This window comes from Triturus cristatus, chromosome 9 (genome assembly GCF_964204655.1).
Source record: "Triturus cristatus chromosome 9, aTriCri1.1, whole genome shotgun sequence".
NCBI lineage: Eukaryota > Metazoa > Chordata > Amphibia > Caudata > Salamandridae > Triturus > Triturus cristatus.
The window spans coordinates 620,568,081-620,634,388 of NC_140592.1; the positions used below are offsets into that span (position 1 = coordinate 620,568,081).

The 66,308-nt window shown below is 45.5% G+C and overlaps 1 long non-coding RNA gene across 1 annotated transcript; it reads right to left on the minus strand.

The window, feature by feature from the left end:
• Positions 1-32,946: 32,946 nt before the first annotated feature.
• On the minus strand, positions 32,947-41,418 carry LOC146798398 (uncharacterized). The gene is made up of 5 exons (XR_014968682.1): positions 41,280-41,418; positions 39,243-39,343; positions 33,565-33,679; positions 33,348-33,440; positions 32,947-33,261 (listed from the first exon to the last, which is right to left on the minus strand). It is a non-coding gene; the product is annotated as an uncharacterized LOC146798398 (long non-coding RNA).
• Between the last annotated feature and the right edge of the window lie 24,890 nt (positions 41,419-66,308).

Genomic DNA, 66,308 nt, shown 5'->3' on the forward strand with positions numbered 1-66,308 from the left:
AGCACCGTTGCTAGCTTATCTAGTCAATTTACTAGGTGAGTGAATCCCTGCTTGTCCATGAGAGTATCACTAGCTTATTAGTAGCTATAGATCTACACTACCTCCCCCTTCACTGTTTCTTTGTAATAGTGCACCTATTATCATGTTGCTTGATACACGTTTTGCACGGTGATTTGTATAACGCCACCCCTGACCAATTATGTACTAGATAAAGAGATGATGTTTTTAATTTTCTTCATGTTGTCACTTTATCTTTACAGGGCAGCAACCTAGGACGTGGTATGTAGAGTCCACATTACCACTTTTATGTAGACAGCTTTTTTGATCCTGAAGAATTGCCTTGATCCTCCAGACAATTTTGGCAAGAAACATGTCGATCTTTTAGAGTAGAGCTTCACGTCTAGACACCTTAATTCTATGACTTAGCCACTCTACACCAATTTTAATAGGGTAGTCTACCTTCAGAATAAAAACATGATTAGGACTGACTAACCTTTTTTAACATTTCCATTTCCTGCTACATCCATTTCACTAGGCCCCTCACCCCCAAGCACATATCGGCAGGAACAAAAGATCCCCGTTAAAGAGCCCCGGTTTCGAGAGCCCGTCAAGGATTGCAGCGCCGACTTGACGAGGGGCAGTGCTCATATGATGAAGCATGACACCTAGCTTGCTGGGTGTGTGAGAGCTCTAGTTCCGCTAAGGGCACTCCCCTGGCCCTTCCCTTAAGTTTTCCTTACAACCAATTGGTGACTGACTGGGTCTCTTCTTGGTCCCCATCTCTTTCTCCTGTATTTGAGGAACTCCGTACCCCGTTTTGAAAATTATCTCAAGCCCCCCACTCACCCCGTCGCTGTTTAATCTATGTCCGTCGCCTCGTGTTTGTTCCCCCCCAACCAGACCGAAACCCCCTCCTCATCCACGAGACAGTCTGCTTGCCGCTACCCGTGCTTACTTATTTATGTTTTCGCTCCCCCGCCGCCTCCGTTCTTGCCTGTAGGGCAGTGCCCGTGGATTGCAGTGTTAGAAAGGTAAGTGCTCTGCCCGACTTGAGGCACCCCAAGCTTCAAGGAGAACGAGTCCCAGGTGGATCCCCACCCCCCACAGATAGAGCCGCACCGAGGTCCAACAGCTGGTGTACTTCACCATTCACTCCAGACAATCGCAGCTCTCAGGGTCTTGCTGACAGCTCCAAAACCCAACCAATTGATTGCAAGATCTGAGCACACAGATCAGGTATCGACCAAACCCTGATTTACTGATCCTGTTTTTCAATGTTTTATTTTTTCAGCTGAAGCTTCTGTATCGGAAAGGTTTTTCATCCGGGTCAGCTTTGAAGACGTTTAAACTCCTCCCAGTAAGATGGTGGGAGGGTTACAAGCTGGGGCAGGGTTGCAACTTTTCATGTGTCCGGGGTACTCTGAGAGGTATGCACACAGCTTTAAGAACCACTACCTTTATATTTACTAATCACATTTGTGTTTTTTCACGTGCAATCATTGACTTGTATTTTGACGAAGGTACCTATGCAAGAATCTGTGTTTGGAGCTTTGACTATCGTGTTGTGTGACTTTGCAGTATTAATTGCATCACAACAGCTGCTCAAATCTCACTCAAAAACACAAAACACTGATAATCTGAAGAGCATTAAATTGTCACTAATGTTCTTCACTGCAGATTGATGGGTCATTATATGCCAGATGCTTTATAACCGGCTGGAAAGAACAGGATGCGAACAATCGCATAGGCGACACCTTTTGGCTATGCCAATATTTTTTTTAATGGGTGACCGGTCTGCCACACGATAAACCATATGTTGGGAGAAGGTGAACCGCTGGGAGCCTGGCAAGAGCCGCCCTTCCCTTGCCAGTTCCACATGGCAATTCTTTCCCCACCTACAGGGAAGGCTTCCACAGGAGCAGCCTACAGCGCCTTTGGGGCTTCTGTGCCCATGTTTTGGGAAGAGATGCAGCTGAGTGCAAGGGACACATTCGGAAGAATGCCTTTCTCCCGCTCCACTTTCCACACATTTGATTGGCTTTTGCGTGTGTCTTTCAAGAATGACAGCACGCATATGGCTTAACGTGGGTGCATGTCCCACCTCTTCTGAAAAGGTTCACTCCCACTGCGTTTTGCCTGCAGGAGCGAGCAGCGTCCCTCAGGGCGGCAGCTGCAGTGCCTCCTTGTCTCCCCTGCACCACTCCCCCTTGTCTCTCTGTGTCCGCCCCCAGTCTTGTGTCTCGTGTCAGTCTCATAAAAATCATTTAATCTCCCCTGCCTACAAAACAAAATTACTATGTCCTTGTGAAATGTAATTTCCCTTGCATGAATACTTTGTTGTCATCATGGTTGAAGGTCAGGCTAGCAGCCCCAAACCAGCCAAGCCAAGCCCTCTTAGCCCAACAGTCTAGTCTGAGGCGAGATACAGTACTAACTTTTAAGCAATGAGCTATCTAGAACTTTCAGTGCGCAAAACCTCCATCTCGTTTTCCGAGCACACACAAGCACCTGACAAACGAAAGGGAAACTGCGTGCTAAATGGCAAAATACTTATTTGCTCTCAAAGGCGAGACCTATTGGCTATGCCAGTGCTTGTTGTACTCAGGCGTTATCAAGAAGAAAGTCTGACTGAGGAAGCCTGGAGCTGCTTTACTTCTGTGTATGCTGTGTGCTATATACTTCCTGAACCTGTCTCCGTTTAACAAACTCAAATAGGGGTAACTTGGATAACACAGTGAGTTAAACCACGACGGCTCCGTACTTTCTGTCTGCAAACCCCAGGGGGAGAGGTGGCCACAGCGGCTTCACAGGCTTACCCCCTGCCATGACAGACTTTCAGCCACCTGGTACCTTTTGCCGGTACAATCAGATTGCTTGATTTTTTTTCTGTGGAGGAACACAACTCTACAAAGTCAATAAAATGCATTTAAAAACACCATTGCAGCACCTTAGGCAGTGACTGGGGGGCGAATGGCCTAGGAAGGTGTAAGAGACACTCCTTTTTGTCACTTTCATTCCTGGCTGAGGCTGCAGTCCAACGTGAGATGCATTTAATAAATTAACCTTGATTGTATGTGAGTTATATTGAATTTAATTTGCAGTGTATTGGTTTAATGAAAGTGATTGCCGGAAGAGAAAGGAGCACACACACACCTCTTGTCTAAACTAGTCTCTGCCCTCACAGCCCTGTGATCTCTTTTTAGGAGATTACCTCTCTGAGTTAGTCTCTACACAGATCAGTGCCTTGAGGTGTCCCTCTCTACTTCATCTCATTAGACTTGTTTTACATGTGGAGCCAGTTCACATTCTGTTATACAAATATTATGGCTGCTGCACTTTATACCACACTCTAATGTCTTTATTTACATTTAGCAACATCTTAGGATAATGTAATCTTGTGCCTTACTAATGACCTAGTTCTACTGTAAAAAGAGAAAGGACAGGGGAACCCTACTCACTAACGGAACCAGGGTAATGGTTATATAAAGGGAAACAACGGTTCCTGTGGACTCATAAAAAATGATTCAAGCAATATAATTTGCACAATCGCAATAAAAAGATGGTAGAATAATGTCAGAGGGCAAGGAACCACCAACACATTTGTACAATTATGACTTGTTTTATAAACACAACAGACTTATTATATACATTGTTTAAATTTACGATAGAACAGATATTTGTGCACTGTGTCCCAAAGTGAAAAATGGAACCTAATCGTAACTGACAGGGTGTATATTTATATACAAGGTTTCCATAAATCTTAAAAGGCGACCATTCTTGTATAAGTTCTTTGTAAACCGCAGCTGTATATAATAATACGCGCTGGGCAATGGTTCTCTCTTTCAGCTTGTCGACGGTGTTTCGACCCTCTATCAGTACGGGGTCTCCTCAGGACTAGTGATGCAGGGACATCTGGATTGCTTAATGCGCAGCCTTGTGAACTAGTAATGTGCCACAAGTGAGAAGTGAAAGGGTATTACTCACAAGAGGACCCGTCCGGGTACTCAGTGTGAGGAAAGGCTGGCAGTCAGGGGTACGGTTTAGCCGACCGGCTCTTTACATCAACTCACTATAGCCATAGCGGTATGGTTAATCCCTGGTAAATTCTGGAAACAGTGACAATACACTGTGTCGGTCTGGATGATATTCTGTGCGCGATGAATCACAGCATCTGTATTCTCAAGCTGCGTCAGAAATTATACAAGAATGGTCGCCTTTTAAGATTTATGGAAACCTTGTATATAAATATACACCCTGTCAGTTACGATTAGGTTCCATTTTTCACTTTGGGACACGGTGCACAAATATCTGTTCTATCGTAAATTTAAACAATATATATGATAAATCTGTTGTGTTTATAAAACAAGTCATAATTGCACAAATGTGTTGGTGGTTCCTTGCCCTCTGACATTATTCTACCCTCTTTTTATTGCGATTGTGCAAATTATATTGCTTGAATCATTTTTTACGAGTCCACAGGAACCGTTGTTTCCCTTTATATAACTAGTTCTACTGTAAAGCGCATTAGAACCTTTGGATAATGTCTGCTGCTATATAAAAATGCACAAATAAATTGCGCTACATAACAATGTCTAAAAAAACAGGGTGCCTGACAAACGGGCACATCATAAAAGAAAGGAGCAAAAGAAGGCAAAGTCCAGACTAGCGCCCTGAGACCGCTTGGTGTGTACAAGTGACTTAAAAAAAAAGTAAAATCATTTGTAAGATTCCTTTCTGTGTGTGTGGAAGGTAGTGAGTGTGTGGGTGCTTCAGAACAGCAAACTGTAATATTTGACTTTACAGCTATATTTTTATAAACTACTTTTCTTTATTTAGTTATTTCTGCCGGGATCTAAATCAGCTTATGCTATTTGACGAGCCTATGCTTTATAAATTGTATAAAATCTGAGCTCGCTGTATCAGGTGTGCGTTTCTCCACATGTGTATCAGTAGGTGCCACTGTCGATGCACTGGGCTCTGCTTAGTCAGACCTCATCCGTGTGCTTCGTGTGTGTCAGTTTTTTACTCCATTAAGTGCACTTGTGTATTTATGCTGGTCCCGAATCTGTGTCTTTGTCTGTGTGTGTGTTTTTTAAGTGCGTGCATCTCAGTAGCTTTATATGTCTGCGTGCATCGGAGTGTGCATTTTGCACCTGGGCATATGCAGCAGCCTGCTTGCTAATTGGTGCATTCCCTGTTGCAACGCCCCTTTCGACATCTCTGTAGTTAGGCCCTCCCTTTGCGAGACCGATTGGCTATGCCAATTCTTGTTTGTTATGTCATCCACCCCCCCCCTTCCAACCAAAGGAGTAGCCAGAAAATTAAAATTCCCCCACTTCAAACCACATTTTTACGGCACTTAGCAAATGAAGCAAGTCACCACGACCCTCCCCAGAAGAGCTCTCTTGTCTCTTTCATCCAAGATTTTAGCCATTCATCCTTCTATCCACCTGCTGATATTCACAATTTCACCTTTAAAAACTGTCAAGCATTCATTCATTCATCTATCATTCAGTCTTTCACCATCCATCGCCAAACCAATCCATCCATCCTTTCACTCACCCATGTCTCCAGCCACCCTTTCACATATCCATCCATTCACCATTTCATCCATTGATCCTACCTTTTATTCATTCATTCTTTCACTTATCCATCCACCCTTTCATCTATCCATCCACCCTTTCACTCATTTGTCTATCCTTTCATGCATCCTTTCAATCATCCATCCATCCAACCTTTTGCTCGCCCATCCACACTTTCACTCACATATCTATCCATCCGCCCTTTCACTCACGCAACCAATCAACCATTCATCCACCCTTTCAGGTTATATATGAGCCTTTGTCGACTGGGTTGCAGGCAGAGGAGGCCCATCAAGAACTCCACCCCTGGTGTAGCTGCTAAAGCAAGGGGATTCACTACGCCCCTGGTGGTATGTAATTTAAACATGAATGTGAAAACCTGCAGTAAGCAGGCTTACAGCACATGCTCATAAAAGGCTAAATCAGGGTAATACCACTGAGTTTACCAGAGTAACTTAATTAAGCAGTGTCATATAACCTACATTATCACACTACTCTAAACAAGAGTTTTAGAACTATAAAACATTACAGATAGAACTAATGTGAAAAATGATGAAAAGCTATCGCCCTGTTTTCATTGTGTAAAGTTCATTCGACCAGATTTACTGTAACAGCTGAGCTAAAGTGTACAGCTAAGAACTGCTGCTCTGGAGGCCAGACAACCAATATTGAAGGACCTTTAACCTAGGTGCAAAGTACGAACAACAATAAATTACTTATCTGGTTTCCTTCAAAGAGTCAGAGAGCTGCTTACATTGAAGCTTTCATTGCTCTCTCTGGCTGCAGCTGATTGGAATCTGCAATGCGTCATGGCACCCTGTGTCACATGCTTAGGAAGGAAGCCCTGGGAGTTGCAGTCCTCCACAGGTCACTCACAAATAGAACAAGCATTTGCAATGCAATAGGTCTCACATTTGCAAGAGTCTAAGCTATTGGCATTGTAAATGACAATTCCTTTTATTTATGTTTTAAAAAACAACAGAAAAGGCATTGCCCTTTAGAACGCCAATAGCTCAAACTCTTCCTAATGAGAAACGTATTGCATTGCAAATGCTTGTTTTTGTCAGTTTTGTATAGCGCAAAGTCGACCCGAGGGTATTGGAGTGCTTTACATGAGCACTAGTTACATTACCGAAGGACACATTCATTTTTAATGGCACCGGGAGATGAATTGATTTTTCCAGAATCACAGGATGCTGAGTCGACGCAGAGACACGAACCTGGTACCCCACCTTCAACATCGCCAGCTCTGGCCGGTACGACACAGCGTAGCACTTGATGACAGTGAAAGCCAAGCATTAGCTTTGCCCTTCTTAATACTCTGAAAATAGTTTACCTCCATGAAGCTCTTTGACAAGCTGAGACGCCAACATCGTATCAAGCGCCACCTTTGCACCATAACCCCAACTGAACATCTTGTGCGAAGCTTCCTATCCTTAGGTTTCACGTAGCTGCATATTTTGTTCTTCGGCTCGCAAAGCCATTGTCTACAAGTGTCCCTTGTCAGCACAGTTTATTTAGCAGAAGACACGCTTTCCTGTGTGTACCAATCTGCCAACTCAGAAGGCAACAAAGAACACAGGGCTTATTTACAAGCCCCATGCCCCACCCGTACATCACTTTTCCCATGTTAAAAATGACGCAAAAGTGGCGCAATGGGCTTGTAAATAGTTTTATAAATGGTGACTGACAGTGCGCGCTTCGTCTACAGAGACGGCCCGTGTACTTTAACTGGCACTACAGAAGTGGTCATGCAAGCTCTTCGTGAATTGGCGGGGATCGGCAATTACCTTACTGTTGGTGTGGACTGAGGCTGTGTGTCTTATGTGAAATTGGAGCATGGAGCTGTCATAGTGACAAGAGTGAGGCGTTTTTGGTACGTGTTTGTTTGAAATGTTGAGTCTAGTCAGGGGGTGTGGGCCGTTAGCAGTGCGCATGCCGTTTTCAAATGTACAAACTTGCGTGAGCAACCTTACCTGTTGCTGTACGCACGCAGCACCCCCTGCATCCTTTATTATGCTACACTCCTTGGCGTCATTGCCTCTGCACTTGTAAAGACTGCTCACCGTTACCTACATGCACGGACGTGCCGAGAGCCATCCTGCTCTCCGTCGTGCTGCGTGCCGCCATCTTGAGTTTGTACCGGAGTCCTGCATTGGAGCCATAATGTCTTCTGTCGTTTATCCTTCTGTACAGCTGATTTTTCAATTGCCCATTTACCCCTGTGTCCCTGGGGAAGTTATAACTCAAGAATTCTCTATTGCTAATAACATGGAATTGAAGTCAATTTCAATATTACCTTGCACGCTAACAACCGACTTGCTGGGAATGACGTTACAATATTTTGGGCAAATCAATGACTCATTGCTGAAATGTTCTCCGCCATCCACGCATTAAAGTTATTTGAATACTTAAAGCTGAGGACTTGGACACCATCTCTCTGCAGGGGTGTAACACAGGCCCCCGCAGCCCCTGCGGCGCTGGCGGGCCCGAGCTGCAGGGGGCCCCCTCTGCACAGTATTCAGGATAGAGAGCTCTGGATTAAATCCGGAGTCGGGCCCCTCGGTATACCTTGCAGGGAGGCCCCCTAAACTTTCATTATGCCACTGTGTCTCTGCCGGAACGCTTTGCTGTTTTCTACTACAAAAGCACTGCACTCTTCTTGATCTGACTCTGCTTAACATCCTAAAGTACATGAGACTTCATTGCGATTTCGGATGGTTCCTGGAGTTTGTAATGTCGCGATAGGACGTGGGCCAGCCCACACCTATCGCTGTAAGCAGGGGAGTGCTAGCAACAGAGACCCCCGTCACGGGAAACAGGCTGAATGGTCTCGCCCCTGCGGAGACCACGTGATGTAATTAATAAAGTGCCCAGGGCTCTGGGCGGGGATCACTTCAGGATCACCCTAGAACCATACTGCGTGTCCCATGTCTGTGCGAATGCCCCTAGGCCCCCCAAGGCCCACGATTCTACATTGGCGACGACGGTGGTGACTCTCACCTGCCGTGCACCCTCTGTCCGTGCGCTGCCTCCATCGCAGTGCCGGCCATTGCCCGGGACCTCGCCTGCTGTTCTGGGTGCTCCCCGCTCCGCACCTGCTGCCGGAGCGTCGCGTGGCGGCCTCGCTACGCCCTCCTCGCCTGCCAGGCCTTCTCTGCTGCCGCCCGGACCGGGACCGAGCTCTGTTGACCTGTGGTGTCCCGGGAGTCGCGGTGAGTGTGTGCGTGCCCTCTGCTGCCCCCTGGTGGCCGCCTGCGGTACCGCACCCGTCCTTTCTGCCTGCCTCGCCTGCGCCTGCTTAGGACCTGGCACCTGCACCACGTGCAGCGTCTGCGCTCCTCGCGCCCCTGCTCACAGCTACTCCCACGCCCCAGCACGACGGCTAGAGGTCCAGCCTAGCCTGTGGAACTTCGGCACCTGCCCGCTGCGGCCTTTCCGTGCCCACAAGCAAGCTCGCTGTGGAGAGCCCCCTGTGACTGTTGTGGGTGCCCTTACCCTGCCACGGTGCATCGCTGTGGCCCCAGTCGCCACCACGCCCGTTTCCCGCAAGGACTCACCGCTGCTAGCTCTGTTCTGCCACCCTCCTGCAAGGTAGTTGCTGCGCTCAGGAGCCACGATGACCACTGTCCCGCCCGTGGAGCCCTTTGAAGTGTCAGGCCCGCCGCCGTCTCAGTCGGTGAGGTGGAAAGAGTGGATTGAGCGCCTGGAAACTTTCTTCGAAGCCGTGGAGATCAAAGAACGGCGCCAACGGTCCATGCTGCTTCATTTGGGCGGTAAAGGTATCCACAAGATCGTGAAAACGGTTCACGAAGCTGGACCCCAGAAGACCTACGCTACGCTGCGGGATGCAATCACGGCGCACTTTGAGCCTTATGCGAACCCGGATTACGAGCGATTCCTCCTTCGGCAAGCAAAGCAGCTCCCGGAAGAATCTGTTGACGTGTTCTACGCCAGGCTGAGGGAATTAGCCAGCACGTGCACCCTTCCCGACGAAGAGGATGAAGTGCGCGCACAATTCATCCAAGGGTGCGCCTCGTCCAAGCTGCGTGAGCGCGTGCTAGAAGAACACAACATGCCAATGCGAGATATTTTAACCCTGGGACGCTCGAAGGAGCTTTCAAAAGCGAGAGCCGCTCATATGGAACTGAAAGCCCCGATGACGGTCAAAGAAGAGCCAGTGTGCGCCGTACCGTCCAACGCCCGTGGCCAACGGCCAAAACACAGGAAAGCAACAGCTCAGGAGTCCGGACAGAGTCCGAAACCTCGCCTCTGTGGGTGGTGCGGAGGCCCACTCCCGCATGACGGAGCGTGTCCAGCGCAAGGGAAGACGTGCAGTGCCTGCGGCAAGGTCAACCACTTCTCCAAGGTGTGCCGCTCGAAACCAGCCCGGCGGGGGCACGGCCCAGCAAGACCAGTACGCACTCTAGATGCAGGACCCGAGGAATCGTCGAACAGCGACATGGATGACGATGAAGCCGCAACGGTACACGTAGTGCACATGTTGCATGCCCTGTCGGACAATCCACAATCCGCACCCATGTGCACAGTAAAAGTGAAAGGACACCCAGTGGCGACGCTAATCGACACTGGAGCCACGATCAATCTCATGGCGCTCAGCGCGTACAGACAGCTGCCCGATCAGCCGGCCCTCCACCACACCAATGTCCAGGTGTACGCATTTGGGACCCGTACCCCTCTCCGGATATGCAGAGTGTTTCAACCGGAGCTGTCCCACGGCGAGGCCTGCCTAACAGCCAAAGTGTATGTGTCCAGGGAAGGGTCCGGATTTCTGCTTGGCTGTCGCACAGCAGTAGACCTGCGCCTCATCCAGTTCGCGTGCGCCCTCCAATCACAAGGCCTCGACCAACTGGTAGCTAATTTCGCACCCCTTTTCAGGGGCATCGGATGCCTCCAAGGCCCAGCAGTGCGACTGCACATTGACAGGACAATAACTCCGGTGGCCCTCAGGCACAGAAGGATTGCGTTCCACCTCAGGCCGAAGGTGGAGGCGGAGCTCCGCATGTTGGAGGCGGCAGGGATCATCGAGCGGGTGACAGGACCCACGCCGTGGGTATCCCCCATCGTGGTCGCAAAGAAGCCAAAACAGCCGGACGCCGTTCGCATATGCATCGATATGCGCATCCCGAATCTTGCGATCAAACGAGAGCGCCACCTGACGCCCACGGTGGACGACATCATAGGCGAACTGGCCGGCTCCAGGTGGTTCTCCAAGATGGACCTTCACTCCGGATACCACCAAATCCCGCTCCACCCTGATTCACGCCCGATAACAACGTTCTCCACACACGCTGGCCTGTGGCGGTATAAGCGCCTCAACTTTGGAATCTCCAGTGCGGCGGAGGTGTTCCAGAACATCTTTAAGACGGTACTCCAAGGACTGGAAGGGGTGCTCAATATGAGTGACGATATTCTCGTCCACGCCCCCTCTCTGGAAGAGCACATCACCCGCCTCAACGCTGTGTTCACCCGCCTGCAAGACCGCGGGCTAACGCTCCACCGAGAAAAGTGTGAGTTCCTGCGGAGGGATATAAGTTTCTTTGGATACCGGTTCTCTGACAAGGGAATGGGACCGGATCCCGCCAAAGTCAAGGACATCCAGGAAGCACCTGCCCCAACGTCAGTGACCGGTGTACGAAGTTTTCTGGGGATGGTCACCTACTGTGGCCGATTCATCCAAAACCTAGCAGACCTGACGGGGCCACTAAGAGAACTCACCAAGTCGACGGCTCAGTGGACCTGGGGCCCGCCGCAAGAGCAGTCATTCCAGCAAACCAAAGCCGCTCTGTCAGCAGACACCACGTTGGTGTACTTTGACCCGCGCCAGGAGTCCCAGTTGGTCGTCGACGCTAGCCCCACGGGCCTAGGAGCGGTGCTATCACAACGGCAGAGCTGCGGAGAGTGGGCGCCAGTAGCGTATGCCAGCAGGACCCTGACGCCCACCGAACAAAGGTACTCACAAATAGAGCGGGAGGCAATCGCTATTCTGTGGGGGTGCCGCCACTTCCATATCTACCTGTATGGGCACCCATTCACGGTCATAACGGACCACAAGCCGCTGGTGCCACTCTTTCAAGGGTCCTCGTCTCAGCCCCATCCAAGGATCGAAAAATGGATTTTGCAGTTGCAAGAGTTCCAACTGACCGCGGAGTACCGACCCGGCTCGAAGAACCCCGCAGACTTCCTCTCACGGCATGCCAGACCGGTCACGCCGCCGGAAGCAGCAGAAGCCGCGGCAACGGAAGACTACGTCCGAATGCTGGTCGAGCGTTCCCGCCCACTCCCGATGTCGCTACGGGAGGTGGTCACAGCCACACAAGATGACGACTGCCTACAGCTGGCGATACAGGCTGTCCGGTCAGGAGACTGGCAGCCTCTTCAGTGTCCTTCACCCCTGTGGACGACGACTGCCCAGACCACACTAAAAGCACTCTACCAAGTGCGACATGAACTGTCGGTGTCGGAAGAAGGCTGTCTCCTGCGAGGCCCGCGCCTAGTCCTGCCAGCCGCCCTCACCCAACAGGCCGCGATCCTCGCCCACGGAGCCCACCAAGGGATCGTCAAGTCTAAAAGTCGCCTTCGAAGCAAAGTGTGGTTCCCCGGTCTCGACAACCTGATAGAAACACTAGTACAGCGGTGTCCCGCGTGCCTCGCCACCAGTCTTCCGAGCAGACCGGCGCCAGTGATTACGGAAGAAGGACCTCGGCGGCCGTGGGAGAGAGTAAGTGCGGATTTTGGAAGCCTCCCAGACGGGCGCTACATGCTAGTAGTAGTCGACGACTACTCCAGGTACCCGGAGGTTGAGTTTGTCCCGTCTACGTCAGCGGCGGAAGTCATCCCGAAGCTCGAGAAGATGGTAGCCACCCACGGGCTGTTCGGAGAGCTGCGGACGGACAATGGGTCCCCATTCAGCAGCTCGGAGTTAGCCGTTTATCTCGCGTCCCATGGGACAAAGCACCGCAAGATTACCCCGCGCTGGCCGCAAGCCAACGGCGAAGTAGAACGCATAATGCGGACCCTCAAGAAGACTATTCAAATTGCAATGTCAGAGTCACGTAGCGTAGAGCAGTCGATCTATCAGTTCTTGCGAGAGTACCGGCTCACCCCTCACTACACTACAGGGATATCACCGAGCCGCCTATGTTTCGGTCGGACTGTGACGGACACCATTCCCCACCACTCCCTGTGGGAACGGGAGGAAAACCCAGCGAACTCGTCAGATCTGAGGCGAGCCCAGACCAATGCTGCAGCATCCCAGAGAAGAGGTGCCCTAGAACCGACCATCGCAGTCGGTGACCAAGTCCTAGTTCAAGACCGACACCCCTCAAGCAAGTTCCGGACACCCTTTGAAAAGGACTCATGGACTGTCACGGCGGTCAAAGGTACCATGGTCACTGCCCGGAAGGGTTCGGAGATCGTCACCAGGAATGTGTCGTTATTCAAGAAGGTTCTCCCCACGGAACCGGCCACGCCTTCCAGCGCGCCAGTCCAGAGAACTACACCCGGCAGCCTGCCAGCAGACCCAGGAACCAGCGCGACAGGCCAAGAGTCACCAGGCCCCGGCCTCCTGTCACCCTGCCTGCAGGAGCCACTGCTGTCAGCCCGAGAGCCAAGGGACAGCCAGAGCAGGTATCATCTCCGCCCCTGCCCTCAGCCATCCCAGAAGTACAGGGACTACGTCACCAGTGGCTAGTCGGCGACTGGAGGTCGAGTCGCAGCCCGAACTGGTGGCCGGGAGCCACAGAACAAGTAAGACTGTTTCAGTTTATTGAGTATGGGGTTGGAGCTAATGACCCGGGCCATGAGAGACTGCCGAGAGTGTTGGTCACGGAGGACTAGAAGTGACTGTTTGGGAAAAGTTATTCAGTTGTGTTTGTTTGTTATTGGGTTGGGGAGGAATGTAATGTCGCGATAGGACGTGGGCCAGCCCACACCTATCGCTGTAAGCAGGGGAGTGCTAGCAACAGAGACCCCCGTCACGGGAAACAGGCTGAATGGTCTCGCCCCTGCGGAGACCACGTGATGTAATTAATAAAGTGCCCAGGGCTCTGGGCGGGGATCACTCCAGGATCACCCTAGAACCATACTGCGTGTCCCGTGTCTGTGTGAATGCCCCTAGGCCCCCCAAGGCCCACGATTCTACAGAGTTGAGACGGACTTCGGGTAAGGAGTCGCTCACTGAAGAGAAGTATCATCTCTTTAAAACTGTTTTGTTGCTAATGTTCTATGCTTTTCTATTTACTGTACAATGCTTTACTGTACTGTTTGATTTTCCATTCATCTTTCACAGAGCTTTCCTTAATTTCTTCTTGATATTTCACACCCTGATTTTTTAAACTTTTACTGGTCAATCTACTTTCTTATTTTCATAATGTTTAGCCATTATGTGACTTTCCACCTTTTGCGCAAACATTTTTGCGTGGATTCGTTACCTACTACGCGATAATGTTGTTTTTACTGCTATGGGAATTTTCTTTGTTGATTTATCCGTTATGATAGCCTTTGGCTATGTGACTTGCCACTTGTGCATATTACTTTGTGTGGACTTGTTACCTACATGCTTCTTGTTTTATATTTTAAATTACGGTATTTTTGCTTGCAAGTTTTACTTAAGGGGATCCTTTTCTCTGTTTGAGGTTAGTGTTTAGAGAGCCTTTATGTGACTTTGCACCTGTGTAATTTATTGGGTGTATATCAGTCATCTATACATTTCCTGCATGAATGTTAACTTTACTGTTCGTTTTTTACAAGTTTCCATTTTGGGAATTTTCCTCGTTTGCGTTGATATAGCCTTGTAGCTAAATTACTTTTGCGCATTTTGCTTGTGCGTGTTTTTGTCACCTATGTTTTTTGATTGGCATGGTCTCAGTATGTGGGATCCTTTGCAATAATTTTTTCTAGGATTTTTTAATGGCCTATTCTACCTTTGCGCAAAGATTTTGTGCATGAATAGTCTGGCATTTGAGGTTTATTCATCCACTTCTTTATTGTATGTACTCCTAGCAGGTGTATTTTCATCCTTCTTTCTGAGTATATGTGTATGAGAATCCTTTCTGGATTCTCTTCTCTTGTTGGGAGTACCTTTTGTCTTTTGCGGTTGTTACGTTTTTACTTTTCATTGTTTGCTGGCGTTCATTGTTTATATATACCATGCTAGTCTGGCCAACTGGTGTGTTCTGGTGTGACTCTGAACATCTTGTCATGTGTTCTTTATATGCTTGTGTTGTTATTGCTGCGCGTTGGTGAGAAACATGTCTTATTTTCATATTTTCTTCCTCATTTATGTGTTTTCTGTATGCTATTTTGTTCACTACAGCCCTTGTGGGATGCGAAATTTTATCTCTTATTGAAACCATTGTTAGTATCTAGCCTCCTCTCTTTACTATTACTATTTTCCTATTTGCTACGAAAAAGGGGAAGATGTGTGTGTTATTCATTCTTTGTAATGTCTTCTCCTTCCATATTGTGATATTTCACTTAATTTCATCTTATGGATTTATTGCATGTCTTTCCATGATATGCTTTGTGTTCTTTCTTTGCAAGTTTCCATTACGTTGTTTGCAGCATGTACACTTTTATGTAATTTATGCTATTGACATGCTTACTTCTTGTATTCACTTTGTTGCTGTTATATAAGGGGAACGATGTGTGGTATCTGGTTCTCAGTGCTATGCATCTTTCCTGCTTCTCTGCCTTGCTGCTCAGCCAGTGTAGATGTACTGTGGAATGTTGGTATGTGTGGTGAGGTAATAGAATGTTGGGATGCCTGGTTGTGGAGTGTCAGTTGGGAGTATGGGCGGAGCAGCAAGGGAGCTGCTCCTGGTGAGGCTTCATTTTATCTTCATTATATCTACTTATCTACATCTAGAACTTCATCAATAAACCTTCATCATCTATCTACTGGAGAAGTGTGGCTCAATGGTTAGAGCGGCAGACCCTGATGCAGAGATCTATCCCGGAACCAGGGTTCAATTCCCGCCTCGGTGGGTCTTGGGCTCAATTTCCTCTGACCTGATAATTCTCGCCTCGGTGCCTACTCTGATCATGGGTCCCACTCTGCAACTCTGGGCAATTGCTTGCTTAATCTCCACAACTGCCCCAACAGCGCTGGGGATGGCTGGCTTCACCTTGGGGGTGCCCAGGAGTGGACATTTCACAGGGAAAGCCAGGAAGGGTTCCACAGTGGTATGAGTACAAGCGCCAGGACGCCCCGTTGCTGGGGCAGCAGTGCGCTATACAAGTACAAAATTTCATTTCATTTCATCCCGGCTACTGGGCGTATTTACCCTTAGTTATCACATTTCTTTGCAGCTGAAATAAGTGGGCCTGAACACATTTTGGTTTAACACTCCTTCAACCTTTGTCACTTAATGCTGAACCAAATGCGCGGTTTGAGGTTCGTACTTTTTGTGCAAGCATGTCTTAGCAATGTGTAATGGTGAGAGAAGAAGTCGGAGACGGATATCTTGAAAGAGAGCTTTATTATCAAAGCACACGAAAAGTCACCACCAGACATGCGCAGCAGGTTCGTCTTCAGCAAGGCGCTGTTCGTCAACATCCCACCCCTAGTAACAGAACCACCTTTTCTCACCCAACCAGCTAAGAATACCAGGGTATAACACAATGTTAGTGTGAGGTGCACAAAATAGAACATGCCAAAATTCTTGGTGACTTAAACACTAATGGAAAGTCTCACCCACTAACGTCAGAGGCGTTTTGGATTCTAATAAAGGCACATTCGCAATGAGTATGACTTTTACTCTTTACAAAAAGCTACCATCAAATAAACCTATCTATATTGTAAAACCAACATGGAATGCAAAAGAAGCAGTCCAGCAGGTTATGAACTTATGAAGGCTACATTCCAGTAGTGCTCTGATGTCACAGTAACCGCCAGTTACAACAGCTAAATGTATAATAAACCCAGCAGAGCAACCAGCTTCCTGTTCTTTGAAGCAATAAAGGTTCAACAGGAGCGTGAGATCAGATAAAGACAAGGGATCAGTTCCTAAAGAAAACTCAGCAAACTCAATGAAAGAAGGGGATAAACGGTAGACTGACAATATGAGAAGCCGGGGAGCCAGCTGCCACATGGGATCACAATGTGAGTAGAATTCATTCTTGGAAAAACATTGAAGTGAGCATGTCCACCCACAAGGAAACAGTATCAAGCATTAATACAGAATGGGAATCAGCCCGCAACGTTTAAATGCTGGGTTTGTGTCCGTGGGTGGTAGGAGGGCAGAAGTAGCGATGGGGGTAAAGCAACTTTTTCTAAAAAAAGTTAGCTAAAACCCAGATACGGAAAGTAAGAGTAAGGAGACTGTGCTCAGCTGGTGCTCCTTAGTCTTAACTGGATGTGATGTATCGTATGAGTGAACGACTCAGGGCCCAGCAGCAAGAGCGACGGAGAGGTGAGCCAATGATTAATAACAGGTGGGAATAAAGTGGTTTTGTTGAAGACAAAAGGTTTTGCAGACAGCGCATGAGCACTGCCTACGCTCGACCTAAAAAATGCCTGTAGACTGTAGCCCCCAAGGAGCAACTGTGTCTCATGCATGCAGTTATAAAATAACACAGATCGGAGTCACGTCTAAATCAAACTGGTCAGTTTGACTATCTGCAAACTAATCTCTTTTGCCTAATAGGGTCCACCTACACCACCCCGCGCTCCTAATGAGAAAGCGTGGGTTGGCAAAGCCGATGCTTCCAACATTTCCCCTTTCCATCCTACTCTCCTTATGCCCTTTACACCTCTTTGTTTCTCTTCCCTTGCCCTCTGTCCTTTTGTCTCCCACTACTGTCATCCGCCCTCTGGGGGGTATCCCTTCCAACCTCCTCCCTTCCAGCCTCCTCCCTTCCAATCTGTCCCGCCTCGTTCTTTCACTTCCCCACCTCACTACACTACCTTCTTCACCAATCTCTAACTCCCTCAGTGCATTTTCCTTCTCCCTTACTTTCTTCGCATCCCTTTGCAGACTTTATTTTTCAATTTCCCTCTTTTAAGCACTTTCCCTCCACTTTTTTCACATCTAATCCTTGTTAGACCTGACCTCTTTTGTCTTGGTTTCCCCTGACTTTGCTTTCTGAACTTCTTTACTTAGTTTTTGGCTTTAGGACTCTGAGCACTTTACCACCACTGCCCAGTGCTAAAGTGCATGTGCTCTTTTGTAAAATGTGATGGCGATTGGTTTATTCATGATTGATACATTTGGTTCAAGAATAAGTCCCCAGTAAAGTGGTATACCATATACCCGGGTACTGTAAACCAAATGCTACTAGTGGGCCTGCAGCACTGATTGTGCCACCTACAGAAGTCACCTTTCAAAGCTGATTCAGGCCAGTCAGTGCAGGGCCTATGGGCACAGTTGACTGCCACCTGAAATTGGCCATTCCGACTACTTGTCAAGCCTTAGACTCCCATTTTATTACATACTAGTCACCCCTAAGGTAGGCCCAAGGTAAGTCTAAGGGTAGGGTGCTGTGTATGCCTGAGGACCTAAATTGAGCATGGCATCAGCTGGGAGTCTCAGAGGACCAGGAAGTGGAAATGAGTTTAGGGTCCTGAGAATGAGTGGGTAGTTCTAGGAACAACTCATGATGAGCAAGAGTCTCACTGTTTTAGGTCCTTCAGAGTGAATAGAATTCAGACCTAAGGGTGAACATGACACTCTGGAGACCTGTAGGTCAGTGGGCAGTGGGGATCCCCATTGATGAACAAGAGTTTCAGGACCTAAGAACAGAGAGAAGATATAGGGATTTGATGGTGAGCAAGGGTAAAGTGGAATTCATGGGATGCAGATGAGTGTCAGTAGGCCAGCAGGTGAGATGCAGTGGAGAAACAGTCCTATCCAATCTTACTTTCTTACAAGTTATAAAAGGCTTTATTTGCCACAAAGCTCTCCCAAATTAATAACCTGTTACTAACCAAGCAATGCTTCACGATAGGTTGCAATCTGCAAATGTGGGCTTCTTTTTTTTTAGGGTGCCTATCAAAAGATTGCAGGTGGTTGGGGAAACAGAGGAGAGCATAGGGGTAAGAAAGTAAAAGCATCTCACACAGGAGTGAGCAACACTGGGAGCCGGGGGGAGAAGTACACACAGGAGGATGGGTGATAGAAGAACACGGATCACAGGGAAGGAGAAACAAACAAGAAATTGAGAAGCACCCAAAAGTGACAGCATCACAAGCAGGGGTGGTGAAACACAAGAGCACAAGGACAACACTTAGTGTGAGAAGGGTGGGTGAGAATACCCAAGACAGAAACACAGCACAGGGGTGGGAATTTGGGACGAGCACACAAGGAGCAAGAAGAGAGCTGAAAATGCATGCACTTCTATGGACCGCTTAACCCAAAAGGAAAAAGGTTCTCTTAAAGTAACCAGTGGAAGAACAGAAGCCAGCTAATAAAAGAGATGGTATGCCAGCTATGCTCCAAGGGAGGGACAGACACAAGATGGACGATCTGGGACACGGAAAGCCATTGAATAAGAAGCAAGCAAATGAGACTGACAATAAAGGCAACCAAAGGTAGGCAATGGCGGGATGTAACCCACTGTAAGTCCTTGAACTGTCTGGTAAGCTTGACCTACAAATGCCCTTCACACAGTATAAGACAGGTTATCCAGCAGCTTTTAACTTGCTGATTAACTAATTGCATACATTTACATTTTGTAAGGTAACGGCATCATGGAGAAAAAGGCTTGCGTCTTCTTTAACTGTCTATCCCTCCTCTCACTTCAAGCACATGAGACCCTTTCTTTCCTTTTCAGCAGAAGAAAACTCAAGATCAGGGTTAACCATTCAGGAGCATTTTTTTTTTAGCTAAAAATGTGGGATCTATTATGGTAAAATTAAGAAAGCTTGAAAATGTTGTTCCCAGTAGATACTGCCCAGTTTGACATCTGTGCAGGACCCTTAAGCAGACTTCTGCACTATTCCTCTCATCTTCCCTAGCAAAGTAAAAAATTAGCAGGGAACTCTCTGGCAAGTAAGTTACTAAGTGAACCATCATATAATTTCTCTCTTCACTCCCTAGTCAACCTCTTTCTGTCTCTTTTTCCTTTTCTCTATCTGCTCCCTCCTCTCACCTACATTGTCATTTGTCTGTCTCTCTCGCTCCCCCAAATGCTTTTTCTCTGTTCCCTCTACCTTGCCCTTTTTGTACCCATCTAACTTTTTTCTCTTTTCAACCTTCTTTGTCACCCTCAGTATATGGCGGTATCTCCTTTTTACTCTTTTCACTACCCCACCTTACTCTTTTCTCTCTTTCACCATATGTTCTTTCTATATCTCAGCTGGCCACCCCTCACCTGCTTTCCTCTTCTCTCACTGTTCACAACCACTGTTCCAACCTTCTGTCTCTCCATCTTTGTATACATCCATCTCTCCTCCTGGCTCACCATCATTTCTCTCTCAGTTTGACACTCTCTAGTAGCACAACAGTCTGAAACTCTAAGTCTACACTCAGTAACCCAGGACTGCTTCTGGCACCATTCTTTGTGGTCAGCTGTCAAATTATCTACTTGGAGTGTATAAGTTTGCTAGCTTTTTCATTGTTAAATACATCCAGCTATAAGTAGAAGCAGGTAATGTCAGGGAAGAGTGTGGGGCAGGGAGGGGATTCGGGGGGCGACTGACAAAAATAAAAATAAAACAATAACAAGCATTGGCATAGCCAATAGTCTCACCTTTGGGGCATTATAAGTGTTTAGACAGAGCTATTGGCTTTGTTAACATTTTTAATATGTGTTGTAGAGCTTTGTGAATGTTGTGCAGCATGTTGAAAATGTATAAGTTATAATAAACAAAGTGTTATACCTATTTCTGTCACTTTATATCTAACCGAAAAAAAACCTTATACACAACTGAAGTACTGCACTAAAAACCAAAATTTATTTTAAAAAATGTGTTCTAGTTTATTTGTTTATGCAATGCTGTCAATTTTTCTTTGTTTGTTGTAATTCATTTTTGTTATAGTTTTTATTGTTAGGCGTGGGATATAAACAACGGGAGGGTGGATGTTGTGAAATAGTATTTTAATTAGATAGGAGCAGTGGAGAGTTATTTGTGAAGAATTAATAGATGTCAAATTGTTATGCCAAACTGAAGTGGTGTGGAGTGTGTTGGAAGTGTGGGAGGGGTGGTGGGTCTGCCTCCTGTTACAGTGGCGGTACTGTTGTGTTTCCTGTCTGGGCATCACAGCGGCACAAATGTTGCTGCTGATGATTTAAAAACTAAGAAATAGTGTAATAAAGGGCAATAATGTCAATTCCAAAGTTGCAAGGAACAATAAAAATTAATACTATTATCATACTATCACAGCAGCTTGTGACGGAGGAGTTTGTCCCTCGGCCGGGGTGGAGAGGATGCGCCTTGTAAGGAAAGCTGCAAGGTCCAGCGCCTTGGTGCTTCTGTCAGGGCGCTTTATAATCCAGCTTAAGGCGATGGGGGTCTGTCCCTCGGCCTGGGTGGAGCGGACGCGCCTTGTAAGAAAAGCTGCGAGGTCCAGTGAGTTCACAAATGCTAACATCGGAAACCTGGGCATCTGTGTGTGAAATTTGTTTAATAAACAGAAAATGAGAGAACCACGTGAGTGTGATGGAGGGGGCACGTGCAGTGGGGTGAAGGAAACATGCACCACAGCTGTGCACTGTGCAGTGGGGTGAAAGGAAGCACGCACCACAGCAGTGCAATGTGCAATAAGGTGAAAGGAAGCACGCACCACAGCTGTGCACTGGGGGAAAGGAGGCCCACACCACATATCTGCACTGTGCAGTGTTGTGAAAGGAAGCACGCACCACGGTGATGAAAAAACGCAAATGTTAAAAGGTGCGGTCCATTTTGAAGCTGTGTACTGTGCAATAGGGGGAAAGGAAGCACGCACCACAGCTGTGCACTGTGCAGAGATGTGAAAGGTAGCACGCACCACTGCTGCGCAGAGGCATTATTTAGCAGCCGGTGCCAGCAAGCACGCACAAAAACCAAGTGCTAATAATTAAGTGCTCATGTGCGCAATGGCAGACACCGGCTCAAATTAAGCCCCCAGCAAGGGACTGCGTTATGCCCCTGGATCGAGCGAGCACCAAAAGCAATGTGAGGAAAGAAAACATGCACCACAGCTGTGCACTATGCAGAGATGTCAAAGGTAGCACGCACCACAGCTGCGCAGAGGTGTAAAAGGAAGAACGAACCATGGTGATAAAAAAACGCTAATGTTAAACGGTGCGGTCAATTTTTAAGATGGTACTGAAAAAGAGGCAACTATTGGCCGGGGTGGAGGGGACGCGCCTTGTCAGTATCTTATTGTCATAAATACGAGTGCTGGAAAAGAAGCGCGCACTCTTGTGGCGGTGGGGTCTGTCCCTTGGCCAGGGTGGAGGAGACGCCCCCAAGACTCGGCCCTAGAAGGAAAACGATGATAAACACGTTATTTAAATTTTTAGGCTGCTGGCTGGTGGGAGATGGTCGATGCTCCTCCACCATAGCGGCTATATGTGAATGCTTACTCAATACTCCAATGTCCAATACAACTAAAGAACATGAAACCATGTTGACTTGCACTGCTGTCTATTTTATAATGGAGCAAACTCCTCAGATATGTCGGTAAAAATTACCTTTTGTAAATTTATGTCCTGAATTCTGACCCTTTGTCCTGAATTTTTAATGACACTGTGCAGAATTTGCCAGGTGGTCTCCCGACTCCTATGATTCACTGCCTCCACAGTCAGCGGACAAATGTTCCATCGCTGGATCGTGTTGCGTCCCCTTCTTCTGTCAGTATCCGCTGCTTGTGTCAGTGTCTATCCGGCTACCATCAAGACCCTTCTCTTCATCGATGACCATTTCATGTCACTGACCCTCTGGCCTACCACTGCCCCTCAGTCCAATTCTTCTGTCGCTATCTCTGTCGTTTCATCCTCCCTCGCTGTCACCTCTGTAAAGTAAGTCACTGCTCAACCTGACTAGTTTCAAACGTGTACCCACACATATCGCGAAATCTGACCACCCAAATCAGTCTTTGCAACTGAAGCTCGGTTTCATGGCGCGACTAAGGGCGCCTCTCCCCTACGCGACGCGAGGGGGGGGCGCCTAGTCATCAATGCCTACCTGTACCTGTCCCGTCTCTGTTCGCTCCTCCCTTATCAGTCGACTTCTTCCGACACTGGCCTCTCTCCCGTGTCCACACATCTCAGACCTTCCATGAAATACCAATTTTACCATTTTTAAAAATGCAAAATCAGCACTTTGCAAGACAAAACGACAACTTTTATAAACATCGGTCCAAAACGTACAGAGGTTTGCCAAAAACCCCAGTGATTAAACAAGCGCATTTCATTTTACCGCAAGCTACAATACTTCCTGGTTTATTGACCACGAACATAACTTTTTCATGAAACTTTCCACAATAGCCGGTCTCTTTGCATAATATGGGTTTTATTCGCCACCTAGTGGACAAAAGTGTGTAGTGCTCCTTGGTGAGACTTAAGCGACCAGGCAGGTAAATAAAGTTACACAATGCAGACACACAATAGTTTATTATTTTCGTATAGCGTTCATTGCTGCCTGAAGATTCAGATCACTAACTGGAGTTAGTGAAAAAAAAAACTTTAATATGAGAATGGGTGATCCTTTTTCCAGATTGGTCCCTGTCTTAATTGACCACATTTTTAAAAAACACTCTTTATTGATTTAAATTTCCAGAATTATCTCTGCGTGGCATCACAGTCATGTTACATTTCTGGATTTGCATCAAATCCCGGCACTCTTGGAGGGTTCATAACTGGGAAACCACTTCAACTGAAACACCTTAGGATCTAAGTCTAATGGTTGGTGGCTTATGTCAGGAGCTGATCGTTGGAATTGCCCTATGGGTTATTGCCATATGGGTTGTGTAGGTATCCCCTTATTTTCCATTGGGAATTCTTATACAGAGTTTGTCATATCAGGGTGTGGCATGTTTTATTTTAATTGACTATCTTAATCATATCAATTGACGACACTGGGTAAATAAACTCACCCACTTTCAGGGTCGAAATCTAAGCCTCCTTTTTGCACCACTAGATAGGTGTACCTCTGCCTCCATTTATTTGATCGAACCATTTTTTGTATCATCCACTCAAACTCAAGTTCAAGAAATACTTTATTCAGCAACGCAATGCCATAAAAGTAAACATATCAAGTAAAAATACATTTCATCAACAGATTTTAAAACCAGAATTGGGATAAAAACATTCTTAATATCAGTCTGAGGGCCAAATTCTAAATACATGATAAAGCAAAAACGTTGTATAAAGTGCAAAGTACGAAGATCAGATATAATCAAATGCAATAAACAAGTATATAAAAGACCCCATTGATGAAACGGAGTGGGTCCTAAGATAAAAACACATAAAAGCTAATGACAGTTAAAAAAATTGCCACCCCAAAACAGACCAGGGGGGAAGATAGCATTTGAAGGTACAGTAGGGCGGGACTGACTTGAGAAAAATGACGATCTCTGAGTAGTGGTAATATAAACCTCTTACGTAAAGAAGCATAATAATCACAGAAGAAAATAAAATGAAGAGTATTCTGCTCAGAGAAATTGTCACAAGGACAAGGTTTTAAAGTGCCAGGTTTTGAAAAACCTTGGGGAACGGCCAAGAGCCAGGGAGCCAATTGCAGATGAAATCTGTTTAATACAAAGCGATGGAAGGGCTTGCCAACGATGAGTAGATATGGTTGAACTTGGTTATACAAAGATAATGTGACATATCTACTCACCGTTGGTTTTACCAACTCCTTTTCTTCGCTGAGTCCCTGGCGCTTGAGCATGAACTGCTGTTTAATAGTTCTGATTGTAAGTTTATCCAAGGGTTTAGGGCTGCAAAATAAGTCAAGACAACCTAACCATTTCATCAAATCCATTAAATACTTTAGCCAGGGGATATGCACAGCTCTATTCAACGCTAGACAGTCAGTAATTATTATTTGATTTAGGTTAATAATAGGGCTTGCCCAGACTCTCAACCAGCGCAGCAGGGGGGCTACCGCTATCTGATCCGATATATATCCCACCCCTACTTCTTCATGTAGTATGTACACAGGGGTGGAGGGCGGGACTGCCAAGAGCTTACGTAAAAACTTATCTTCAGCATCCTGAATGTCCTTTCCTTCCTTATAGCTCCAAATGTCGCAGCCGTAAATTGCCATAGGGATGCATTTTTTTTTTAATATCTTCATCAGGACCGGAATGGGTTTAGACCCTAGTCTCTTAGCAAAATGTAATGTTGCCCCCATCGCTCTAATGAGAGTATTCTTTTTTTGTGTAATTTTTGGACACCATGACCTACACTCATCAAAATGTACCCCCAAGTAGGGGAATGTTGGAACCTTTGTTAATTCAACCCCTTTACAGTAAAATGTAGTCTTTGTTTGGGACTTTCGAGGACCGATAGACATGGTATGTGATTTCATAAAATTTGTTGAGAGGTCTAAAGAGTCCATAAAAACTATAAAACCATCTAAAAGTGATTGGAGGCCCACTGCAGTTCTGGCTAATAGGACCGTGTCATCTGCATATAAAAGTACGGGGATCATCTTGTCACCAAACCTAGGGATGTCTTTACAGCTGGCTATTAGAAAACCCCATAACTTATGTATATATTGTGTGAACAAGAGGGGGGCTAGGATACAACCATGTCGTACCCCTCCCTTCACATCCCAGGGGGTTGTCAGATCACCGTTCCTGCTATATCTGACAGTAGCTGTATTATTTTAATGGATAGTGTGTAAATAGGCCATAAGCTCTGGTTCAAGGCCCATATCACTTAAAATTAACCATAACTTTGATCTGTTAACACAGTTGAATGCTTGCGTCAAATCCATGAACGCCAAATGTAATATACCCTTTTTAGCAATTGTATACTTTCCCACCACTAAATGGAAATTTAAACATTGGTCCAAAGTCCCTTTACATGGCCTGAAACCATTTTGCAAATTGGAAATAACATTTCGGTGGTCCAGCCATGCAGTTAGGTGGTCAAGTATGACTTTGCCCATTATTTTTGCTGCAGAATCTAGGAGTGATATCGGCCTATAGCATGTAGGCTCCTCCCTCGCTCCCTTTTTAAAAATGGGAACAATGGCTGCCTTTCCCCAGGATACTGGGAATCCATGTAATCACGCAGCATTAAAAACATGTGCTAATATACTAGCCCAAACATTAGGATCAGCCTTGTATAAATCTGCCGGGACCCCGTCGGGGCCCGGGGCCTTTCCACCAGATGTGGATATAATTGCATTATGGACCTCCTCAACACTAAAGTTGAGTGGCGAACTAGTTTGCCCATCTTCTCTGTACTCATTAAATGCTCCTAGGTTTGCATCACTAAATATATGGCCAAAATGTGATACCCATTTGTCGGCTGGAATTAGGCAATCAGTGTTAGAGTTTGGAGTTTCGGAAAGGAAAATGTTGACTACCGACCAAAAATTAGAGCTATCTTTCAGCACACTAGCATGCCCCAGGCCATCCCATGCCTGCTCCCTTAGCTACTTCTTCCTATTCTGAACTGCTAGCTTATAAGTCTTTCTTTTGTCCCTGATTTCTGCTTCGTCTCTAGAAATAGATTTTAGGGCCTGCACAAGCTCCGTATGGGTCATTGAACATGCACCATTGAACCATCCTACGGCCTTCAGGCGTCTGGTCCCACCCACAACCGTGAGGTCAGATTGTATTTGTTTTGTTAGTTTCTAAAGGCTGTTAAGATAGGACTACCCTGTATATCGGGGTCTAGACAAGACTCAATTTCAGGTGCACAAACGTTATACAAATTATTCTGAAAGTTATTTGGGACAACCCTTTCCCACTTTAGCCTACAATCCTGGTCTTTAGTACCAATATCTTTGTTTGTTAAACAAGTGGTAGGTTCTTCAGTTTCGATTACAGGAAGTAATAAAGCAACAGTAAGGGGATTATGGTCGCTAAAATATGACCAGGTGACAATTAATTCCTCAGTAAACAAAACTAATGGAGCAGACAGTAGAATATAATCGATAGTGCTTAGCCTTCCATTCCCTACATAAGTGGGTACTGAAGCCAAACTGTCTGCTTGCTGAAGGCAACATAGGTTTTGATTTGATAGAATGCCTTCAAGCAAGACACCTGGAGGTGTGTGCTCAAAATGAGTGGGTGAGGAAAAAAACTCCCCCTGGTCCTGCATTGTGAAACTGTTTAAATAACATTGATGAATATTAAAATCCTCTAAAATTATCACATCATAATAAGATAATTTGGTCTCCTCATAATATTCCAAAAACTCCTTTAAGTCTTGCAAATGTTCTAACTCATTCCCTCTGGAAATAGAATTATAAAAATGTACCACTAACACGATGGCACGATTCTTAAAAGACAGTTCTACTGCCAAGACATGGTGTGATTTACATTCAACCAAACGTGTCCTACAAGTAGGCTTGAGTGAAAACATGAGGAGAAAACCCCCTCTAGCTCTACCCATATTCAATGGAATAGCATGTTTATGAAACTAAATGAAACCATCTAAATAAAAACAGTCATTTGTTTCCCAAGTTTCCTGGAGGGTAATGATACGGTACATAGAAAGAAAATGTTCCCAATGTAGGTTACCTCTTTTAGACCTTAGTCCCGCTATGTTCCAATGAGAGGATCTTTTCGTGGGCAGCAATGGAGGGAACTGAGATGGGAGGAGTTCCAAGGGATTTATTAGTTGTTTCAACAGGGGCTGAGACTGATGATATATGGGTGTTTGTATCATGTTAGCTAGAAATGTACCCTGAACTTTTTGTCTTCAAGCCCTAGTCAATCATTTTCATCCAGATTCTGGAGACTAGCTTGGGGTTGAAAATGGTTACTCGTTGGTATGGTATTATCTGCATTGTTTTTGCTAACAAACCTACCTGGGTTTAAGGGTAGCTGCCATTGCCATTGTGTAGGGCATATGCACTGGCTAGGAGGATAAAAATGTTGTAGCGAGACTACTCTGTTGTAGCGAGACTACGCTTGGAGAAGGTAATAGCACGCACGCGCGCTATGCTGCTGGAATTATAATCTACAGCGCTGCTTCTATTTAAAAAAAATACCGTTTTTGTATTTCGTTTGTTTTAAATTGTGTTTGCCCCTGCTTTTAAGTATACCTTTGTGTGCCCACATACCTGCACCTTAAATTGGGCCCCTCACCGCGCTTATTGCGGATTAGTTTCATCTTTCCTTACGCCTTCGTGTTTGGCGCCTGGTCGCCATCTTGGGGGTGGCGAGTAGCGAGTGTGCCACTTGTTTGAGCGCTCTAGCGCTCACTAGGACCACAGGTGAGCCCTACTTAAGGTGAGCTTGGCAGTAGCTCGACCTTGGAGAAGGTAATAGCACGCACGCGCGCTATGCTGCTGGAATTATAATCTACATCGCTGCTTCTATTTTAAAAAAATACCGTTTTTGTATTTCGTTTGTTTTAAATTGTGTTTGCCCCTGCTTTTAAGTCTACCTTTGTGTGCCCACATACCTGCACCTTAAATTGGGCCCCTCACCGCGCTTATTGCGGATTAGTTTCATCTTTCCTTACGCCTTCGTGTTTGGCGCCTGGTCGCCATCTTGGGGGTGGCGAGTAGCGAGTGTGCCACTTGTTTGAGCGCTCTAGCGCTCACTAGGACCACAGGTGAGCCCTACTTAAGGTGAGCTTGGCAGTAGCTCGACCTTGGAGAAGGTAATAGCACGCACGCGCGCTATGTTGCTGGAATTATAATCTACAGCGCTGCTTCTATTTTAAAAAAATACCGTTTTTGTATTTCGTTTGTTTTAAATTGTGTTTGCCCCTGCTTTTAAGTCTACCTTTGTGTGCCCACATACCTGCACCTTAAATTGGGCCCCTCACCGCGCTTATTGCGGATTAGTTTCATCTTTCCTTACGCCTTCGTGTTTGGCGCCTGGTCGCCATCTTGGGGGTGGCGAGTAGCGAGTGTGCCACTTGTTTGAGCGCTCTAGCGCTCACTAGGACCACAGGTGAGCCCTACTTAATGCTCACTCTTTGCGCGCAGCGGTGACGCGCAGCGGTAGCGCCGGACTCGCGCCGGAGTCAAGCCAGAGTCCTGCCCGTCTGCGCCCGTCAGCGTCCCGGAGGCGATCGGAGCGGCGGGTAGGATTCTAAACACCTGGGATGTGTCCCCCTGGGACTCCAGTACGGCATTATTCCCCTGGGGAACTGCGCTCTTTTGACACCCTGGTCACAGGCTGTCGCACTGTCTTTCCCGGACGCCATCGTGGGAAACTCTGCTGCCCTGGCTGTGGCTGGCGCCCTAACCGCGCTCAGTTATCACGTCCCAACAATAACATCCTCAGTGTGGGTTATTGCTTCATGCTATTAAACACCAGGTCGGCGTGTAAACATGCGCAAGACATATTTGAGCTTCTAGATACAGTAAAGCCATTATGTCTTATGCTTACTGAGACGTGGTGGGGTGAATTTTCCAACCCAGATGCCGCCACGGCAATCCCGCCTGATTATAACATATACAGGAAGGATAGAGCCAAGGGGAGGGGTGGTGGAGTGGCATTGGTGGTCAAGAAAGGTACGCCCTGTGCGATCCTGCCAGGGAAGGACATCCGACGCTCGGAGACTCTCGCTTTTTCTATCACTCTGTCTCCACATCAATCTGTTAAGGGATTACTTGTGTATAGACCACCCGGTTCACCCGGTACGTTCTTTGAAGATCTGGACTCTGTGTTGTTGGGGCTGGCCCTGAAAGCGGAACACTGCATCGTGGCAGGGGATTTCAACTTTCGGATGGATGATCCGTCTGACCCTGCTGCTATCAAACTTTCTGAGGCTATGGCCCCGTTGGGACTGATTCCTCATTTGCTGGAGCCTACGCACGAGAAGGGGCACACTCTTGACCAGGTGTTCTCGTCTTCCCCTCTTGAGGTGATTGAGATTATACCAGTACTATGGTCAGACCACTTGCTTGCCAAATTTACGATCAAAGGCACAGTCAAACCTGTGGCCGCCTTGGCACAGCAACAGGGTCGTGTCCATAGGGCATATCATCGTGTGACCCCAGAGATGCTGGCCCAGGCTGCGGTGGATCATCCATGTTCCCTCTCTGGCGATCTGGATAGGGACTTGGAGACCCTGCAAGCTTGGCTCCTAGACAGGCTGAATGATCTTGCCCCGGATCTGACACCCCGCCTGACACCGAAACGGGTCTCTGCGCCTTGGTTTACCGCAGCACTGTCGGCTACGCGGCAGCAGTGTAAGGTGGCCGAGAGAGCTTGGCGGGCGCAATATGATACTGCAGCCAAGCTGACCTATAAAACGGTGGTCAAGGCCTATCACCGGGACATTCGCCTGGAAAAAAAAGCATATCTAGCCAGGAGAATAGAAGCGGCTTCTAACTCCTGCAAGGAGATCTTCTCCATTGTGAGAGAATTTATTTCCCCATGGTCTAACACCTCGGATGAAAAACCGTCTGGTACCTGGGCTTCGGACCTTGCTGATTTTTTTACGAGCAAGATCCAACGCATACAGGATTCTTTCCCATCGCCTGGGCCCATGGGCCAGACTAATCCTGAGGCCATTTTATCCCCGCGAGCTTGGCCTGGTGTGACGCTGAGTGTGTTTCCTCCGCTCTCTGCCCCTGACTCTTTAGCGCTAATGGGCAATCTTAAATCGGGCTCGCCCCTCGACCCATGCCCTGCTAAATTTTTAGCGAAAGTTGCGGAGGTGATCAATCCACTGGCAAACCCGCTGTTAAATCTTTCGCTGAGTCAGGGAGTGGTCCCGTATGCCTGGAAGCAGGCTATGGTGATTCCATTGCTCAAAAAGCCAGGCCTAGACCCGAAGGCCCCGGTCAATTATGGGCCCATCTCTCTGCTGCCGGCTCTCACGAAGATCTTGGAAAAGCACGTTCAGGTAGTGCTTTCCAATTTTCTTGAGACCAACGAGATCTTGCACGCCACCCAGTCGGGTTTTCGTCCCCATCTCAGCACAGAGACTGCGCTCCTTGAGGTCTCAGAAACCATTAAAAGGGTTCTGGACTCGGGGGGCAAAGCCATGCTGGTGATGTTGGATTTGTCGGCGGCGTTCGACACCGTCCCCCATGAGGGCCTTCTCGCTAGACTCTTTGAGATAGGTCTGCGGGGGACGGTGCTCGGCTGGTTTTCCTCCTTTCTAGCCGGCCGCCGGATCGCCAGATTCCGCCGTGATGCCGCCTCTGGGAGTCGGGGTCCCACAGGGCTCTATCTTGAGCCCGACCCTATTCAACATCTTCATGACCCCGTTGGCGGCATTGGTGGAGTCGTATGGGGCCCAGATCGTATCCTACGCCGACGACACCCAGCTCCTCTTCTCATGTAAGAGAGGAGGAGATTTTGACGGGGAGAGCATCCGGGATTGCCTTGGGGCTGTTTTTCGATGGTTCCAACTGAACAGCCTCAAGTGCAATTCCGATAAGTCTGAGGTACTCTTCTTTGGGTGCGATACAGAGCCAGACTGGCAGGCCTGGTGGCCGATTAATATGTTTCCCCCGTCTTGCTCCTCCCAAGTCGCCAAGAATCTGGGGGTCAAGATGGATAAGGGGCTAACATTGAAATCCCAGATCCTCGGGGTGTCGGGCACTTGCTTCGGCATCCTTAGGATGCTGCGGAGGTTCCTTTCCCTGCTGTCTGAGGAGCATAGGAAACTGACAGTGCAGGCTCTGATCGGGTCCAGGTTGGATTATTCTAACATTCTTTACCTGGGCCTGCCAGAGTATTTGCTGCAGAGGCTCCAAGTGGTGCAGAACGCTGCTGCGAGAGCTATCTTTGGATTAAATAGACGGGCCAGTGTATCGGGCATGTTGAAAACTTTGCATTGGCTCCCGATCCGGAAACGGATCGTCTTCAAGGCTCTGACTCTGGCCTACAAAGCTCTCCACGCGGTGGGAGCAAAGTATCTTCAAAAGAGACTGGTCTTCTATCAGCCGACCCGGTCTTTGAGGTCGGAATCCCTGTTTTTGGCGGTTGTTCCGCGTGTGAAGAGAGCTCGCCTGGGAGGCCGCTCTTTTGGACTACTGCAGTTGTGGAACTCTCTGCCATTCACTCTACGGGGAGCTTCCAGCCTACTAGCTTTTAGAAAAGGCCTTAAAACCTGGCTGTTTACCCAGTAGTCTGTTTTTCCTGCATGTATTTGTTTGGTAATCTTTTTTTTTTTTTTTTTTTTTAACGGTGTTATGTTATTGTGTTGCAGCCCTCCTTTTCCAAAAGCGCCGGGACACTCTTTTTGAGTAGCCGTGCGCTATACAAAAGAATAAATAACATAACATAACATAACTCTGATTGATGAATTTGAGCTACTCTTATATGCGCAGCCTGTTAGCAACTTAGTTTTCTCGGGGTTCTGAAAGTTGACAACTATGCAGTCTCCCACACCAGTCTTTTTTATTTGATGGCCTATTGACCCCACTCTTCTGGCCATAATGATGTCGGATGATATATTCAGGCCATTTACAACATTTTGAGTACACCAATGAGTAACTTTATGTATTAGGTCCAGGGAAGGTTCCCTGGATTCATGAGAGAGAAAAGGAACCTCCAATAAGACTGCTACTAATGGGGCAGATGCAGGAGGCAGATCGCAATACATTGATTCACAACCTTTGGCAGAACATGATGGGGAAAGGTACGTGTAGGCAGGAGTACCCTCTCAGAATTTAGAGGCCTACTCGTCTGGGCTACCTGGGATTTCTGGGCCACAGATCTCATATCCTCAGTCAAATTTGACTGTCTAATTCTACTGGATGTTTCCTCAGTCCCTGGGACATTTAAACATGGGCCAGATGGAATTTGGTTTGTATTCCGAGATGGAACCACCGTCCCCTCCCCCATCGGTTCTGGCACAGGCATCATAACACATTTATTACAATTGGTGATAGAGTCATGAAATCGCTTTTCAACCTTTTCCACCTTTAGCATTATTGGGGCTAAAAGAGCTTTCGTTATTGACTCCAGTTTTACAAATAAAATATCCAATAACTGTTCTAAATTCAAACTAGATTGTAATAGTGTTTGTGTCCGTGGAGACTTCCTCGAAGACTTATTACAGTCAATTTGTTTTTTCTTGGACGGGGGTAAGTCTGAGGCCACATCGTTACCCTCTGTTATTTTAGCTGCGAGAGTATTAGGTCAAATGATAGAACAGGGGGACCCTACTCACTGAGCAACCATGGTAAATAGTTATATAGGAACAACTATGGTTCCTGTGGATTAATTCAACTTATATTTGTAATATTATGCACAATCGCAATAGGGAGGGTTTGACTAATGGCAGAGTGGGAAGAAACCACATAGACCGATGATTCAGTATAAAACAATTTATACGTTTTCATGGGAGAAAAAAAGATATATACATTGTTCCAAATTCATTGAAAAACATTTGTGCACAGTGTCCCAACTGAACAAGGGAACCTAAAACATAAGTGAGATTGTGATCTTTATATACAAAGGTTTCCACAATGTCATACAAGTTGACCATTATCAATTATATTCAGTGTGAACAGCAGCTATATACAGTGATACGTGCTGGGTAATGGTTCACTTCTTCTATGTGTCGACGGCGTTTCAACCATCTAATCAATGTAGGGTCTCTTCAGGACTGAATGATGTAGGGACATCTATGAAGGAAACGATAAGAAAAGCATGAGGCCCATATACCGGCACAATTGTGAAAAATGAGAAGGATGTATGTGGTAAAAAGTACCTGTTAGTTCAATTGCCCAGCCTGATGAAAATGGTGTTCCACACGTAAAAAATGAAAAGGAAGTAGATACTCACATGAGGACCCGGCCGGGTACTGGTATTGTGAGGAGAGAAGAAAAGGGGAAACAGTCACACATTGATTGTGATGTCAAGAGGAAGCTGGATGGAGGGGAAAGAGGTGATTTCAATTGCATTGGAATTATCCGGACAGCACTTACCCCAATGTGAGTGAGGGAAGGCTGACAATGGAAGGATTCAAGCGGCCTATACGGCTTGTAGATGACTCACTACAGCCGTAGTGGTCTGGCGATTCCAAATGGAGTTTTTGAGGAACTGTGTGGGGAGCAGAGATACATTATCGTTTAAACAGTGTCGGTCCACTGTAAATAGTCCTGTGGAAAAGATTTGAAGAGGGCAAGATATCAGTAGTAAAAAAGGCTTTGCAGCTAGGCTGAGCGTCAGGAAATGGTGGCGTTATGGCCGTTCCTTACCAGAATCATGAATTTGTTCCAAACAGTGTGACGATGCTACGCATGTGCTTCCACAAAGCTGCGTGAGTCAGCTTTGTCTCTGGGTCAGATGACAGTGATTCCCAGGGTACACTGACGTTATATGCAGTGTTTTCCTGCCGTCAAGCAAAGTGAACGGCAGGCCTCACTTGCGATAACCGCTAAGGCGTTACATCCGGTTATCGGTGAACGTGAAAAAGTGAGGAAAGACCTCAGTTTGTGATAAGTGGGTAAAAGAAAGAATAGAGGTGTGTGGCACACGGTGGAGTAGGCGCGCAAAAGCGTGTGAGCAGAATAATCACATATTTACATAATGTTACAAGCGCATGGGACTTACGCGTGTATATTTACATATTATACAGAGAGCATTGAACTCTTGCGCGTAGTGCCTAATCAGTGATGGTTAATATTTCTTATAGGCTTAGGCAACAGGTTGCCAGTATCTTATCTCAGGGAGGACTAGAATCGGGTTTTCCATAGTGTCAGTATATTACCGCAGTCAACATATGGTAACATGGACAGTGTGTTTGGAAACATAACAACTGTAGCATTCTGTCAAAACAGACTCTTAGTGTAAATGATCTCATATGTCATAATTGGTATATATACATACATTAGAACCAAATAATACTGAAATATTTCCAAACAAATCTCTATATACATAAGATGCATTACCCGCACGATGTTAGGTACAGGGGTACTGTTTCTTGACATAGCAGGCCAGTCAATGGAGTAATATTAGTTTTTCAGTGAAGTATGGTGACATAACCTCTCCATTCGTCGGCCGAGTTGAGCCCTTCTTCTATTGAGTTAACTCTATCTATCCAGCGGCATTCGCTGCGCTGTAGTATCTGTGAGATGTCTCCACCTCTCTCAGGTAAAATGGCGATGTCAATTACTTTATCTCTTCAGTAGTGTGGTTCTTGTCGTTGTAATGAAATAGTAGGGAGGCATTCGTGACTGATCTCCGTATACGACTGCGGTGTTGGCCAATACGAGCCTTGACCGGTTGCTGTGTTTGTCCAATATAAGGGAGGCCACATGGACACCATATACAATACACAACATTACGTGTGTTGCAGTTAGAGAAAGATTCTAAATTGTGTTTGACATTACCATGTTCAAACGTATTGGTGTTAAATGTGAAATTGCACGAGACACAATTCCCACATTTGTGGTGCCCTTTCATTTTAGGTAGACCCCATGCAGTTACTAATGTGTTAGTTCTATGTGTTTTATATCTGTTGCTGACCTGATGAGATGATCTTTAATGTTTTTTCCTCGTTTGTAGGCAAACAGAGGGGTATCTATTGTAGGATCAATGCCCTTGATTATGTTCCAGTTTTTCGTTATCAGGCTGCGGACTTGGTTAGTGTGAGTGTCAAAGGTGGTGACACATACAATTTTGTCAAGATTGGGTTTGTCTTTGGTTTTGAGAAGTACTTTTCTGGGGCAATGCCAGGCACATTTCATAGACTTCTTCACTAGTCTGTTGGGGTAACCTCTTGCGACCAGTTTGGTTTTGAGTATTTCAGCTTCCAGCATATAGTCTGCTTTGTGTGTACAATTACGGCGTACCCTAAGGAATTGGCCAAAGGGCAGCCCATCCCGTAATGCGCGAGGGTGTTGGCTTTTGTATGAGAGGAGAGTATTTCTTTCTGTCGGTTTTCTATGAAGGGAAGTATAGAGTATCCCATTGTCATGGTTAATGTTGAGATCAAGGAAGGATATGGTAGATTTGTGGACTGTGGATGTAAAAGTCAGATGGGTCTGGATAGTGTTGAGGTAAATAACAAAGATGTTAAAGTCGGTCTCATTGCCTGTCCAAATAAGGAAGATGTCTGTGGTAGTCGGGAGTCCCTAACGGGGGAGGTGACCCAAGCCAATGAAACTCTCTGAGTTCAACAGGTGCAGGTGTCAGACTCTTTTATTCTAACATGCCCGTTATTTGAGATAGGCGTATTTTTCAAAAGTAAATGGCCGGGTATGTTCTCTTAACATCACAACAAACAGTTCCTTCACAGTCTCTGGGATCTTCCTTGCGGGTTCGTCCGAGAAAAATGGGGGTCCGTGACTTCCAGGGTGGGGGTCTTGCTTCTTGGTGCTCGGCAGGTGAGGGAAGGGAGGAAAAACAACAAAAAACAGGTCTTAGTCAGGGCTGCTTATTCAGGTGTATGTTGTGCTACCACCACCTTCGACTCGTGTGTGTGGGTAGGGAAGTGAGGGAGTTCGGTCTGGTCTCACACTTGTTCTAGTGCCTGCCCCCTCCCCTTAGCACCTCCACCGACCCCACCCGAAGGGTCCCTGAAGGTTCACTTGCCTTGAGCCACGGCCCGTTATACGGACCGCGGCGCTGGGACCCGGGGCGTCTTCTCCTCCCTTCTGCCCACCGGGTTTGCTCGCCGTGTAAATCCCTTTCCTGGGTTTGTCGTCTCTCGTCTCGCCTTCCGCCTCCGGTGCTCCTTCCCGTCGTCGCTTGCCTTCGTCCTTGTTCTCTCCGTCGTACTCGCGCCTTCTCTCCCTCTTCTCTCCGGTGTCGCTCTCCTCTCTTCTTCTCTCCCTTCGCTTTTGGCTCTTTGCGTTTTCTTCCGTCTTTGGCCCCGCCCCCAAGGCCGAGTCCGAGACTAGACCGCGTCCTGCTTCCGGAGCGGCATTCAGAGGCTCCGTCCCGCCCCACTTCCGGTACGATCCGTCCTCCTCCTTACATATCTCTCACTCTAGGAATGGACGTTGGGGCCATTCAGTTGAGGGATTCCTGGATAGGTAGTCTGCACAGCCCTGTCTGGCACCCGGTATATGCAATGTCTGGAAAGAGAAAGGTTGTAGGGACATGAACCACCTGAGTATGCGTTGATTGGAATCCTTATGCTTCACGAGTCATGTTAAGGGGGCATGATCAGTGAGGATAGTGAAGCGGCGTCCTAGCAGATAGTATTGGAGAGCCTCCACTGCCCACTTTATAGCCAGGCACTCTTTTTCGATCGTGGAATAATGGGATTCCCTGGGAAATAACTTTCTGCTAATGTAGAGAATAGGTTTGAGCTCCCCCCCAGAGTCAGGTTGTTGTAGTACCGCACCTAGACCAAGACCGGACGCATCTGTCTGGAGGACAAACGGCTTATGGAAGTCTGGGCAATGTAACACGGGAGCCTTACAGATGGCGTCTTTGAGCGCTTGGTAGCTGTGTTCGTGCTCTTCTGTCCACGAGTGTATCTGGGATGGATATGTTTTGGTTAGTAGATCTGTAAGGGGGCTCGCCAGGGAAGAGAAATTAGGGACGAATCTCCTATAGTACCCTATGAACCCAAGAAAAGAGCGAATATCGCATTTGGTTGTAGGGTTGGGAAGGGATTTGATGGCCTCTACTTTAGTCAGCTGTGGTTTTATAAGACCTCCTTGTATGGTGTAGCCAAGGTATTGTATGGTATCTGTGACTAGAAGGGACTTTTTTGGGTTTATTTTTAGGCCCGCTTCTTTAATGGCAGAAAATACTGCTGCGAGGTGTCTTAGATGGTCTGTCCAAGTAGGGCTGAAAACGATTATGTCGTCCAAATACGCTGCTGCATAAGTGGCATGGGGTTTCAGCAGGCGATCCATAAGGCGTTGAAATGTCGCTGGTGCCCCATGGAGGCCGAAAGGGAGCACCCGGAATTGATAGAGCCCGGAGGGGGTGGCAAAGGCTGTTTTCTCTTTGGCTTGAGGGGTTAGGGAGATCTGCCAATAACCTTTTGTAAGGTCGAGGGTTGTTAAGTACTTGGCATTGCCTAACTTCTCTATTAATTCATCTATGCGCGGCATAGGATAGGAGTCAAATTTGGTGACACTGTTTACCTGACGAAAGTCCATACAGAAACGCAGACTTCCGTCGGGTTTCGGTACTAAAACTATAGGTGAACACCAGTTACTTGTGGAGGGTTCTATGATATTGGCCTGTAACATATCAGTAACTTCCTTTTCTACCGCTTCTCTTCTGGCTTCAGGGATGCGATAAGGTTTCAATTTTACGATGCTGTTATCCAATGAAATTATGTCATGGTGAGTTAGGGACATCAGTCCCGGGGTGGCCGAGAACAGACCAGGGAAGCTGTCCAGTAGGGAGGATAATTGTGTCTGCTGGATAGCGGATAGAATATTCCCAACAGGGGCTTTCTCTCCTGTTACTTCCTGTGTGTTGGCCGTGGATATTTCTAGGGACCTCTCTGTGTTTATCGTCAGTATCGCTCGCCCTGGCTCATCGGGTGTAGTGGGTTCTACCCATTGTTTTAGCAGATTAACGTGGTAGATCTGTTTGCCTCCAGACCTAAGGGGTTGGAGGACGCTGTATGTGACTGGGGTGACTTTTCTATCAATAATGTAGGGACCTTGCCACTTGGACAACAATTTGTTCTCGGTCGTTGGTAGTAGAAGGAGAACTTTGTCTCCGGGAGCGAACTCTCTTACTCGGCTATTTCTATCGTAATATGCCTTCTGAGAGTCTTGGGCTTTTTCCATGTTTTCATGAACCAAACCCCAGATCTTGGTCACAGCGGAATTTAAATCGGTTGCGTATTTGGGTAGTGTTTGTCCCTCCTCTTCCTCTGCCTCCCATTGTTCGGCTGCCATGACAGGGTTCGGGGTTTTCTTCCGAATAATAACTCATACGGGGAGAAACCAGTAGATTTCTGCACGTGTGTTCGGATTGCAAACAGGACCAGGGGTAGCTGTTGGTCCCAGTCCCTCCCGGTTTCAGAGATAGCCTTGCGGAGCATACCTTTGATGGTTTTGTTGTAGCGTTCCACAAGGCCGTCTGTTTGTGGGTGGTAAACCGATGTTCGGATTTGGTGGATACCCAGGATCTTACATACTTGGGACATTAACAGTGACATAAAAGGGGTTCCTTGGTCCGTCAGTATTTCGGAGGGAAAACCCACCCTAGTAAAAAAAGAAATCATGGCTCTAGCCACAGCAGGGGAAGTCATTGTGGTCAAAGGAAATGCCTCGGGATATCTGCTGGCGTAGTCTATTATGACCAGGATGTATCTATGTCCTCTAGCAGATGGGGTGAGAGGGCCTACCAAGTCCATGCCAACACGCTTAAAGGGGACATCGATTATCAGTAATGGATACAGAGGGGCTTTTTTGATCCCTGCGGGGTTGGAATATTGACACCTCACACAGGAGGTACAATGTTTTGCCACATCCCTATAGACCCCTGGCCAGTAAAACCTGCCCAAGAGATACTTCAGCGTATTCTCCTTCCCATAGTGTCCACCCCCTATGTGATTGTGGGCCAACTGTAATACATGTGCACGAAAGGAAAGGGGCACTAAGAGCTGGGTTTTGACCTGTTCCCCCTCATTTACAGCGCGATACAGCAACCCTTTAATAAGAACAAAATATGGTCCTACCTTGTCTGGATCTTGCTCCTGTGCCTGTTCCCAGGCATGTACCAGGGTTTGATCATCCCTCTGGGCTGAGCGGAAGCTAATCGGGTCTGCCTCAACGGGGTCTGTAAGGGAGATAGGAAAAGCGAGGTTTGAGTTGTGGATCTCTAGGAATAGGTGTTTTGCTTTCCTTCTTTCCATCTTGCTTTTCCTTTCTTTGCCTGCCCCATCCTCCAGGACACATTCGCGATAGGGTGCCTCATGTAACCATGTTAGTGCTTCTTGCTTTGTCTCATTTAAGTACTGTTCGAACTTAGGGTGATCTGTACCAATAATGACAGCCTCAGGTAAGGACGGGATAACCCCTACTCTCCTTATTTGGGGATCACTAGAGATATCGAGGAGTGCCTCCGCAACGGGGTATGATTTTGTATCCCCGTGTACACAGGTGACTTGTACTCTTTCAGTTCCTTGGAGTTGGGTTTGGGGAACCAGTGATCTATCCACTATACACACGTGACACCCCATATCCAATAACGCCTGTTGCTTTTTCCCATTAAGTAGTATGTCCTTTTTGTATCGAGGGGACCCCTGACCGCACACGAATATCCTTCCTCTAGAATACCCAACCTCCATGGGTTCCACTGTCGGGGTTTTATGGGGGCATTGTCGGGCTATGTGTCCCCACTCAGAGCAATGATAGCATTGGGGACCTTGACTACCTATACTCGTAAGTGGAGGAAGAGGTCTAGGCTGTGTACGAGGTTTTAACTCGGGTCGGGGCATGTTTCTCGGTGGTACAGAGGAGGTTCGGGCTACTCCGGCTTTAAACTCAGGTGACCGGTGGAAAGCACAAGCTAAATCGACCGCTGTTGCGGTTGTAAGGTTAGGGTGTTGTTTCAACCATGAACGGGTTGTTGGGGGAAGGGCATCAAGGTACTGTTCCAGGTATACTCTTTCTGTCACTTCCTCTACTGTGGATACATGGGGTGTTAGCCATCGGCTTCCCATGTCTCTGACCCGGTAATATAGGGCTCGGGGATTGTCTCCTGTGTTCCACCTTTCTTTCCTAAATTTGGTCCTGTAATATTCTTGATCACAGCCTAGTCGTTCTAAAATCGCTCTTTTCACATCCTCATAGGCTGTCGTTCCAGCGGGGTTGGCGGCCTGATAGGTGGCCAGGAGAGGCGCAATATACTGACTCCACCTTTCCTGGGGCCATGCAGCTGTAGTCGCTACCCTCTCAAAGTTAACGAAAAAATAATCAGGGTCGACTCCTTCTTGAAATTTTTGTAAGACCGACCCAGGGACATTTGGACGGACCCTTGAACTGACGATAGCGTCTGTCAGTCTAAGTATCGCTGTGTCTTGTACTTGTTGGTTGGAGGTGAGTATGACGGCTTGATCCCGTAATGCCCCATGCAACACTTCCCTATCCTTTTGGGCGGCTTGGGCCTGTTCCTCCAGTGCCAATTGGAGGTGTCTCTGTCCCTCGGCCAACTGGTTGATGATGCTTTCCACAGTAATAGGCACGGGCTGTGTCATTGTCGACACCCTAAAGATCCCACTTCTGACACCAAAACTGTGGTAGTCGGGAGTCCCTAACGGGGGAGGTGACCCAAGCCAATGAAACTCTCTGAGTTCAACAGGTGCAGGTGTCGGACTCTTTTATTCTAACATGCCCGTTATTTGAGATAGGCGTATTTTTCAAAAGTAAATGGCCGGGTATGTTCTCTTAACATCACAACAAACAGTTCCTTCACAGTCTCTGGGATCTTCCTTGCGGGTTCGTCCGAGAAAAATGGGGGTCCGTGACTTCCAGGGTGGGGGTCTTGCTTCTTGGTGCTCGGCAGGTGAGGGAAGGGAGGAAAAACAACAAAAAACAGGTCTTAGTCAGGGCTGCTTATTCAGGTGTATGTTGTGCTACCACCACCTTCGACTCGTGTGTGTGGGTAGGGAAGTGAGAGAGTTCGGTCTGGTCTCACACTTGTTCTAGTGCCTGCCCCCTCCCCTTAGCACCTCCACCGACCCCACCCGAAGGGTCCCCGAAGGTTCACTTGCCTTGAGCCACGGCCCGTTATACGGACCGCGGCGCTGGGACCCGGGGCGTCTTCTCCTCCATTCTGCCCACCGGGTTTACTCGCCGTGTAAATCCCTTTCCTGGGTTTGTCGTCTCTCGTCTCGCCTTCCGCCTCCGGTGCTCTATCCCGTCGTCGCTTGCCTTCGTCCTTGTTCTCTCCGTCGTACTCGCGCCTTCTCTCCCTCTTCTCTCCGGTATCGCTCTCCTCTCTTCTTCTCTCCCTTCGCTTTTGGCTCTTTGCGTTTTCTTCCGTCTTTGGCCCCGCCCCCAAGGCCGAGTCCGAGACTAGACCGCGTCCTGCTTCCGGAGCGGCATTCAGAGGCTCCGTCCTGCCCCACTTCCGGTACGATCCGTCCTCCTCCTTACAATGTCGTATTAGGTGACATGTGAAAAAAGGTTCACAAGTGTACTCCGTTTATGTATTTTTTCTCATAGTTTATCCTTGTTTTGAAGTAGTAGCGTGCAGCCCGACTGTGGTATTTTCACAATTTATCTATGAATTTGCCCTCTCACAAGTGGCACCCACGATTACCAGTGATGAAAAAAATATGTTGTTATGTTACATGAGGAGACGACAAAATAACCATCTATCCTTTGGCTACAGCAGTTTGGAAAATATGATGACTGCGAGTTGGATTCTAATGGGTTTAACACGCAGCACTACGAAGATGAATATTACATTGTACCTCTTAGAAGAACGTGTTCAAATTACAATTATATGGTTTTGAATACATGAGTAATATTCCTTTAATCAACATATGAATTACACATCGAAGGGTGGGCAGGGTACACGAGTGAGCAGTCCGTATAAGTCTCAGGATAAGAACATGAATATGGGTTTAGGTATTGACAAAGGATTGGTTTATTTGAATATGAAGGAGATGTGATTGGCGAAAGTGGCACTCCATGTGAGTTGGAGGAATAAGGGTAATACAGGGTAAAGTCTGGCCTATGGTATTGGTTATTAGAGAAGGGAGGAACTTTTGAGTCACAAATTAAGAAGGGGGGTGGTAAATTGTGAGCGTTCTGCTGCATTGTGACAACAGAGAGAACGGTTGTTTAAGGGGATTGTTTTATTGTTACGGCTTGATTTACGGAGGTATATACATGGGGAACGTGACATTTTATTAGCAACACGCCATTGTGAAGTTTGGGGAGAGACTCGTTTGGGCGGGAGATCGTAGCGCTTGAATAATGCGCATAGAGGGAAAACGTTGATTGTAGGCATGTGATGAAGTACTGATTATTTAAACGTACGTCTTAATTTGTGTATAAAATCTGACTGCTATCATTTTTTAAACTTTCAGTGAACCCCTGAAGAAGGGTTATTAAAGAATGCCCGAAATGCATTGGGAAAATTGATCACTAAGGATTCATTTATGTATGAAGCATGCGACAGAAAAAGGCCTATGGCATATCTGCCGGTGTAGAAGCTGTATATACATTATCGTTCACCATGTAACAGGATGAAAAGCAATCAACTTTTGATAAAAGGACTAAATGGATTAACATTTGGATTAATTTGGTGTAATTTTTGTACACTTTGGATTATGCAGTGCTTCTGGGTGTTGGAGGCGATGCACGCCTCAACCTTCTTTCAGTACTAGGTGACATAACAGGTTCATCAGGGGTGGGCATTTGATGTAAGGGCACAGAAACAGTGGCACTTAACGAACCATCTAAAGGACCCACGATGTCTGCTGATTTTACTTGAGCCCCATTCTTGCCTGTAGTATCATTCTGAGAACACTTTCCTGCCTCCAGTGATAGCCTTCTCTCTGTCAGGGCGATCTCCTGCATAATCGCGTGTGCAGCTTTAGTTAGGAAGGGGTCAATTGTACCGGCTATACAGTCCCCCGGGGTCCCCCCATGCGAGGCAGGCATTTTCTTTTTGGCCATATGCAAACGCTGAGCCCAAAGCCCTAGTATACCCCTTTGTAGCGTCACAATAAAATATTGGAATGGCTAAGGCTAATGGGTGTAAGAAGGCGCTGGCATGCTTTTACTGTCTCTTTATCTTTGTTTTTACAATTAAACAGATCAAAAAGTACCTTGCTTTGGTGACTGGATTTTCCGCACAATTTCCCAACATACAAGCGAAAGGATCTGGGTAAAAACAACCAAAGGGTTCGGCCCCGCCCTGCCTCCTCTGGTCGCTGACGGGCACAGACGGGCCTGCCCTTGGCCCGTGCTTTGCCCGGGCGCAGCCCGGGCACACACGCGCATGGCCCACGCTGCGGGAGCTCGATGTGCTTTTACGTGCATCTGGGCGCGGTCGCGGTGACGTCAGCGCCTCCTGGCACTTGACTTTGTGGTGCTTGGAGTCCCCCTGGCTGCTGCTGTAGCCCTGGTGCTGCTGGCTCTCCACTGTCCACTCAAACTCATTTATTGTTTCCAAAACACACATCACAAGAAGTGTCTCATCCTCATTAACCCCTATTTTGAAACCGTCTTTTTAGACTTTACATCAGTCGCAGCCGGTATGACTCGTGGGTGAGGGGGTCACGCGGGGTGGTTTAATTTTTTAAAAAAAAGAAAAGTTAACTTACCTTTGCCAGCCCGGTCCTGCGTCGTTGGTCTGTGTCGTCCTCTCTGCAACAGGAAGCAGCCGCAGGCAGCCTCCCTCCCCTCCCCTAAGCCAATCACAATGCTGCAATGGCAGCGTTGTGATTGGCTGGGAGCCCGACCACACAGGCGTCTGGGGGGGGGGCATTTTCTCCATGTAAGGCTGCATGCAGCCTAAATGGAGGAAAGGGAGAGTGTGTATGACTGGTTTGGTCGGCTTTGGGGCTGACCAAATAAAAGCCATGTTTCCTTTCCTAAACCATTCTTCCCCTGATCTACAGCAGGCCCGTCCACCCGCCGGCTGCCCAACCAAACCCTTCTGCTTTCTTGCAGTGCGAGAAGCAGAAACGTAAATTGGTATTTATAATATTATAAACATCAGGACAGGAGAACAATTTTAGAGTAACCATAAGACCATAAAAATGACCACTGGACTTACCACAAATGGCAATTTAAAAAACGAAAGGCTCAGAGGTACACGTTTGGCAAGGAAGTCTCCAGCCTCCATGGAAAGCAATGAGTATTTGATATTTTTGGTATTTATTTATTTAAATGCATAAGTTAATTAAAACCATTGCATTACAATTGAGCATTAAAAAAAATAACAAAAACTAAAGAAAAAGCCACACAATACATAAAAATAAAACAGGTGTAAAAAAGTGCAATAATTAAAATGCCGGTGTTTGTTTAAAGACTTCTTATCATAGTTTTGCTAGGACATTGCTTTTTTGTTTCCATAAGAAAGAGTTATCCTGATGGCTCCTTCAAGTCACCAAGGCTGCTTTAATTTCTTTTCTTTTTGCTGATAGTCTTTTTCTTGTCAAGTGATTATGCTTGGCGATTATATGGGGAAATGGACTTTCGCAGGCCTGTATTTAAAGTAGTCCATTATCAGTGTTTGAACAATTCGAGGACTAGGTCGGGGAGCCAAGCCAGGGTAAATTGCACCCCTGATAGTTTGAACGAATCTTCCACAGCGAGCCAGGATATCCACAGCGAGCCAGGATATAAAGCAAAGGAAAGCAAGGAGTAAGAGGCCCAAACATCATGGAGTCCCCTGTTGAAAATATCATTTAATCTTTGGCACACATCTAGTTAAAAATGTATCAAAATTCACCACGGTCACCTGTAGCATTGTCAGGCAGCGTGACAGTGATATCTTTGGCAGCGTAGCAGGGGCAATGTGTGATGCAAGCTGCAGTGGCCGTCTGACAAGAGCCCTGGCACTTATGTTTTTTACAAATTCAGCACTGGCTCAGAGTCAGTCTGCGTGCAGCATGTGGTTCAAGCAGATACTCCTTCACTATGCTGCCCGCCAATGCTTTTCCTGTCTGCAGTGGCGTTGGACACTCCCACCTACCTGATTTGGTGTGGTGTTACAAAGAACCATTACACTATTAAATGATTGCTGTTAAAGAATAGGAAAAGATTCATGACTCCTATATTTATGGGTCTTGGGCATGCTCAATAACACCCTTTTAGTAAGCCAGAAGCACTACACATTGGTTACAAGGAGAATCCTGTGCTGGTGTGCTGCACAACTTCTATAGCATCTTTCTAAGAACGATGGCCTCTTCCTCTTCTGAAGATGACGCTTGTCCTGCTTCCAATCCCTTCATAGGCATAGCTTCAACCACTACGTCCCACGTGATCCCACGTGATGTCGCCCCAACAAGCTCTGAATCTCTCTCATTGGGGTACGTGTGCCTTTCAGTCTAGCTGACACAAACAACCCGGGCCTCGGGTGGTGGATGAAAGGGTTTGGCATTTACACTGGGGCTTTGGAGCATGAAAATGGAAAAAAGACTGACATGCCTCCTTATGCACTGTGTTGGGCCGGCACATGAGACATCATCATCTGTCAATCTGAGGACATTGAAACTTTCCTATGGCAGGAGGTGATGACTTACTTTCTTTCAAAGAGAGCTGTGGATCATGAAAACTAACCGGTTTTATAAAACAGTGCAGAAGCATGGGAGACGATTGAAGCATTTGTGAAAAGGCAGTCAGTCAGTATATCATTTATTGGGTTTGAGATTACAAACCATAAAAGTCAATTATAATAAACCCAAGCAGTATGCAGGAAAAATATAACAAAGCAGAACATTAAAAGTCATCAATCAAAGAGTTCCTTAGTCTAGCTGCACGGTTTAAAAAAACAAGCGACAGACTGTCAAATAAAAGTATCGCTTAAGCAAAAGAGCAAGCATGGCCTGGATAACATTTCTTCCAACTAGAAGTGGCGTTAAAAACGGAGCCTAGTGTGCTTATAAATAGGACAGAACAAGATGAAGTGCACAGTGTCTTGAATGGATGTGGTGTCGCAACTACAAGGTGGACGGTCCATGTCACGAGACTATCCCTTTGGGTGCTCAACAAAAAGTGAATCATGTTAAACCTAAATCGTGTTAATAAATAACAATGAGTGTTAGATATGGCAAACAAAAGACAGGGTTCTATGAACTGAGTAGACGGCACAAGACAATATGACCGAACTGAAACCTTTGTAGAAGCAAGCGATTCCCTCTCTTTATGCAGCTGACCAAGAAAAGGCTTGTTATCCAAAAATGATCTACCTTCACAGGGGCTAAAAAGGAAGGGTCTCCCTACTTAAACAGGCAATTCCGTACATAAGTAATCCAGGGTATGTAGGAGACACGATCCAAGGCTAATCAATCCTTATGTAGTTTTCTGCTAAAGTCCATTTCCGGCCTGAGCCAGATGGACAACCATAAAATGAGTGGTCTCAATTGAATCGTGTCGGCCAAAAAGTCCAGCCCCTGCTCCTCATGGATAATAACAGCAGATGAGCTGCTGGGGAGAGCCAGTAACCCTCCAAAGAACATATTCTGAACAAGTTGTAGGAAAGCTATGTTAGCATACCCCCAAATGTCACAACCACAAGACACTATAAGTATGCACTTGGCTTTGTAGATGTCAAGCATGGCCCCCACCGATTGATGGCCTAATCTAGCAGCAAAGTCGAAGGCAGCGGCAATACTTCTGGCAAAGGCATGTTTCCTTTCCTTTACCAGCGGAGACCAACTATGGAAGAAGTCAAACGTGATGTCAAAATATGGATAGGTTTTAACTCTAGTAAGTGTGTGGCCCTTGCAGAGGTGGACTCTGCTTTTGGTGGGTTCTGGGGCCTATCATCATGGTGTATGATTTAATTGAATTGATACCATGTTCAAGTGAGTCCATGTAATTGCTAAAAAGGTCCTTTAGAGTTTGAAGAACTTGCGCTGCCCTTGACTAAAACAGTATCATCTGCGCATAGAAAGGCGGGGACGGACCGCCCTCCATCATAGGAAGATCATGACCACCAGATACAAGGATCTGCTTCGATTTATTCACACAGGGAATTGGGGACGGACCGCCCTCCATCATAGGAAGATCATGACCACCAGATACGAGGATCTGCTTCGATTTATTCACACAGGGAATTGGGGACGGACCGCCCTCCATCATAGGAAGATCATGACCACCAGATACAAGGATCTGCTTCGATTTATTCACACAGGGAATTGGGGACGGACCGCCCTCCATCATAGGAAGATCATGACCACCAGATACAAGGATCTGCTTCGATTTATTCACACAGGGAATTGGGGACGGACCGCCCTCCATCATAGGAAGATCATGACCACCAGATACAAGGATCTGCTTCGATTTATTCACACAGGGAATTAATACAAAAGGGGCTAAAGGGCAGCCTTGTCTGACCCCCAATTAAGTATAAAGTGCTCAGTGTATTCTCCGTTCGGGCCACACCTGACAGAGGCACTCAGGTTAAAATGAAAGTCATGTAAAAAAAAAAAAATGGTTTAGTCGATCCCAATGTCCAGCATAACTCCCCATAACTTGTCTCTATTAACCTTATCAAAGGTGGAGCTTATAACTATAAAAGACAGGTGTACCACTCCTGGCCTGGCCACAGCATATTTATTAATTACAAAATACAGGTTCAGACATTGGTCCACATTACCCTTTCCTGGTCTAAAAACCATATTGAACATCCGATAACACTCGGTGGGTTTTGGCCCAGGCCATTAATCTAGATAGGAACACTTTAATTATAACTTTAACCTCCGAGTCTACCAATGAGATTGGACGGTCGCACCCAGGATCATCTCTCGAGCCCTTTTTGAACACAGGAAGGATAACTGATTTAGGCCAAGTGGTGTGGAGACTATGCTTAAAGACTGCATTGAAATAAATGGTTACAATTGGGGCCCATAGGTGAATAATGGATTTTATAAATTCCATCTGGATCCCAATAGGGCCCGGGGCCTTGCTGCAGGGCAAGGTTAACATAGCATCACTTACATCCTCCCAGTCAAGAGAGAGAGAGAAGTCGATCATGGAGGTCAATGCTGGTTGGGCCTCAGTGAGTCCCCCAGCAGAACAAGGCCTATCATAGATGTCTTTGAAATGTTGAATCCTGTGTCAGCAGGGATGTGCTGCAATAGAGGGCTTCCCTGGCAGACATAAACAGCGGTCGGTTCACAACCTCCCAGAAGTTGGCAATGGAACTAGAGGGGAAACAACCTTTACAACGCAACTATTACATCACACTACACTTACAACGCAGGCATTACAACGGAACATCCTTTACAACGCATGACACTACAACGCATACCATTACAACGCATACCATTACAACGCAGACACTACATCGCATGTCACTACAACGCAGGCATTACAACGCATACCATTACAATGCATACCATTGGAGTTAGAATATTAATTTTTAACCCCTACACTATCCAACACTTACCCTATTGTTGCACCCCCTGGAGTTAGAATAGTAATTTTTACCCCTATACTATCCAACACTTATCCTACTGTTGCACCCCCTGGAGTTAGAATAGTAATTTTTACCCCTATACTATCCAACACTTACCCTACTGTTGCACCCCCTGGAGTTAGAATAGTAATTTTTACCCCTATACTATCCAACACTTACCCTACTGTTGCACCCCCTGGAGTTAGAATAGTAATTTTTACCCTTATACTATCCAACACTTACCCTACTGTTGCACCCCCTGGAGTTAGAATAGTAATTTTTACCCCTATACTATCCAACACTTACCCTACTGTTGCACCCCCTGGAGTAGGAATAGTAATTTTTACCCCTATACTATCCAACACTTACCCTACTGTTGCACCCTCTGGAGTAAGAATAGTAATTTTTACCCCTATACTATCCAACACTTACCCTACTGTTGCACCCCCTGGAGTAAGAATTGTAATTTTTACCCCTATACTATCCAATACTTACCTTAAATGCAATGTAACATTATGCGTTGTAATGGTATGCGTTGTAAAGGTAGTATGCGATGTAATGGAATGCGTTGTAAAGGGAGTTTTTTAAAATGCGTTGTAGTGTCATGTGATGTCATGGAATGCGTTGTAGTGGATGTTGCGTTGTAAAAATTGTGTTGTAAGTGCATGCGTTGTAAAAGTATGCATTGTAACGTCATACATCCGAACTAGAGGCACATGAGATGAGATTGAGCCACGCCTCTTGCCTCATACCACACTTCCTACTCTGTAGGGTAGTTTTATTCAAAATTATATGGCTTTTCCTCAAGAGCTCGCGATAGGCCTTAGAACAAGAGTGGTCGAAGCATTTGTCATGGGTTAACTGATGTGGCCGAGAGGAAGTAAGGAGGACCACCACAGGTCTACCTAGGAGCTCAAGCGAGCTGAGAATATTCACACCAGGGCATTGGAGATCGAGACATGAAATGAAGGCATCAAAGCATTGACCAAACTAATTACGGTAAAAAAAATAATCAGAAGCAATACCCTTCCATCTGAGTCTGCGTCCTTGGTCGTGTGTGCACAACTGCCCATAAGTAAAATTCTTAGCACGGTCCGAGTGTTGCCTCCAGTGTAGGGTGCCGAAAAGCGGGTTATGGTCACTTCTTGTGTCCCATAATAGGTTGTGGTTGATCAGCAGTGACACCAAGGCAGAAGAGACAAGGTTGAAATCTATGAAGGTGGCGGCCCCTCTCCCAGTAAACGTGGGGGTTAAAATGTCATCACCAGGCCTCATCTCACCCTCACACTGAGCAGATACATTGTAACAAGAGTGAAGGAGCCTGTGCAGCACTGTAATCTTTGTAGGCACAACAGTGAAGAAGCAGGATGGCTCCAATCAGAACCAGTCGTGAATCGGCAGCCTTCAGATAGACTCTTGCCGAAACCAAGAAAGTCCTTTTATCCGTGGTGAGAACCACCTGTGCTGTTGAATACTAAGCAGAAGTGGTTTGCCATAAAGTTAAACAAGCATTTGCAATGCAATCAGTCTCGCCTTTGGGACCTAATGAGTATTTAGTGATGCAGCATATCGCACATTAGTGCAACGTTGATTTCCGTGGCTCTAAATGTATCACTGTGTAAGTGCACAGTCAAATAATCAGATGGCACAGGGACCAATGACTGGAACGGAGGCAAGTCCCAACACCACATGGGCGAAAACAAAACTCACTACTGCCTTATGTCCTCCCTATAGTAGAAATCATACGAGTTCCTCAGTAAACAGACCAACCACTCACTCAGTTTATGATTATGCGGTTTACAGGTAGTCACTGAATCGGCAAAAACGCTGGTAATATTATCTCAAAAATAGTCAGTGAGTGGAAAGCTGAGTGAGGGTTGATACACTGCATGGTGATGGATAGATGGGGTAATGAGTGGATGTGTTAGTGGGTCACTCAGTGACTAGTTCAAGAAGGTATGCAAGCGCACAGGCCTCTAGCTAGATAGGAGGGTGCATGATGTGTGAGTGAATGGGCGCGTGTCGACCATAGAGTTGATGGATGCACAAGGGATAAATGGATGAATGAGTTAGCACATGCATGAATGTGCACATTTGTGAAGGGATTGGTGAATGGATGAGTAGTTGATCGAAGTGTGAGAGGCTGAATTAGTGCGTGCAGTCATTTCAAGACATAGTCTTGCCAGACCGGGTGGTCAAGTGGTCCACAGGGGCAACAAGGTGAAGTGATGGGGTTGGCCCTGGACAGGCTGCAGCTGGGATCTGTTTGGTCGCTCTGGCTAATGAGCTTATTCTCAAGAATGCAAAGTCCATTCTGTCCCAAGACTCAGCGCTTTGCAGAGAGCGCTGCAGATTCCGGCTGCTGTGGAAGCCATGTTTGAGGTTTAACCCTTTTTGAGGAAATACGCCACATAGCAATGGGCTCAAATGCAGGGGTCATAGTTCCCTTGGTGCAGCAGGTGCATGGGCACCGTGGCACAGGGATCTGAGGGGCCAACTATACCCTGATTATTGCTGTATTTTATCATTTAAACAGCAGCTGGGGGACTAGTTTTCTTTCTTGCACTAGGGTTCATGTCACGCTGGCTAAGTCACTCAACAACTGCCATTACTGTGGCTGACCATAGATCACCTCTGGGGATGCTGGTGGCGGACCACATGCCATGCACTGCCCCTCCCCACCCATGATGACGGGTGTACGAACTGACGGGACACGTAAGGGCACCATAAACCCAACTTGGACTAAAACAGCTGATACAAGAGATCCAGGCAATATACCTCTCTGCTGTTAATCACTGTACATACTTTGCACCCCAGTCCTCTGTAGAAGTGCTATAAAAGGTCAGAGGGAAAAGGCGGTGTGAAGATGTAGAGCTCCTACAGGCGATTCACTTTGCTTGAACTGCTTTAGTCTTCAGTACCAGCACTTTTCATACCAATCTTCTTTTTTGTGCTTCCTCATGTCGGTTTAATCTTCCCTGATTTTATTTTAAACATGATATATATCTAACGTTCAATTGGCGACCTTTAAACTGTGCAGCTCTAATATTGTGCGTGGGTGCAAATGATCACTTAAAAATAAGTCATCTGCGATGTAAATTAGAAGGAATGCAGTTCCAAAAGGAAGCCGCAGAGGTGTAAACTGAAATGTCTACATTGATCTTTAGTGGCATACTGTCCTCTAGTGGCATCGTTATTTATTGCTCCTGTGAGCAGCAACAATATACAATAGTTATGAGTGTATTTCATCAGTCTTTGATTGCCTGCTTTAGAAATGGCTGACCAGGAGGAACAGTCCACAGCAAGCACGGAGACGCCTGAGAGCACAGTATGAGTCCTCATGTAAAAGGAGCGTCAAGGGCTACTTTTGTTTCTGTTGCCTGCTTTATTTTCGGCACCAGCTAAGCGCCAGCTATGGACACCCTAAAGAATACCAAGGCTGCAATGCCCAGACGGGAGGAGGGGCCATTGCAGCAGTGAAGAAGCATTGCGGCCGACCAAAATATACCATTAGTAAAATCGCCATGGGGTGGGAACAGACAGAGAAAGGAGGGACTAAATTGGACAATCGCCAATAACAGGCCAACATTTTTGAATGCCACAGGTAACACCCACACAGGTAACACCCAATGGCAATCAGTGGGTGTTTCAAAAGCCAACAGAAGAGGATACAACAGGTCTCTGGGGCTCGACCTAAAAAGAGGTTGAAGAATCCATATGCAGGATTGAGAGCACCCGGCCTGTCCAAAGGCATGTGTATCTCCTGTGGCAAGAAAGGCAACTTCCAGTCTGTGTTTTTGAGCAGAGGTGGTAAAAGATTATATCTGCACAAAGGCTATGGGGAATATCCCCGTGCCAGGAGGGGTAGAGAGGTAATTTCAAAGGCGTATGTCCTCCCTGGGTAGAGTTTTTATCACAAAAGATACTCCATTAGACCAACTAGTGGTCAGTGGTGTTTAGTTGACAAACTCCACATGGGAAAAAAGGGGAATTTTGGCAAAAATTATTTTGGCAAAAATTAGGGGAAGGAAAAGACAATCAAGGGCCTCTCTAGTGAAAGGTTGTACCTAACTCAACCATAAATGTGGGGAGGGAAATCTTAACATTTATTTAGTTACCCTCACACACCCTAGTGGTGTCATGCTTCATCATCGGGTCACCCCGACTCCTACAAGTCGGGGGGGGCTCGACCACAGTATTGGGAGCTCTTTTGATAAATGAAGGTCAGGAGGGCTTAAAGATTAAGATACCTCAGGCAGACCCCTGGTGTCCCTTTATTCTTGGGTCTGTCTGGGTTATTAAAAATTGTAAAAAACGGGTCTGTAGGAGTGTTATGGTCCTAGGACCCTGGTGCTAACATGTTTCAGTCCTGAGTGGCCATATAGGTCCTGGACTTTCTTCAGGGCAAGGGATTGGCCAATCTGAATGATTGGATAGGAAGGGGGGGTCCCTATCCTATCTTTGATGCGAGGGCAGAGTAGCTACTCCTCGTGTGTGTATAACAGTCAATGTATCTGTTAGCTGTTAACATCCATCTGTAAAAATGAAAACAAAGAAATGCGACAGACAACATTTAACATAACAAATACATTTAATATAATAATCTTGTTGTGCTTAGTACCATTTTGGTGCGAAGTGGGAACCAGACATATGGGCATGCCATAATCATGTGCATGCTAGTGTCGGCAGTCTCATCCCCTCTTGTGCCACTCAACTCTTCATCTGTAACATACTGATTCTATGTGACAGGTATTTGTGAAGTGGCGATTTTATTCGCATGCTAACACTAACTGCGTGTTAGTCATTGTATATATCACAGTGTGCACCAGGTGCCAGTCTCTTATTAAAAACAACTCAGCGTATTATCCTCAGAAAAGTGCTTGTCTACACAAAATAAATCGGGTCTGTGACGTGCATGCATGCATACTTCATACATTCAACTAATCTATACAACCAACCACATTCATTCAAAATCTTACCCTGCTGTTGGAGGGTACGAGAGTCACGTTGGACCGGTAGGAGACTGTGGGCGGTCCTGAGATAGTCGTCAGTTGAAAAGGTGAGATGAGAAATAGTAAGAAGGCGAGATGAAAGACTCTGAGAAGTGACGCTTACAAGGAAGTGATTCTGCATCTCATGAGTGCGTACGAATCGGTATTGTGTCAGCGCCTACAAACACTTACTTCGGTTCAAGATCTCGCCCCGCTTCTCACACCTACTTGGTTACCGGTCCTCGGCTTGTGCAGAGGAGAACCGGGGATAGGGTTTTTTTATCTTTGTATGAAGCGCGAGAAGTGGAGAAACGGAGACACGCCCCTGCCAGGTTGATCGGAAATGACGTCAAAATGATGTTACGTGCCAATTATTGGACACAGTAAATCGGGAGTTGTAGTTCAAGTTCAGTTTTCACGCTTGGATGACGTTGGAACTAGCGTACAAACAACGTGCAGAATATGTGTCTAAATAAAGCACGTTGAGAGATGCAAAAAAACGGGTGGATGTTTTGCAATCGATGTAATGCTCGTGTAGTTCTGATACGAGCGGGGGAGAGAACAAAAGAAGTAATCGTGATAGTACAACCAGTGTGAAACTGGATATAGCGCACTGAGGGGTGTAAGAAAAATTAATTAATTGAAACCCCTCATCTTGCGAAACTTTTCCTAGTGCATAAGACACATGAAATACATGTGTGTCTTCCTCAAAACGGCATAATATAGAGTCATATATGTGTCGTTGAGAGTCACATGGAAGAACCTTTATCAAGGGAGACTGCTATTGAAAAAGGGGGGGGAACAGATAGCATAGTTCACTGCAGTTTGGGACAAAGGCAAAACTCAGTTCGAATAGAGAAGGAAGTTCTCTTGATGGTTTTTTCATGTTCTGGATATCGAACACTTTATAGCTAATATGGAACTAAAGTCACAGATTTCTGAAAGGTTGAATGTTCTGAGTGGATAGTATTTGACCAGTATATCTCAAGAACGTAGACTCAGAACAGATTTTTAAAGCAACTCTCTGTGGAGAATGTAATTTTACTAATAAATACACTGTCACTTATTTATTAATTTGGCTCCAAGGAATACCGTCATTAAGGCCGCTCTCATGGGTTTTCAAGCGGTACACCCAGCGCTGTTCTCTATCCAGGAGTTTCTTTTGTAGGTTGCCGCTGCCCATAACTTTTTCAATCTCTGTCCACCATATGTCAGTGTCTTTATGTTGATGCTCCTTAAAATGTGCTGTAAGTCTTGTTGCTGTAATAGCACGTCTGATTGTGCTCCTGTGTTCGCTAATATGAACCTTCACCTTGCGACTAGTCATGCCAACATAAATCAGATTGCATGGACACTTAATGAGGGAAATGACTGATTCCGAATTACAATTCGTATGCGATCTCTGTTCCCAGGGTGTGTGTTACCCTAGATCTAAGTTTTTTGTGTGTTCAGTAAACTCACATACCACACACGATCCACAAGGAAAGTGGCCCATGACCGGGGGATTGTTCCACAATGTCATTTGGGTCTCACCCCTTGGTTTATATGTGTCTGTGTGTACTAACGTATCTTTTAAGCTTTTATTCTTTCTGAATGAGAAAATAGGCTTGTCATACGTTAATTTGTTAGATGTGAGGATGGACCACTTCTTGTTAATAATTTTTTTCATTTCATTGGAAGATGAATTGAATGTGGTGACACAAATCATCTGTTCTGTTTGTGTCCATTCATGAGTCTCAAGAAGAGCCTCTCGTGGGGTGTTACGTGCTCTCTTCTGGGCTTTTTCGATAATTTTCGTAGGGTAATCCTTTTGTTTCAGTTTCTCTGTTAAGATGTGTGCTTCTTTTTTGTAATCTTGGAGATCTGAACAGTTCCTCTGGATTCGTAATAACTGTCCCACTGGAAGGTTTTCTCTGAGGGTGCGTGGATGAGCACTGTCAAATCTTAACAAGCTGTTACTGTCGGTGGGTTTGGTGTATAGAGAACTGGTTAATGTTCCGTGCCTGGCATTTATATTGATGTCTAAAAAGATAATTACTTTTCTGTTCATGTTCGTGATGAAACGTAGATGTGGGTTTAACCCATTGATCCAGTCTGTAAATTGTCGTAGGGTCTGATCATCGCCCTTCCAGATTAGCAGGAGATAGTCGATGTATCGATACCATTTACAGATGTTACTGGTATATCGATTCGTAGTCCATATATGTTAGTCCTCAAAGTGACTCATGAACAAGTATGCGATGCTAGGAGCGAAGGTACTCCCCATAGAAGTGCCATGGATTTGTAAGTACATTTGATTCTCAAACTTAAAGAAGTTCTCTGTAAGTGCCAGGTGTGTTAAGGTGATTATCCATTCAACCGGAGCTGTCCAATGCCAGTTTTCTTTTTTGAGAAGGTCTTCTATGACTTCAATGCTCTCGGTCAGGGGTATACTTGATGCAGCGTGGAATGCAAAATCCCTCTCTTCGTCACAGGTCATAGATCACAAACAATACTACATATGCTGGTGGGGCCCATAACACCAACATACACCCATCGAATAACCTATTTCAAAGAGGCGATCGTTCTACTCGCTGTAATGGGAGAGAGTACTCACATAACCCTATCCATAAAGATCTAAACTTCACCTTTAGTACTCTTCCCATATATAGGCCATGGATCTACTAGCTGCAGGTTGAAGTGATAATGAAACCTATAACATCATTTACATAAATACATTTTCTCAAATAGTAACGACCCAACACAGTTCTTTGTAATGAATATTACATTTTATCTAAATAACTGAATTCGATTCTCTGGGTTTTAATCAAGCAAACTAGATCCTCATAGTTACCTATTCTGGCTAAAAGTCACCCTGTAAGTCAAAATCCCGGTCATCGGTTCATACTGTCAGAGTCTTTGGAAACAGCTGTCCCACAGTGTCACCGTCCTCTCCGTCAGTAAATCGCAAATCTTCTGAAGGGTCTCGAGCAATTGAAAGGCAAAAGCGCAAAGCAGCTAAGGCCCCTCTCTAATCTACCATTTTTATAGTAAATTTACATTCCGAAATGTAACATTTGATATTTTGAACAAGTCTGATTAGTCTGTTGGGGAAAGTTCGACTTCTTTCCCATACATATAATGTGTCTTTAGATATAGTTCCAATCCACGCAATAGTATCTTTTCATTGTTTCTTTCAGAGCAGCTTGGCCGTAAGCCCGGGAAGTAGCCTTGGTTGTCACAGTTGAGTCGGGGTCATGTAAAGGCTGCGGCAGCTGATGGTGACGCATGCGCACTTCACCCAGAGATGCTCATAATGGAGTTGTTCTCGTCTAACAGGGACGTCAGCCATTTTGTGGCCACCAAATGGTCAACTTAAGCAAAGAAACACAAAAATATAATTAATACATATAAATTACTAATAATCTGTTATCCCCTTACTAATACCCATATGTGTATGTATTTATCTAGCAGAAGCAACACTTAATGCGGGTTATAATCACATTAATAAAGCATAAATCACAGATACATCACGAAAGCAACATATAATCATGCAATTACTAAATACATATTGTTAATATGCATACAAATTTAGTTTACGTCATTAGTTAGGCCATGCCACTGCAATTCCCACGTATATTTCTTATATTAGTAATGTTGATTAATTCACACAGCAAACCCTTAGTATAATTACAATTAATTAATTAATCTTATTAATCTAAACATGCAAAATGGAGAGGGTATACAAATTTAAAAGAAAACCCCACTCCAGCAATGCCCCCTTTGGTGATTTTATCACCACCACAACACTAAATTGATTCACCCTTTTATGGAAAATTTAAATGTATTCTTGCTCTTAATTATAGTTCAGTTTCTTCTTCATCTCTTTTTGCTTTTTTATACAAACTTTCTTTCCACTCTTCTAAAGTTATCTCTGTTAAGTCTCCATCTACATCCTTCTTTCTATTTAGTTTTTCTCTTTTTATTTTATTCTTTGTTTTCTTGTTTTTACAACACATACATCCTAATCTTAATATTAGTAAGACGAAAATCACACAAGTTAATGGGAATAAGATCTTACCTATAACTGTACTACCTATTTTTATTAAGAAATTTTTAATAGCAGCAATTTTCTTCCCAATCTTTTCCCAAACACCTTCAACCTCCAGTGGTACAATTTCGTTATGCAATTCAGTAATATTTTTAATGTAAACCTTTAGGTCTTTGCTTTCGTCTGGAATGTAAGTGCAACAATGTTGAACTTTCAGCATTCCGCAGACTCCACCCTCTTTTGCCAATAAGATATCAAGGGCAAGTCGATTTTGCATTACCATAGCACGCATGGCAACCATTTCAGTATTAACCAATAAAAATCCTCCAGCGGTGCTTGTTGACAAGCGATCCACTACTGTTGATAATCTTCTAATATTGTTCGCATTCAGAGATATTCCCACTGCTGGTATCAATGCTCCAAAAATGTCACCTACAATTTCTACCCAAGATTCTCTTTTACTACTTGTTAGTTGATTACCTAACCTATGTACACCATCTTTATCTCTGTCCATGTGAAAGATTTTTGGAAAGACCAGGCCTACGTAACATGTGCCATACCAATGGTCTGGCAAGCAATAATATGCCCTGTTCCCACGGATAAAATAAAGTCCAGGAAAGACTGGATCTCTTCCACCTTTAAATCCCCATCCACCTATGATTCGATATGTATCATGGCACTCACTATTCCCTACAAAATGATTATCGTATGCTGTTTGATTTCTTCTTATACACAGTTTCCCTTTCTGAGGCCAATCTAGAGCCAAAGTTGGATTAGACTCTTCCCTTCATATGTTTTTCCATTTCTACATCCCAGACTGTCTTCTCCCCTTTTCCTTCAGATCCCTTTCTTCTCATTTTCAATCTCCTTTCCTCGACCATGTCTAGGAATGTCTTTTCTTCATTCTTCAAACTGCATGTCAAATTATTTTTAAATATATACTCTAATGTTAGCTCCTTAGTCACTAAGAAAAATTCACCTAATACCTTAGCTGGTCTTACTTTGTTTAGTTTGTTATTAGCAGGTACTTGTGAAAAAATGTTATCTACATCTGAATAATAATATTCTAATTTACCTGTTTCATAAAATAAGCTTGCTATCACACTACATGCTATTCCATATGTTGCTGGAAGGTGATGATATGTCACTCCTTCTGACACAGAAGCAGGTAACTGCATACATACGTAGCAATCCCTTACGTCCATGGTCTTTACATATTCATACAATAACTTTGAAAACACATTATTTGAAAAATCATTAATAGACCTATCCTTATGTAAATAATTATTATCTATTCTAGTCGGAACTACTTTTGGAATCTTTTTTATGTTAGTAATGTTCTCAGTGTGTCCTTCTAGTGTATCTATAGTGACCTTAAAATAAATTAATAGAGCCAGTATGCTCCATAGAAGCATTAATAATCCTGTACAACAACACCACATTTTACACCATCTCTTCATGAATGTACATTTACTTTTGCTACTATCTATGTTAGCCATCTTGTTAATTTGGACTGTGTCTTTTGACTTAGCCTCTTTTCTTTTCGCCACTAGTTCTCTAATATTAGGCCTCTAAGGCCCTACTTAATTCTACCAATATCTATCGTTTGATTCAATTGTTACTTCTTCATCAATAGTTTTCTAGATTTTCTCAGTTTGGCATTTCATCGTTTTTCACTTCTTTCAGTTCATCCAAATACAGAATTTCCTGATCTTCCGTTTCTACTTCTCCAATGTCAGATAAGATAACTTTCAGGATTCCTGCTTCTTCCTCTTCTTCAACCACTTTCAGTACAGCCTCCTCTGGATTTTCTTGACTATCTGCCTCTTCCTCCGTTTCAGGCAGTGCCACATACGTCCATTCTGGTGACTTATACTTCTGGTTGGGTTTTCTTGTTCTTTTCCCCTCTTCTTGATTAACCTCTTCTTCTTTTGATTTGTCTTGGCTTGTCACTTCATTCACCTGATCTTCTCTTGGTGATTTTACTCGTGTCAGCCGATATCTCAATCTCCTTATTTTATTTGGCCACACTACATCCTTTTTGACTCTTTTCTGTTTACTTTCTTTATTGTTCTTTTCTTCTCTCCAAGCTCTTTTTCTTAGAACTCGTCCTTCTGGTATCTCATTTTCACTCTCTTCAAATTCTATCTCAACTTGCTTTTTCTTTTCGACAACTTCTTTTTCCACCACTGTTTTCCCTACTTCTGTCCCTCCTCGGGTCTCCAACACGCAATCTTCCTGCTGGCTAGTTGTCCCTTCACCTAGCTGGATGTTGCAGTTCCCTACACCTCCTCGGGGGTCTTACGCAATCTGTCCCTCTCTCTCTGTACCTGTCCCTGTTTCACTTTGATCTAATATTTCGGGTGGAATTTCTCTTGGACTTTCATCTGAAACTTCCTTCTCTCGAATTTCTTTCACTGCTTCTTGGTTGTCTTTTCCTTTCTCATTTCTGTGTTCTTTTCTGAGACCTTGACTTCCCTGTTCGTCTTCAGAATCTGAACTGATATCAGAAATCTGCAATCGTCTTCTCAGAGAGATACTTCTGGGGACTAATATTTGATCAGGTTCCTTTTCCCCCCTTTCAGGATTTTCTAGTGTTCTTGGCTCTTCGTTGTCTGATTCAGTACTTGACTCTGATTCGTCATAGTACTCTTTTCCTTTGCCGTCAACTGGATTTGGTATCCTCAAAGTATGGCTTGCATGGATCCAGTTTTTCACTCCAGCACACTTCACAGCTGTTGTTGTGGTCAGAATGACTTGTCTTGGTTTTCCCCACCTTGGAACCAAACAGTTTCTTCTTCTGTGGATTTTTATCCTTACCCAGTCTCCTGGGCCCAGATCATGGGCTGGCTTCCTTTCAAGGGTGGTGGCATCCGCTCCAACCTGATGAAACACAGAATGAACTGCGTCAGCCAGGCCTTTACAGTATTCCAACACCATGTCATCAGTTATTGTCATCAGCTTTTTGACTGGAATATAAACATGCCTCATCGCTCGTCCCATGATTATTTCATGAGGACTTAACCCTGTGGTTCTGGCTGGTGTTGCCCTAATGGTCATTAAAACAAGAGGCAAGACATCAGGCCATTTCATAGAAGTGGCTAAACACATTTTTCCAATTCTGTTTTTGATTCTACCATTCATCTGTTCAACCACACCAGAAGCCTCTGGCCGGTAGGCACAATGTAGTTTCTGTTGTACATTCAATGCTTCGCTAATCAATTTTACAATCTCGTTATGAAAATGTCCTCCTCTGTCTGATTCAAGAGTCACTGGGAACCCAAACCTAGGGATGAATTCTCTCAAAAGTAGCTTTGCCACTGTCAACCCATCATTTCTTCTTGTTGGGTATGCTTCCACCCACCTGGAGAACAGGCAAACTACAACCAGGACATACCTCAGTCTGTTACATGGAGGCATTTCAATGAAGTCAACCTGCATTCTGGTAAAAGGTCCACCTTCCCGGCCTATGGTTCCTAGACTCACCACTGTCTTTCTTCCAGGATTGTATTGCTGACATATCAGGCATCTCTGACACAGGCTTTCTGCTACAAGTCTGAATTTTGGACTGTACCAGGTCTGCTTAAAAGACCTTATCATGGCGTCTCTCCCTATGTATCCCTGGCCATGAAACATACGTGCCATTGTAGACATCATACTATCAGGCATTACTGGTCTTCCATCTCGATAGACCCACACGCGGTCCTTCTCTCTTGGTGCACACCCTGCTTTTATCCATTGTTTAATTTCCTCATCTCCTGACTCTTCCTGCAATTGTCTCACTTCCTCCCAGGTTCCTACTGCGTTAGTAAACATTACTGAGCAAGAAGACATTTCTCTCTCCTTAGCCCTATTGACTGAATTCTGGTTCCGTGCACAATATTGTGCCATATCATTAGCATACCTATTCCCAGTAGTGATGTAAGCACTTCCCTGACTATGGGCAGCACATTTTACCACAGCCAATTGTTTAGGCAGCTGAATCGCCTCAATCAACTTCCCAACCACTTCAGCATTCTTTATAGGGGTTCCACTTGAGGTCAGGAAACCTCTTTGCAGCCAAAGCTGGCCAAAATCATGGACGACCCCGCAGCCATACTGGCTGTCCGTTATCACAGTCACTCTCACACTTTTCCCAATTTTACATGCTTTGGTCAAAGCAACAAGTTCAGCTACTTGAGCTGACCTCACTCCTTTCAGATAAGATGCTTCCATCACTGCTGCAACCGTGCATACTGCATATGCTGCACTTAGCACTCCTTCATCTGTTCTCAAACATGACCCATCAACAAACAACACAAAATCACTCTCAGGCAGGGGTACATCCTTTATATTTGGTCGTGGCTTTGTGCAATACTCAAGCACATCCAAACAGTCATGATCTGCTTCATCTCTCACTTCCACATTCTCAGCATCAGGTAACAACATTGCAGGATTCACGTTCACACATCTTGCAAGGCTCACATTCGTTGCACCTAATATGACCTTCTCATACTTAGTCAGCCGACTATGTGTCATATACTGTGTACGACTCCTTGTTAAAAGAATCGCCACATCATGAGGAACAAACACTTTCAATGGATACCCCATCACAATACCTTCACTCTGCTCCAAACTTCGACATGTTGCAGCCACTGCTTTCAGACACCCAGGTAAAGCTGCAGCCACTGGGTCAAGCATTGAGGAAAAATATGCAATTGGTCTCCTCAATCTTCCATGCTTCTGGATCAACACAGAGAGTGCACATCCATTTCTCTCACTGCAATACAACTCGAACTCTTTCTCATAGTCAGGCATGCCCAGTGCTGGTGCTTCACACAATCCCTCTTTTAATTTTTTGAATGCTGCCAATTCTTCCTTGTTCAATTCAAGGGGATCTTTTACATCACTCCTTGTTAATCGCACTAAGGGCTTTGCAATCAGGGAAAAGTTACTAATCCACTGAAGGCAATACCCCACCATTCCCAGAAACATTCTCACTTCTCTTTGGGTCATGGGGGCTCTCATTCCTTTTATAATTCTGATTCTGTCTATTGTTATTTTTCTCAGTCCTTTCTCAATTTTATGTCCCAAATATTGCACTTCTTTCTGGCAATACTGTAGTTTTGTTGGTGACACTTTCAAACCTCCGTCTGCCAAATGATTCAGTAGTGCTTTTGTGTCTACCTCACAAGCTTCACATGTTTTCGACACCACCAAAAGGTCGTCGATATACTGCACTAGTATTGAACTTTCAGGCATTTGCAGACTTTCCAACGATTTCTTCAACAATTGATTGAATATTGAGGGGCTCTCTGTATACCCCTGTGGAATTCGGCACCATGCCAAAATCCGCTCTCCAAAACGAAATGCAAAAATTGGCTGACTGTCATGGTGCAATGGGATACAGAAGAATGCATGACATAGATCAATTACTGTATACCATTCCGCATCATGGGGAATCTGGTACAGAATTACTGATGGGTTCGGCACAATAGGACAGCATGATACCACAATTTTGTTTATCTTTCTCAAATCTTGCACTATCCTGAATTTCCCATTAGTCTTTTTCAGTCCCATTATTGGTGAATTACATGGACTACTCATAATCTCTCTCAAAATTCCTTGCTTGATCATTTTCTCAATTATTGGAGTAACCCCTTCAATTATCTCCGGTGTCAATCTGTACTGAGGGACGTTTGGATAACTTATTCCTTCCTTCACAGTTATCCTTACTGGATCTACATTTCTCATTAACCCTACATCTTCTCCAGTAAAATCCCACACTTCTGCCTTCACTGACTGTTTTAATTCTTTAGGTAATTCATCAGGGTTGAATATTGCATAGGTCTCAGTTACCTCATTTTCTTTATTAGATATAATCATTTTATATAGCACATCTTCATCTGGAGTTTCAAAAGCTATTCCATCTGGAGTACAGAATATAGTGCAATTCGTCTTGCACAACAGGTCCCTACCCAATAAATTTACTGGACTGGTGTCACACACCACAAAGCGGTGTATTTCTGTAAATTTCCCTATACTGACTTTCACTGGTTCTGTCAAAAATGTTTTTAACTGTCTGTTGGACACACCAACCACTTGGATTGTTTCATCCGAAAGAGGAAGATTCTTAACAGCTGATCTAACAGTTGATCGAGTAGCACCAGTATCCACTAAGAAAGTAATATTTTCATCATTAACCTTCCCATCTACAAATGGTCCTGTCTGGTCTACTTCTAGAGTTGCGCCAAGTACGCACTCTTCTTCCTCTTTTCGGCACCGTCAATAGCTTTCCTCTGAGTCACTCTCATCGCGTTGCAGCCAATACTGTGAAACGGCGCGAGCGCGCGGCTGTTTATTTACCTGTTCTTCATTGTAGAATCCCGATTCATTACTATACTTCTGAGTGTTTTTGCTCTGAGGGAGAGGTGGTTTTGGCACCTGATTCTGTGAAGTAACCACCTGCCGCTGTTGCTGCAGTTGACCACTCACCTCATTCGGCACCTGCGGATTCAATGATGCATTTTCATTATTAGAATTTGGAGGGTATTTACACTCGGATTTCCAATGCCCTAACCTACCGCAATTATGGCATGGGAACTTCTTTTTAGCTTCTTCTATATTACCTTTCCCTTTTCCTGGGCCAAATCTCGGTTTAGTTCCTGGGTTATTTGCTTGTTCCACCAATTGAGCTTCCTGCCTTTCAGCTACCTTTACTTGTGCCCACATTGCCTTTTCTTTTAATTTTCGCTGTTTAGCCTCAATTTCATCACTGAAATATATAGCATGTCTCAGTACTTCATCTATTTTCTTATTCTGCCAATCCACTGTATGCTGCTTTATCATGTCACCAATTTCTGGGCGTAAACCATATACAAATCTGTATACGAAATTACTCAAATCCTTATCACTTAAGTTCTCATCTCCACTGAACTGTTTAAAGGCTTGAATTAGTCTCTCATAGTATGCATGTACTGATTCCTTTGCTTCCTGATGCGTTCGATCAATCTTTACCCAATCTGTCTCTTTAGGGGGCACTTTGTTTTTCAAAAATACCATAACCTGTTCATACTTTTTCATTACTTCAGGGTCTGGGGCTCCTGTCTTAGGATCCCTAGGGTACTCCTGAGTTGGCCAGTTGATCATCAACTTGCACTCAGACCATAAATCTGCTGGTACTATTATGTCGAATAGACTATTTAAGTCTATCCACAATACTTTTGATAATTTTACAAATCTGTCTACCTGTCTGTACCACTCAACGGGCTTTTCGCGTAGTCGAGGGAAATCATTCGTAAATGACAAAATGTCCTGTCTTGTCCATGGGACATGTACATATCCTCCTCCTGGGATCTCTCTCATGGGGTATTCAGTCGTTACCTTTTCTTTTTCTCTAACAGGGAATGCCGAAACTGTCCTGTCTGAGGCATCATTCCGGTTTCTATACCATTTACTTCTCCATTTATCCACATCTCCCCATTTTCTCAATACAATGATTATGTCCTTAATCTGACCTATCTGTCCTGTGGTGTTCGGATTTTCAATGTCTTTTTCAGTAAAATCAACTCGATAGGGTTCCTGTAAGGCTTTTACCTTATCAATATCTATACCCATTTCATTCGCAACTTCTCCTAGTTTTTCATGCAGATTCCTTGCTCTCCATGTCACACTTTTACACAGAAATAACAGCTCCTCATCCTGATAAAACTTTAATTTTTCTACCGGAATAGTCCCTACAATCAATTCTTCCAATACCATCCGTAATTTTGCCACATCTATCGACTGAGAATCTTTATCTGGTCTCTGCAACCCCTTCAACCATTCACTCAGTTCTTCCACAGATGGTCCTACTGGGTTCTCTACACTACTCTGTTCTGGATTTCTCTGGGGTTCTAACAAAGTTTCTACTGTCATTCTACTCCTTTCAGCATAATTCTGATTAATAAAGGGATTATTGGAAACGTGTGGTTCAAACATATTTACTGTCGGTCCCCATGGATTCTCAATTTGACTCCGTTCTGCACTCTCGACCACATTATTGTTCCGGTATGGTACCGTTAAACAATGTTCGCTATCCCTTTGCTTCTCGAAAACAGGCATTACTGGACCTATAGTCACTGGGACTGTTACAGCTTCCAGATTCTTAGTTAATTCTCTTATTTTCTCTGTTAATTCTAGAGTGGTTTTTGCCAATTCTGTGGAATTTTCGTTACCTATTTTATTCTTGTTAGACCTGGCACCTTGGCGTGAGTCTCCCTTCCTCTTTTGTCGCTGTGCCTCATGTGCTTGTATGGTGTTGGCCGCTCAGCGCGCTGTGCCACTGCCAACCAGTGTCGCGGTGCGAGTGCTCCCTATGTAAATTGTATATGTTGGTTGGATTCCATGATTGGATTGTTTGGTTTACTGTCAGACCCCAGTAAAGTGCGCCAGGAGCGCCAGGGCATGTAAATGCAAACACCGCTGGTGGGCTTGCAGCACTGGTTGTGCCAACCACAGAAGCGGCCGGTAAAATATGTCTAAGGTCTGCCATCGCAGAACCTGCGTGCAGTCTGGTACTGGCATGCTGACTGGCAAGTGCCCACACTTGCCGGTCCCTAAACCTTCCCTTAACTTCATGTTAGCCACCCCTCTGGTAGGCCCACGGGCAGGGTGC